This window comes from Mesoplodon mirus (genome assembly GCF_964341445.2).
Source record: "Mesoplodon mirus genome assembly, chromosome: 14".
In the NCBI taxonomy this organism is placed as follows: domain Eukaryota; kingdom Metazoa; phylum Chordata; class Mammalia; order Artiodactyla; family Ziphiidae; genus Mesoplodon; species Mesoplodon mirus.
This window is the reverse complement of record NC_138990.1, coordinates 10,503,483-10,559,542: the sequence shown is the minus strand read 5'-3', so window position 1 is coordinate 10,559,542 and position 56,060 is coordinate 10,503,483. Positions and strand designations below refer to the sequence as shown.

Genomic DNA, 56,060 nt, shown 5'->3' with positions numbered 1-56,060 from the left:
AGCCCGCGAGCCACAACTACTGAGCAAAACCCTTATTTTGCTTTTCTCTTCTCCATCAGAGATAACAATTTCCAGTCACCCGATGACCTAGTGGGTAGGATTCTGGGCTTCCACTGATGTGGCCCAGGTTCAATCCCTTCAAATCTCCAAGTATAAATAATTTGTATCTCAAAGAACTGAAACTATTTGCAGACATGATTACAAGCCAGGAGGTAAACTTTGAAAGATTAAGTGAATAGGAGGACTGTAGACAACAAAATGTCCCAATTTTCACAGATCATCAGAGCTTGATATATCTCAATTAAAAAACACAACAAAACTCTCAGAAGTTCTTGGAAACTGCCCCTGAAGGAGGTGAGCAGATGGGAGTCCAGAAATAACTGGGCAAACTACAGGCTTATCTGTAGAAAAAAAAAAAAAAGTTAGAATGGATAAATAGAAATGCACAGAAAAAAAAATTTTTTTTCGTCAACCGGGAGTGAACTGTTCCTTGAAAAGAACTTCATTTCACTTTTTGATGTAGTCACCAGCCTGAGAAATCATGAGAATATCTAGACAGTGTATCCTGACTTTAGGAAGGCACGTGAAAAGGTTTCTGATATTCTAAATAAATATAGAAATGTGGGCAGGACAATAAATTAGGTAAATTCCAAGCTGATTGGAAACTGTACTCAAATTAGTTGATTGCTGTTCTCCTGGTGGAAGTGTCTTCCTGACTCCCTAATTGACTCTTAGTTTTCCCCAATTTATATGAAGGTCCTGAAGCTGTACAAGGCATGTTTAGTAAATCTGCATAAAAAAACAAGCTGGGAACCATGGCTTATTAACATATTTGTGAAAAGATACACTATCTAGACTCAAAGTGATCTCAGTAAAAGGAAAAACAGACCAAAATTAACAAAATGAAACCAGGGATAAACCAACTGAGGTTAGAAAAAAATGGTTCCTGGAACAACAGGAAGGGTGACTGTGGCTTGAGAGCAGTTTCTGGGAAAATGACTCGGGGGGCTTTATCCACCATACCCTCTCCTGGACCAACACTGTGATTTAGCTTGTAAAACCAAAGTCCAACTTAGACTGTGTTAACCAAAGGCAGCTCACAAATCAAGGGCAGTGATTAACTGCTCCTTCAGTCTTCTGCCCTCTGTGGGAATTTTAGTACAGACAGGCTTTCTCTTAAACACCTTCTTGTATGGAGAACACTGATGTTTTCATAAAGGAGGTGACACAAAACCAGTTTCGAAGGAGTAAGAGAGGAGGTAGTGGAAACAGGAGGCCAAAAATGGAATACGTAGTACGTAGTACGTTTGGGGAGCTCTGTTTGGGGAATTACAAATAGCCCCGCTGTGGCAGGAATCAAAGGAACGTGGGGGTTAGGGGAGGTGAGTGTGACAGTGTCTAAACAAGTGGTCTTCAAGTTTTCTTTTGACCCCATACCCTCTAAATGAATTTTGAAAAATTATGTACCCTTTCACAAAATTTCAAGTAATATCTAAAATTTTAAATAGTTTAAAAAGGATATAATTTCCAGTATATTTCTAAAACTGACATTTAAAAACAAGCTGTCGCATCACTCTTTTAAATGTTTTCAATGGAATCTAAATACCATAGTGAGTTAATACCTGCCTACATCATCAATTGTTAAAAAACAAGGACAATAAATCCAAATTGATGAAAATAAGAATTGTTCATCAAAAGATACTTTAAACAAACTAAAAAGGCAAGCCAGAGTGGGAGAATATATTGGAAACACATTTAAATGAGAAAAGACACACATCCAACATACATAAAGAACTACTATAAATCAGTAAGATAATTCAACAGAAAAATGGGCAAAATATTTGAGTATTTCACAAAAGAAATTCAAATGGTTAATTACACAGGTAGAAAGGTATTCAGGCTCATTACTAATCACGGAAATGCTATTCAAACCACAACGAGACACCACTAAATACTCACCAGATTGAAAAAATGTATAGGTCTAACAATACCAACTGCTGATGAGGATATGGAGCATACAGTGCTGGGTGACTTTAAATAAGCGCATCACTTTGGCAGCATCAGGCAATGCAGAATATATACATATTCTCTGACGCAGCAATTCCACAGCTAGTTTTTTTGTTTGTTTGTTTTTGCGGTCCACGGGCCTCTCACCGTTGCGGCCTCTCCCGTTGCGGAGCACAGGCTCCGGACGCGCAGGCTCAGCGGCCATGGCTCACGGGCCCAGCCGCTCCGCGGCATGTGGGATCTTCCCGGACCGGGACACGAACACGTGTCCCCTGCATCGGCAGGCGGACTCTCAACCACTGCGCCACCAGGGAAGCCCCCACAGCTAGTTTTATATGTATAAACATACACACACACCATAGAGAAACTCTTGCACTCATGCACCATGACACAAGGCCAATCAGTTTTGTACCTAACCGCCCCAAAGTGGGAACACCCAAATGCCCATCAATAGTAAAATGCAGAATTGTAGGGTAGTCCCATAAGAGACCATTCTATAGCAATGAGAAAGCATGACAGCTACGTGTAAAATGAATGAATTTCACAAAGAAAAAGAAGACACAAGAGTACATACTATGTGATTCCATTCATGGAATGTAAAAAAACAGGCAAAACTAAACAATATATTGCTTAGAGATGCACATATAGATCTTAAAACTATTACAGAAAAAAAGACAAGGTAATAATAAAAGTGAGGACAGTGTTTATGTTTGGTGGAAAGGGGCAATTTTGGTTGAAGAGGCACACAGAGGTGAAGGCTCCTGGTACTGCTCTATGTCCTGGCCTGGGTGTTAGTTATACCCCATGTTTGCCAGAGAGTTATTTGTTAAGGTAGTCATGTATGCTATATACATTTTTCTTTATATGTTATATTTCACAATTGAAAAATACCCCACATAAACCAGCTCTTCTGTAACAGCTGGAAACTTTACACTTTTTTCTTTCTAGTCTTGGTCCACAGACTTTTATCCTATTTTGTGTGTACGTAATTTACCGATCATCGTATCTTATGTGAATGATCTTTAACTTTTGCAGAAGTCCCTACAGCGAAGGCAACCCTTCACTTCCGTCACCTCTCTGTCAAGAAGTCCTTAAGGCGGCCCTAGGGCCGCCACTGAGCGAAGCAAGCAGCTGCACTCCCTGCACGTGTGTGCATTTCATACAGCCACGCTTACCACATGCCGGGTACTACACGAGGCGCTTTACGTGCTCGAGCTCATTAAGTCCTCAGGTGGACAGTGTCATCCCTATTCTAGAGCCGTAGAATCTGAAGTTCAGAGATATTAAATAACTTTTCAAGGTCAAAGCTCGTGAGTGGCGGATCCTAGCCTCGGTGGGACTTTCCTGTCTTCCTCGCCCCCCACCCCCGCCCTTCTGGTTTGTTTTCTAGGGAAGGCGGAATGGCTAGGAGCCGGTAAGGAAGCCGAAACTGCGGGACACCCCGGTTCGCGAGGGTCCAAGAATCTCGGAGATCTCCGGTGCTGGCGGCCGAACACAGGCCGCCCCGGAGGAAATTCGGAACAAACCTCTGGCCTCATATAACGATCCCCCTCCTTTCTTCCTATTTTTTTTTTTTTTTTCCTGTTAACCTCCACGCTAAACGCCCACTCCATCCCGCGCCAGTCCCCCCTTCTGTGAAGGCATGAATCGCGCTCCTCGCTGCCCACTGACCTGAGGCTGCTCTCACAGTACACGCGAAAGCGGACGCCGCCATCTTGCCGCCTTGCCTTACGGCAGCCGAATTGGGTCTAAAAGCTTCAGAGCAAGCGGGCACTTAAGAAAAGTAACCTGGGCGGAGTCGGGGAAGGGAGTTAAAAACATGAATAAAGGAACGTTGACTACTAGAGCTAATCAATGAATTTGGTAAAGTAGCAGGATACAAAATTAATGTACAGAAATCTCTGGCATTCCTGTACACTAATGATGAAAAATCTGAAAATGAAATCAAGAAAACACTCCCATTTACCATTGCAACAAAAAGAATAAAATATCTAGGAATAAACCTACCTAAGGAGACAAAAGACCTGTATGCAGAAAATTATAAGACACTGATGAAAGAAATTAAAGATGATACAAATAGATGGAGAGATATACCATGCTCCTGGATTGGAAGAATCAATATTGTGAAAATGACTGTACTACCCAAAGCAATCTACAGATTCAATGCAATCCCTATCAAACTACCACTGGCATTTTTCACAGAACTAGAACAAAAAATTTCAAAATTTGTTTGGAAAAACAAAAGACCCCGAATAGCCAAAGCAATCTTGAGAACGAAAAACGGAGCTGGAGGAATCAGGCTCCCTGACTTCAGACTATACTACAAAGCTACAGTAATTAAGACAGTGTGGTACTGGCATAAAAACAGAAAGATAGATCAGTGGATCAGGATAGAAAGCCCAGAGATAAACCCATGCACATATGGCCAACTTATCTTTGATAAAGGAGGCAGGAATGTACAGTGGAGAAAGGACAGCCTCTTCAATAAGTGGTGCTGGGAAAACTGGACAAGGACATGTAAAAGTTTGAGATTAGATCATTCCCTAACACCATACACAAAAATAAGCTCAAAATGGATTAAAGACTTAAATGTAAGGCCAGAAACTATCAAACTCTTAGAGGAAAACATAGGTAGAACACTCTATGACATAAATCACAGCAAGATCCTTTTGGACCCACCTCCTACAGAAATGGAAATAAAAACAAAGATAAACAAATGGGACCTAATGAAACTTCAAAGTTTTTGCACAGCAAAGGAAACCATAAACAAGACCAAAAGACAACCCTCAGAATGGGAGAAAATATTTGCAAATGAAGCAACTGACAAAGGATTAATCTCCAAAATTTATAAACAGCTCATGCAGCTCAATAGCAAAAAAACAAACAACCCAATACAAAAATGGGCAGAAGACTTAAATAGGCATTTCTCCAAAGAAGATATACAGACTGCCAACAAACACATGAAAGAATGCTCAACATCATTAATCATCAGAGAAATGCAAATCAAAACTACAATGAGATATCATCTCACACCAGTCAGAATGGCCATCATCAAGAAATCTAGAAACAATAAATGCTGGAGAGGGTGTGGAGAAAAGGGAACACTCTTGCACTGCTGGTGGGAATGTGAATTGGTACAGCCACTATGGAGAACAGTATGGAGGTTCCTTAAAAAACTACAAATAGAACTACCATATGACCCAGCAATCCCACTACTAGGCATATACCCTGAGAAAACCATAATTCAAAAAGAGACATGTACCAAAATGTTCATTGCAGCTCTATTCACAATAGCCCGGAGCTGGAAACAACCTAAGTGTCCATCATCGGATGAATGGATAAAGAAGATGTGGCACATATATACAATGGAATATTACTCAGCCATAAAAAGAAACGAAACTGAGCTATTTGTAATGAGGTGGATAGACCTAGAGTCTGTCATACAGAGTGAAGTAAGTCAGAAAGAGAAAGACAAATACCGTATGCTAACACACATATACGGAATTAAAAAAAAAAAAAATGGCATGAAGAACCTAGGGGTAAAACGGGAATAAAGACACAGACCTACTTGAGAATGGACTTGAAGATATGGGGAGGGGGAAGGGTAAGCTGTGACAAAGCGAAAGAGAGGCATGGACATATATACACTACCAAACGTGGGGTAGATAGTGGGAAGCGGCCGCATGGCACAGGGAGATCAGCTCGGTGCTTTGTGACCGCCTGGAGGGGTGGGATGGGGAGGGTGGGAGGGAGGGAGATGCATGAGGGAAGGGATGTGGGAACAGATGTATGTGTATGACTGATTCACTTTGTTATAAAGCAGAAACTAAAAAAAAAAAAAAAAAAAAGGAACGTTGAAGTCTACCTTTATTGAGTATCTTCTTTATGCCAGGCTGTCCTTCACCACTGTAAAACAAGTGCCTATAGAATACTGCCTGGAATATAGTAGGCTCTCAATAAATTCTTACTGAGCATTTGACTGAAAGATGTATTTAAGTACCAGCATATTTGAAACAATTTCTTTTTGTGCATTTCATTAAATTAGTTTGAAAGAATAAAATGTATCCTTCCAAAGCTGGGATACGTTGGGCTAAATTAACAGGAAATAGCAACATTATTAGAATTTTTTTAAAAAATTGAATGCCAACTCTAATCAAATGAATGTAAGTATCCCGAGGACATCAGATACACACACGCACTTTTTTTTTCTCTCTCTCTAATCAATAACACTGTTATTTGGTAGAACAGCACCTCAACTCTTCCTGAACAATCTACATACCTTTTCTTATTCCTGAAAATTAGTGATCATACATTTTTAAACAATGTTCATTCAAACAGAAAATAAACAGCAAACCTCTCTCCCATCCTTGTAGTCTAAGATACTTGATGCATATACAATATATGGCACTATTTACTGGTTGAAATGGGTAAGGGTCAAACACTGAGTCTCAAGGAGTTCACATTTAATAAGGAGACAACTACAGACCATAATAAGCAGATAAATGACTGATGGGGCAGTTCAAAGTTAAGGAGGGAAGGCTCCTGGTTGGGGTGATCAGGGACAAGGAGATAGAGTATAACATGGATCTTAAAGAATGGGGAGGATTTTTTAACGAGGGCAAGGTCACTGTTGGCAGTAAGAGCATCAAGAGCTAAGGTAAGAAGAGAGGAAGCCAAGACAGAGAGACACAGGATTTACTTAGAGCAGTGGTTTTCAAACTTTTTGGTCTTGGAACCTCTTTACATGCTTAAAAATTGTGGATCCCAAAGAGCCTGTAATTATATGGATTATATCGATTAGAATGTATTATATTGGAAAGTAAAATTGAGAAAAAATTTAAATACGTATTGTGCTAGTTTCGTATCACTGCTATAACAAATTAACTCAAATTAGGTGGCTTAAAACAACACAAGTTTATTATCGTACAGTTCTGTAGGTCAGAAGTTCAAAATGGGTTTCACAAGGCTAAAATCAAGGTATCCAGGGCTGTGTTCCTTCTGGAGGCTCTAGAGAAGAGTTTGTTTCATTGTTTTCCAGCTTTTAGAGGCTTCTTGCCTCCTTCCATCTTCAAAGCCAAGAATCACATCACTCTGACTTCTGCTTCCATTTTCACACCTCCTTTTCTGATTCTGACCCTCCTGCTTCCCCCATCACTCCTAAGGACTCTTGTGAGTACGTTGGGTCCACACAGATAATTCAGAAGTCTCCCCATCTCAAGATTCTTAATCACACCTGCAAAGTTCTTTTTTGTCATGTAAGGTAACATATTCACAGGTTCCAGGGATTAGGAGAATGTGGACCTACTGGGCGATAAGTATTCTGCCATTGCACTTATTAATTCATTTTAAAACAACAATTATAAGGACTTCTCTGGCAGTCCAGTGGTTAAGAATCTGTGCTTCCACTGCAGGGGCACAGGTTTGATCCCTGATAGGGGAACTAAGATCCCGCATGCTGGCGTGGTGCAGCAAAAAAAACCCCGAAAGACCTATTACATATTGACACAGGTATTTTTATGAAAAATAACTATTTCAAAATTTAAAAAAAATTAGCGAGAAGAGTGGCATTGTTTAACCTTTTTGCAAATCTCTGTAAGGTCTGGCTTAATAGAAAGCTGGATTCTGAAATTTGCTTATGCATTCAATTTGTTTTGGTATCACTTGTCATGTAGTCTCTGGGAAAACTCTACAATTATGTATAATAAGTAAAAACAGCAAATAATATCTTAATATTACAAAGGTTGTCTTGATTTTTTAAAATATATTTATTTATTTGGCTGTGTCGGGTCTTAGTTGCAGCACGTGGGATGTTCTTTGTGGCAAGCAGGATCTTTTAGCTGCGGCCCGTGGGCTCTCTAGTTGTGGCGTGCAGGCTCTAGAGCGCACATGGGTTCAGTTGCCCCGTGGCATGTGGGATCTTAGTGCCCCAACCAGGGATCAAATTCACGTCCCTTGCATTGGAAGGAGGATTCTTAACCACTGGACCACCAGGGAAGTCCCATATGAAGGTTGTTTTGATTTTATGGACCCTCTGGAAGGGTCTCAGGCTCACCAGGGGTCCCATACCACACTCTGAGAACCACTGAGTTAGTTATATTTCAGTTTCTCCGAGTTTTAGGGTAGACAAGTGGGTGATGAGCTTGAACCGCTATTGTTTCTACCTTGATCTCCCATCTATGGTGGCCGCTTTGAGCCATAAAATATGCACACAGCCTGGAAAAGTACTCTGAGACATCTCTTAAGGGTCTTTGAATTGGCAGTGGGAGTCACTGCCACGTGGCATGTTTTTGAACAAGGGAGTGATTTAAACTTCTGAGTTATTTTAGGAGAGTCCATTTTAAAGCAAAAGCAAAAAAAAAAAAATCTTAAACCGCACGTGGAAGATGAGGATTAAGGACTTAATTAAACGAGAGGTCAGGAAACTACAGAAATTAATTTTGGAGTTTGAAATCTTGAAGCTGGAGAAGTTGCTAATGATGTTCAGGCTCAAGGTATATACATGGCTGGAAGAGACTGAAAATGTTCACTGGCCTTGAAAGGTTTATGGCCAAGGTTTTTGAAAAGTCATCACCCAGAATGACAGCAGTGGGCAGGGATGAGATGGGGGGCAGGGGGACTGCAGTTCAATAATTAACATTACTAAAAAAGATGGGAGACTGCTCTGGAGGCTGTTAAGTGATGGCGATATGCAATACAGAGTGTGATGTAATTACAAAAGTACCCTGAAAAGCACTGAACCTATATAAACATAAGTAGTTATTTCATTTTAGATAATTTTCAAACCTATTTCTCTACTTTACAAATGGGATTTAGTAGCATTGTGTACCTCTAGGGAGAACACTATACTACAATAGAGTACCTAGTTAAGACTTGAAAGTACTTTGCAAACGCAGGAGACACACAAGTTATTTAGTTTCTACGATATATTGACGGTAAGTTCATAATTAGTACTAATAGCATTGAATACGGTGTTCAGCATTTAACGTGTGTTACCTTGATTACAAACTCAGTGGAATACTTTGAACAGTGTTTCTGCACTGACCTCATCTTCCCATCCATTCCACAGATTGCGACCAAAATTATCTTTCTGAAATAAAAACTTGGTGAAGAAAGCGGTGTGGTTTAATATGGAAGGAGTAGAAGCTGTGGAACCCGGAGAATCAGGGTGTCTATTCCTGCTGTGCTATTTATTAGTTTCGTGAACGACACATTCTGCACAAAGATCTCCCCAGTGTTCTTTCACCCCGTCTCCCACAAGCAGGATGACTCCCGGAAGAAGGGCTGCCAAACGAACAGAACGCGCAAACCGAGACAACACCGTTGTTTACGTAACTTTGGGCAAATCCATTACTTTCTACGAAATATCCAGCTGACAGAAACAGCTGAGATGCTTTCGTGCTTGAATTCTCCGGAGTCACACCTACCCGGTTTCCGCGCGGACCAGAGCCCGAGTTCCAGTCGCACTGCTACCCCTCTCAATCACCCAGTAACCCGAGCTTGGGGTAACAGCCAAGAACCCCGAGCGCGACCCGGAAGGAGAAATCGCCCTTTCCTCCTAAGCAGGGCCCACCCTCTCCCAGCGGCCCGGACAGCGAGAGGGAGCTGCGCGTGCGCAGTGGCGTTGGCTGCCCTTCCGGTACGCCCGGCGCGGAGAGGCGGCACGGACGCAAGCACGCACGGACGCAAGGTTTCCCCTACTTGCGCCGCCGCCCTAGCTCTCACTTACACCTGCAGCGCGGTCAGCCCCGCAGAGATGCTGCGAGCCTGTCAGTTATCCGGCGTGACCTCCACCGCCCAGGTGAGGACGCGGGCGCCGGGAGAGAGCGCGTGGTGAAACTGATTCCCGGCAACCGGCGGAAAATAAGGGAGGCTTTGGCTCTGCCTAGGCCCGGGGACAGAGGCGTGTCTCAGGGCCGCCCTTATCGCGAGAGTCCCGGGTGAGCCCTTGAGGCAGTTAATTCGTTAGTTCGATGGACTGGGATGACTTGAGGGTTATTGCTGAATAGGGATGGGGCGTGGAGAAGAGAAGGTGGCGGGGAGGCGGGCGTAGGACGGGAGGCACGGCTTCGGGGACATGCCATCCAATCAGCCCCGTGCTGACCCAGTCTAGGACCAATTGAGGCTGCTGGCGCCCGGGTCGCCGGTGGGGCGCTTGATAGGTTTCGCGCAGCCAGTGGTTGAAGGTCGACGGGGGAAAACTGCAGTTCCCAGCAGGACATGCATAGCCTTGGCTTGTTGCATCTTAATAAGGAGGTGCCTGGACTGCTAGAGTCCGCGTTTTAGGGGGTCAAGGTTGTAATTAATAAGGAGGGGCTGCCTTTCTTTTCGTAGCGGAGAACACTTCTTGAGCTATTCTTACTCTGAACAAAAATGAAAGATTGTAATTTATGGAGCTAGCACACCTGGTACTCGAGGAAGGTTAGGCGTCCTGACCTTGTGCTCATTTCTGAGATTAGCCTGAGGATCTGTGTCTTTAGGTGCTGGGACAACTTTGGCAGACATTCAAGGAGCCCAGACACCCAGTTATTTTTATTTCTGCATAATTATCAAAGTAATTTTCTGAAATTAAAAATAAAAAAGGAAACCTATTCCCATTGCTCGCAATTTAAAGAAAATTGGTATTTTGGCAAAATGTGGTATTTGCAGAACAGGTACTGTGACTCAAGCAATTGAGCAAAATCCCTGGACACAGTGAGTTAGAAATAAAAGTCAAGCTTTTTTTTTTTTTCTTCAAGTTTGCTTATCTTCCCTTTAGTTTCCAGGGTAGGAGAAGCAGCCTCTTCTGTAGGAAAGTGTGGGGTGGTGTTAGTTTTCTATTGCTTTATAACAGGTGCCACAGAGTGAGTAGCTTAAAACAACACATTTATTATCTTACTGTTTCTGGACATGAATGGTGGGGGTTCTCTGCTCGCTGTCACACAAGGATACAAAGTGTTTTCCCTGCTGTGGTTCTCATTTGGAGCTTCTCTTCTAAGCTCCTTAAGTTTGTTGGCAGAATTCAGTCCCTTGCAGCTGGAGGGCTGAAGTCCCTGTTTTCTTGCTGGCTCTCACCTCACCCTTCCTGGGGGCTGTCTGAAGGTCCTTGCTGCAAGGTCCTCAGAGGCAGTTTGTAACACAGATGTTTACTTTCTTGCAGGCTACCAGGAGCTTGTCTCTCAGACTTCAAAATCTCTCTTGACTTCCCTGTTTCTGATCTCCAGACCCAGATTTAAACGGCTTATGTGCTTAGGCCAGGCCCACCTGGGTAACTCCCTTTTGATTAGCTCAAGTCAACTGCTGAGAAACCTGATTACATCTGCAAAATCCCTTTTGCCCTACGACTCTAATCATGGGCTTAACGGCAGGGGGCAGAGATCATGGAAGCCGACTTAGAATCTGGCCTATCATACTGCGTAAGTGGGGCTAGGAGGTTGGAGGAAGCGTAACTGCCTTTCAGGGCAGAACTGGTGAAGCCAGTGGAGCCCTCCTTTCAGGCCCAGGCTTGTTACATCATGGTGGTTATTGATCTGTCTCTGTCTGCCCTGAAGTCCAAAATTACTTTTTCCTTCCTTGCCTTTATCAAAATATTTCCCACTTAATGGGATCCCAATTAGGAAATTAGGAGAAAACTGGTTAAAACTTCATATTAAAATATGAACCCTTTTCTAGCCTGCAACCAAGATTTCTTACCTTCCTAAAACTGCTATCTTGAAAAATTCATTGGTTTATTCTTCTTATCTCCTCATTCGTTCTATAGTATTTGCTCCTGTTGCGTTGTGAAACTCTTTTTGCTCTTCTCATGTAGTATCTTGGGTACCATTTTACCCTTCATCTCTTTTATTTTCCCTTGTTGAGTCGGCTTCTTCTTGTACCTTTAGTAACTCTAGTACCCCAATGAACTTTTCCCCTCTCCCTCTCCCCCTTTCCCTTTCCTTTTAAGACATTTTTTCAGAGCAGTTTTAGATTCACAGCAAACTGGAGGGCATTCCCCATATACCCTGTGCCTGAGGGATGCATAGCCTCCCCCTGTATTAACATCTGCCACCGGAGTGTTACATTTGTTACAACTGATGAACCTACATTGACATAATCACCCAACATCCATTGTTGACACTAGCGTTCACTTTTGATGTTGTACGTTCTGTGGATTAAGACACATGTATGATGATATGTATCCATCACTATGGTATCAAATAGAGTATTTTCACTGTCCTAGAAATCCTCTGTGCTCCACCTGTTCATCACTTGGCTACCCCCACCTCCTGGCAACCACCAATCTCTTTACTGTCCGCATAGTTTTGCTTTTTTCAGAATGTCATATAGATGGAATCATACAGAATGTAGCCTTTTCAGATTGGTTTCTTTCACTTAGTATATTTAAGGTTCCTCCATGTCTTTTCATGGCCTGATGGATCATTTCTTTTTAGTGCTGAATAATATTCCATTGTCTGGCTATACCACAGTTTATTTATCCATTCACCTACTGAAGGACATCTTGGTTGCCTCCAAGGTTTGGCAGTTAAGAATAAAGATGCAGTAAACTTTTCAGTGCAGGTCTTTACGTGGATGTACATTTTCAGCTCCTTTGTGTAAATACTAGGGAGCACATATGCTGGATCATATGGTGAGAATATGTTTTGTTTTGTAAGAAACTGCCAGTCTATCTTCCAAAATGGCTGTACGATTTTGCATTCCCAACAGCAGTGAATGAGAGTTATTGTTGCTCCACATCCTCACCAGCATTTGGTTGTGGTCAGTGTTGGGGATTTTGGCCATTCTAAGAGGCATGTAGTGATACTGTCCCATCTCTTTATATGCTCTCTTACTGGGATTACATCAATTCTCAGGATTTTAATCGCTAAGCAGATGATTGTCTAGTCTCTGCTTTTGAACTTTGTACTCAAATTTCTAAATTCTTGTTTGATTTTGTCAAAATCCTTTCCACTCCATCACACCATCTTCTTTTTTTTTTTTTTCCACGGTACGCGGGCCTCTCACTGTTGTGGCCTCTCCCGTTGCGGAGCACAGGCTCCGGACGCACAGGCCCAGCGGCCATGGCTCACTGGCCCAGCCGCTCCGCGGCATGTGGGATCTTCCTGGACTGGGGCACGAACCCGCGTCCCCTGCATCGGCAGGTGGACTCTCAACCACTGCGCCACCAGGGAAGCCCCACACCACACACCATCTTCTTAAATGTCTTCTGGCTCTTACTATTGCCCTCCTAGAGTCAGTTCTTCACCTAGTTGTTAACAAAGGCCTTTAAAAGAGCATACAGACCATGACATGCCCTCCCGTGGCATCCCGTCTCATCAGAGTAAAATCTAAACTCTTTAATGTGCCCACTGGGCCCTCCATGATCTGGCTCTTTGCATATCTTATTTTTCTACTCGGCCTCATTCTCTTCTTCTCACTGCCTTTTCATTTGCTATTTACCCTGAAGTTCTCCCACACATCTTTGCTTAGCTCTCCCTCCCTTCAGATATTTTCTCAGCTATCACCTTCCCTTCAGAGAGGCCTTCCCTCTCTAAAACAGACCTCTGCCCACTCTCTCCTTTGCACCACTCTGAACTTACCCTTACCCTACTTGGTTTTACTTTGTAGCTCCTACCACCACCTGACATACTGTGTATTTATTGTGTATTTTCCACATTAAAATGGAAGCTCCTCAAAGGGACTGTATCCATATCAGTACTCACAATAGTCCCAGCTCCTAATAGATGCTCAGTAAATAAAGATGTCTCATTTGTGACATGTTTGAATGAAAGAATGTCATGTTTGAATGGAAGAATAAATGTGCTTTGTGAATTTTTCTTAATTTCTGTAAGTGGATGTGACCTCCCTTAAACTTAAACCTCCATAGGTTTTAGAACCTCTCCAGAGAAACAGAACCACCGATAGGATGTGCATGTAGCTAGAAAGATTTACTGTAAGGAATTGGCCCATGCAGTTGTGGAGGCTGGCAGGCTTGATATGCACAGACCCAGACGAGCTTGTGGTGCATTTTCAGTCTGAAGGCTGGCAAACTGGAGACCCAGGAGAGCCGATGGTGCAGTTGCAGTCTGAAGGCAGTCTGCCGGAGAATCCCCTCTTGGCTTGGGGAGACGGGTCTTTTTGTTCTATTCAGGTCTTCCATTGACTGGCTGAGGCCCACCCACATTATGGAAGGCAACCTGCTTTATTCATAGTTCACTGATTCAAATGTTAATTTCATCCAAAAACACCCTCCAAGTTGACATATAAAATTTACCATCACGGCTGGCATCTAGCTTATCCTCAGTGTCTGGACTTAATCATCCTTAAATTCCTTACATGTGGGTATTGAGCAGAAATGAATTGCTCTTTCTTTCTTTCCCAGAAATGAGCTTCAGAGCTCTGATTCTTCCTCACTTTACTTCCCAGACCTAACACCATCTGTCTTCTTTTAGTCCCAGGACTGCATGGCCAGGCCCAACCTTTTTTGAGGTGGGCATTGGGTTTGGAGGACCTGGGCTTTCAGCCTAGCCTGGCCCTCTCCCAGACTACAAATTTGGGAGTGGTCATCTGCATGTGCGTTGATCTTATCTGCTTATAATTTTGAAAAAAGAGAAAGAAGCATTATTTTTGAGGGTTGACTAAGCTAGCTTATTTAACTAAGACCAAGTTTGATAGCAGAGCTAGTTTAGGACTGAACTTGTATGTGGACATTTTTAGCTATCATCTTCTGGAATTCTTTCTTTTCATTAGGGTTATAAAACACTGTTACTCAATGATAGATGTAGGTAGTGAGGCACACGTGGTAGAAAGTAGTTTAGTATGTGATGCAGCCTGTTTGCTTCTATGCATATTAGAATCTTTTTTTTTAAAATAAATTTATTGTTTAAATTTTTGGCTGTGTTCGGTCTTCATTGCTGCGCACAGGCTTTTCTCTAGTTGTGGCGAGCGGGGGCTACTCTTCGTTGCGGTGCGTGGGCTTGTCATTGCAGTGGCTTCTCTTGTTACGGAGCACAGGCTCTAGGTGCTTGGGCTTCAGTATTTGTGGCACGTGGGCTCAGTATTTGTGGCTCCGGGGCTTAATTACTCCGCGGCATGTGGGATCTTCCCGGCCAGGGCTGGAACCCATATCTCCTGCATTGGCAGGCAGATTCTTAACCACTGCGCCACCAGGGAAGTCCAGAATCCTTTTTTATTATTCTTCATTTTCATTTCTCTGGACCAATTGCTTTCAAACCATTTTGAAATACATTTTACATCATAACTTAGAACAGAAGATTGAGAGTATATAGGTAATATATATTTTCACACATATATGCAGAGAAAACTAGAGAAATATCACCTTCCTGCTTTTGCCATACTGATGAATATTTGCTATTTCCTTGTCATAACTGAAGAGCACTTTTTCTCCTATAGAATATGTTTTTACTGGGAAATAACACTGCTTTCATGTCAAACTTAATTGGATTTGTGTATGTGATATATTTTTAACCTTAATGCATGATTCCTATAAAATATTTTTAGTCAACTATAGAAAGAGTTGCTGGATATTAATCTGTAATTCAAATGTAGAACTTGCCATTAACTTCTGGATACCTTTTGTTTGTTTGTGTGGGAGGAATCCTTATGACAAATCTCAAAACCGAAATGTCAGTTACAGCAAACAGCCACATCTAGAAGGGAAACCTGCACCCTCCAGATAGGGTTCATATGAGGGGACTTGTATTATAGTCTCTGTTGCCAGGATTGTGGTTTCTTTTTATATGTTCACTTTAATTTGGGAGAGCTACGGAATCAGTGGTCTTTGCAAGAACATTACGTGGGAATTGTGTGTTTTAACTCGCTTTTTTGGGTTTTGTTTGTTAAAATCATGTTTCTATAGGTTGGAAGCAGCAATGCTAACCTTATAACATTTATTACAAGGCTATAGGTCAAGGCAAGTTGTTTTGAAACAGTATTGTCTTTTCTACATTGTTGGTTATTATTAATAAAAAGGTATTCCAGAACTAAGAAGTGTCCAATATTTTGTGTGTTAAAGTTAGGACGTTTAGTTTATATAAATAAAGAGAGAGTTTAGTTTGGTGCTTAAGAAAGAGAGTTCTGAAGGTAGACCTTGGATTTGGCAGTGGTTTCTTATACGTGACACCAAAAGACACAAGATAAATTGGATTTCGCAAAATTAAAAAATGTTTTGGGGCTTCCCTGGTGGTGCAGTGGTTAAGAATCCACCTGCCAATGAAGAGCCAGAAAGTAGATAGTGGCTGACAGGAGCTGGGGAGAAGGGAAAATGGGGAGACTGCTTACTTGGTACAGGAATTTACTTTTGGAGTGATGAAACTGTTCTGGAACTAGATAGCGGTGATGGTTGTACAGCATTGTGGATGTACTAAATGCCACTGAAATGTACACTTTAAAATGGTGAATTTTATAAGCGAATTTTACCACACAGAGAAAAAAACAAAACAAAACACTTAACACCAGGCAGTTGCAGATGGCCTGATATATACAGAGCTAGACTTAAATATATATATATATATATATATATAAAATTAACGTAATATAAAATAATATCTAATAAACTTGAAGTAGCATCCATTAGCCAAAAATGGGACAATTTGAGTTTTCAAAAAGATAACATTTGCAACTGGTGTAAGTTCATCCAAAGTGTTTGAATCCGTGAGTTGATAGAGGTCCTGTTGTGGTTTGCTAAGGCACCTTGAGCTGGGGGTAAAGGATTTATTGACTGCCTCCCTCACTTCTGGGGGCTTCCTGGCCTCAGCTGGGCATTTTGTGTCCCTCGTGAGGCTGTAAGTCAGGCCGTGGCTGGGGCTAGAGTCATCTCAAAGGCTCCCTCCCTCCCGTGTCCGGCAGTTGATACTGGCTGCAGCTGAGACCTCAGCTGGGACTGTTGGCTGGAACACCTACGTGTGTGTCTGGGTTTCCTCCCAGTTTGGCGGCTGTGTTCCAAGAGCCAGTGTGATGAGAGGCGGAGCCAGGCAGAAGCCGTGTCCCCGTTATGTCTCGGTCTCAGAAGTCACAGAGCCTCACCTTCACTGCCCTCTGTTAGTACATTAGTGACTGAGGCGCGCCCTTGTTCCAGGGAAGGGCTCAGTTTGCTGGAGGAGCAGCAGGTTTCTGGAAGAGCATGTGTTACAGGAAATACTCCTGTAGTCAGTTTGGGGCAATACAGTCTGCCTTGTAGCCACAACAGCTTGCATTCCTCCCACATGTCAATGCATTCACAGCCTTCCTTGTAACCCTCCAAAACCTCATCCCATCACAGCGTCAGGCTTAGACTGACGGACCAGGATCTTGGCCATCAAATCAGATCCCTTTGCAGGTAAGACATCTTGAATGTGGTGTGTTGGGTACAGTTCCTTAAGTGCTTTTCCTTTCAGTCTAAAGACCTGTGAACTAAAGAGACCAGTTATCTGTTCCCCATATACCCAACGCACAATGTAGTGTGACACTCCCACCCAAAGAGGCACACAGTAGTCACTGTTCATAGCAAATGTCAAATCTGACTGGCACATGTTGCTGCTTGCTTAATTAGGACTTAGTCCTCCTGTTTGGGAATGTTTCTCCGTAGCTCTTCTTTTTTTTTGGCTGCACTGCGCGGCATGTGGGATCTTAGTTCCCCGAACCCGAGCCCCCTGCCGTGGAAGCGCTTAGTATTAACCACTGGACCGCCAGGGAAGTCCCTCTCCATAGCTCTTGGTTCTACCTTCGGGGCTTCAGGTTTCGCCCTTTGAATCATCCTTCCTTTTCTTTTTTTTAAAATTAATTAATTAATTTTTGGCTGTGCTGGGTCTTGGTTGCTGCGCACAGACTTTCTCTAGTTGCTGTGAGCGGGGGCTACTCTTCACTGTGGTGCGCGGGCTTCTCATTGTGGCGGCTTCTCTTGTTGCGGAGCACGGGCTCTAGGTGCGCGGGCTCAGTACTTGCAGCACGTGGGCTCAGTAGTTGTGGCTCGCGGGCTCTAGAGCACAGGCTCAGTAGTTGTGGCACACGGGCTTAGTTGCTCCGCAGCATGTGGGATCTTCCCGGACCAGGGCTCGAGCCCATGTCTCCTGCACTGGCAGGCGGATTCTTAACAACTGCGCTACCAGGGAAGCCCCATCCTTCCTTTTCCAGATATGCTGCCTGTTGGCAGCTGAATCGTTTTCTCAGACTGCTTTCTGTCTGTAGAAGTTCTAGAGGCCCAAAACCTCTATTTGTTTTATACTCTTCACCTTTAAATCCAGGCCGGCCTGTTTTTCATCTTAATGACTTTGTGGGTTCCTTGTGGGTCTTACTGGGGTGTTCTCCATTAGACAAGAGCCACACCCACAAATCTGATCAGAATAAGCTCTTCTCCAATTTTGGGCTCCCTGTGAGGCTGCTGTGGTCTCAAACCCCTAAGATTCTCAGTTGCCCTGTTGTTTAATAAAAAGAATATGGGATGCATACTCTTAAGATCCTTAGTGGGCCTTTTCTCAGTATAAAGAGTTCTGTGAGGAGCACCTCCTGAGATCTTTCTGAGGTCTTAAAGGATCGTTGCTAACTGGAGAGGCTGAGAACGAGATACAGTCTTATTTTTTAACCCACCAAATACTGGCTCCTTTATATTTCCTTCAAATTTTGCTTGAAAGCTAAACAGTTGTTTTTGGTTTGTTTGTGTTTCAGAAGCTCAGCTCTATCCTTATACTCTGCTAAAAGGAAGCAGTTGGCACTTGTGAACGTTCTGCTTAGTACTGTCTTTAGCTAAATCCATCAGTTCATTAGGTATAGCTATACCTAATTTTCTATTTTCCATGTCTTACCACGGGTGACAATTTTGATAAACTTCTGCCACTACATACAAAGATCCCTTTTTCCTCCAGGTTCCAAAAATATTTTTCTCACTTTTCTTAAGCCCTCACCAAAACAGCTTCTATGAAGGCCATTAGGCTTCTGCTAAGAGTCTCCTCAAGGCCCTTCCAACTTTCACTCCCCACCCCCCAGTCCCAAAGTCATTAACACGTGCTTTATGTTTTATAGTAGCACCCTATTTCCAGGTACAAGCATCTGTTTGGTTATAGCTGTAAAACAGATCACCCCAAACCTAGTCTTTCTTTATTCTTTTAAGGTAAATAATATTTATTATTATACAGATAAAAATTGTATTGTATATACTTATAAGGAAATAACATATAAGTAAATATCTTTCATTTCTGAGGAGGTTCCATTAGGAGGTTCTTGGGGTCTCATGAGCTTACAGGGTTCTGGGGAAGTGGCAAGGTTCTGTAAAAGCATGTGGGATGTGAAATATGGCAGTTTTTGGAAAATACAATCTGTCACAATTAATAAATGAAAACCAAAAGACCGCACAGTTGTTCATCATCAGAGGATAACTGGATAAAAGGATACAAAGAATCAGCCATTTACCCTCCTTTCCTCTGTGAACTGCACTACTGAGTAATCAAATTGTAGACGAGGGGAAGCATCTCTTTATAAAATACGTCCAATTATAAATGAAAAATAGAATTAGAGACCCCTTTTTGCAACTTCCAATAACTTAATGGATCTAGACATTGTACATAAGCACAGTTGATAACAGCACAAAACGAGAGGCAAGCAGACGTCGTGTACCTCCCAGTGAAAGAAAACACCACCCCTGAAGTCTTGCCAAAGAGCGTAAACCTGAGTCTGATCAAGTGTCTGGTTCCAGCTCCAGCTTGCAGGAAGTACAGAGGACAGGAACGTGTTAAATTGAACCTTGAACAAAATCCAGTCTGTGGAAAATTCTGCAGGTTGAACAAGCAGATTTCTTCAACAGAATAATTACTGGAGGGAACACCTATAGAGTAAAAGACCTATGGATTAATAGACTTAGAAGATATCCATATTTTTTTTAATAGGCAAGACTAAACTTTGTATCTAGGGATTCATACTTGGGTGATAAAACCATAAAAAACTTAAATATTTTGACTCTTAAAGCTCTGTTTGGAATATGAAAGGCAACATAGACTATGACGGTAGCCTAATGAATAGGATACTTAAATTTTTAAACCAGGAGCCACTATTTCAGATAAAAAACTGTTTATTTGCGTCAGGATACAATCAATTTTCTTTTTTTGTACAGAAGTATGAAACTTTTTTTAAATTAATTTTTCGGCTACGTTGGGTCTTCATTGCTGTGTGTGGGCTTTCTCTAGTTGCGGCGAGTGGAGGCTACTCTTTGTTATGGTGCGCAGGCTTCTCATTGCGGTGCCTTCTCGTTGCGGAGCACGGGCTCTAGGTGTGCGGGCTTCAGTAGTTGCAGCGCGTGGGGTCAGTAGTTGTGGCTCGCGGGCTCTAGAGCGCAGGCTCAGTAGTTGTGGCGCATGGACTTAGTTGCTCCGCGGCATGTGGGATCTTTCTGGGCCAGGGATCAAACCCATGTCCCCTGCATTGGCAGGTGGATTCTTAACCCCTGCGCCACCAGGGAAGTCCCAAGTGTTAAACCTTTTATTGCTACTAATTTTTGGTCATAAAAGATACATTTTTTCACGTTTTATCCCTTCTTAAATCAGGGTGCATATTACAGTTGGTGCATTTTGCAGTTGTTTAATTCAAAGCTCAGCTTTCAAAAACAAAAACAAAAGCAAGAATATCCAGAAAAATTCTGAAAAAGAATAGTACTAGAAGAGAAGACTGGCTCTACCAGGTTAAAACCTAATTCTAACATGCAGTAGTTAAAACATTGCGGTGTTAGTCTGTGAATAGGAGTGTGTGAATAGGTGGAACAGTGGAACAAATTAGGAAATCTAAATGCATCAAGGAATTGAGTATATTTTAAGGTGGCATTTCAAATTGTTGGGGAAAAAATGGATTATTCAGTCTACGATTTAGGGACAACTGAATAGACATTTAGGAAAAAATAAAGTTGAATCCATGCCATATACTTCACACTGGATTCAAAGATTTAAATATAAAAAAGATGAAACCATGAGAGTAAAACCATGGAAGACTTATTTTATCATCGGAGGGTGGCTTTCTAAGAATAGGAGAAAACCTGGAAATCATAAAAGATGGACACTTTTGGCTATAAAAGTATCACAAACTGGATAAAACCATTTGCAAGTAGCAGGGACATGGCTAATTTTTCTTCATATGTGAAGAACACTTAGAACATAAAGATAATAAATCTTATTTAAAAGTGGTCAAAGGATACACTCTGATAGTTCATAGAAAAGGAAGTAAAATAGATAATAAATATATTAAAAGATGCACAGTCATAACAAAAGAAACTGTGATTAAAACTGCACTGCAAGGCTGTTGGAGAGGCTATGGGAACCCCCATCCCCTGCACTGGCTGGCGGACTCTTAACCACTGTGCCACTAGGGACGCCCCTAATACAGCAAAATCTACAGTAAATTTTTCAGATTTTACTTTTAGGAATACTTTTAGAAATTGACCCCAAATGATGTATGTTTCTCATTGTTTATTATAATAAAAGTTTAAACAAAACCTCAGTCACCATCAAAAAGGCTGGTTAAGGGCCTCCCTGGTGGCGCAGTGGTTGAGAGTCCGCCTGCCGATGCAGGGGATACGGGTTCGTGCCCCGGTCTGGGAGGATCCCATATGCCGCGGAGCGGCTGGGCCCGTGAGCCATGGCCGCTGGGCCTGCGCGTCCGGAGCCTGTGCTCCGCAACGGGGGAGGCCACGGCAGTGAGAGGCCCGCATACCGCAAAAAAAAAAAAAAAAAAAGGCTGGTTAAATATATTAAGTGACAACTGTTGGAGGTCAGAGAGAATGAAATGTACCCACCAAACTGAGAGCGTCTTGAGACCAAAACACAAGGCAGGCAGCTCCACATAATCAACAGATGAGTTTATTATAGGGTAACTTACAGGGTGGGATCCGGCAGGCAATGATCCAGAAGTGTTCACAGCTGCACTCCGCATGTCTGAGGGGCTATTGGGACGATTTTATAGTTAACCTAGAGTACAGGGGTATGTGCTTGGGAACAGGACGTGCATTCCTAAGTCAAGATGATTGAGTGGGTAACTGGTCTCATGGGTAGGGGAATATGTCAGCAAAGGTCTTCAATGTTTGGGGACTAACAGAGCATAGAGGCCCCCTGGTCCTAATGATTATGAAACAATATCTGTTAACTACAAAGCCTTTGATGACAGAGAAGCGGTTTACCACACAGTACCATCCTGGGCAGGGTCTGTGGAAGGACAGGAGGAACTGTGTGGGCCTAAGATGGCATCAGTTATGCTAACAGCCGTACAACCAACCATACAGTGGAGTACTGAATCACTCACATCCAGTAGGAAGGTTTTCATGTGCTGATATAGAATGAGCTCAAGTGTATATTGTTGAGTGAACTTTACTACAGGACTGGGTGTATGTTATGGTATCATTTGTGTAAAGGGGGCGTGCCCGGAATTCTCCATCACAAAATATCTGAATATATAAGAAACAGCGCTGGTTGCCTATGGAGAGGGAATCTAAGTGGCTGGAAGACAGAGCATGAGGGAGACTTCACTCCGTATGTAACGAAACATTTTGAATTTTGATTTTGAATTTCAGATTTTAAATTTACTTAATGCTAGGAACTATAAACTTAAAATCACATCAAATATATCTGTCAAAGGGAGGGAAGAGGGGCAAGGTAAAAGTAGAAGATGGATAAAGGAGCAGGTTAAAAAATATATATTGCTGTGAATTAGGGTGTTCTCAAACTCTAGTGTTGAATTTGGCTCTATTAACACAGAATCAAGTCTCCATTATTATGTTTGCTGCTTGACATTCCAGTTAGCTAATTATCCACCATTAACGGTGCCTTAATTTTTGACTCGAATACATTTTTATACCCATTGAGGTAAAAAAAAAGCTTTCTTAAACAAAACACAACTTTAATGGTTTCCTAGTATTTCATCTCTAAGTGAACAAAATGGAGTTGTTGATATATGAAAGTAGATGCAATTCTGTTTGAAGTGTCATGCTACCTGCTTTATAGAACAGTAGGAAAACACCCTTTTCTTGTAATTTCAGTTGAGAATTCTACACTAAAGGTAATAATTGAAATACTTTTAAAATACCAATTATAGCTGCTTTACACATTGTAGAACATAGTTTTTCCTCCCCCAAATGTATTAATATGTTAATATGATGTTTACCTCTAGGCTTTGGCAAATAGAATGTAAATGCAACTATAATTCTAGAGTAATTTCATGTGCTCTCTGATCATGTGATATATTTTCTTACAATTTAAGATACTTTTAAAAGGAAGTTTGTGTTTTTCTGTTACTCCTTAGATGCAGTTTCATCAAGGAACCTAGAGAAAGCATTTTTTTTTCCCTTGCTGCTCTTTGATTTCCTACTTGGTATAAAGAAAGATTTTATTTCTGGATACAATAAGTTTGAAATTTGAAATTGATAGCTATGAATGACGTTAAGTTTATCAAAACCCTCCCCAAATAGTATTTAGATGCCCATTTATTTGTTTTATTTAAGGGATCTACATTTTGTTAAGAAACATTTGATGTTATGTGCTTTACTTTGATTAAAACAAATCACACAGCATTGTCTTGATCATTTGCTTTTGTGTAAAGGTAGACAACTTATATGGAGATAAGTATTTACATGAACATTTATGACATTAGTAAAATTAGTTTTTTTTCTTAACACTATTGACTTTTAGTCTAATCATACATTAGGAGAAACCAAAATGAACTTTTAGATTTAGATGAATGCCTATTGGAATTGACTAGTTACATGATCACTGTAGAGATGGGAAACTTGGTTTTCTGGGTAGATTAAGCTAAGGCTGGATCTCTGCCCTGAGTGGATTCATAGGTATCTTACAGCGCGGTGTTGTTTGCTAGACTCTGTAGGTGATTTTTCAGATGTCTGCGTTTACAGAGTGAAAATAGATATTTTATACTTTGTTTTGTTTTTTCTTGCCAATTAAGAAAACATGGTGCTTCCCTGGTGGCGCAGTGGTTAAAAACCTGCCTGCCTGCCAACGCAGGGGACACGGGTTCAAGCCCTGGTCTGGGAAGATCCCACATGCCGCGGAGCAGCTAAGCCCGTGCACCACAACTACTGATCCTGCGCTCTAGAGCCTGCGTGCCACAACTACTGAAGCCTGTGTGCCTAGAGCCCATGCTCCGCAACAAGAGAAGCCACCACAATGAAGAGTAGCCCCCGCTCGCCGCAGCTAGAGAAAGCCTGCACACAGCAACGAAGACCCAATGCGGCCAAAAATAAATAAATAAAATAAATAAATTTATAAAAAAGAAAACATGGCAAATTGTCTCTAAGAAATAATTAGCGTACATAACATTAAAAGTGCTAATTGGCACCCCAGTGTTATAGCAGCAGTATTTACAATAGCCAAGAGATGGAAGCAACCTAAGTGTCCATCAACAGATGAGCAGATGAAGAAGGTGTGTGTGTGTAAAATGGAATACTACTCAGCCATAAACAAGAATGAAATTTTGCCATTTGAGCAACACGGATGGACTCGGAGGGCATTATGCTAAGTGAAATAAATTAGACAAAGACAAGTACTGTATGAAATCAGTTATACGTGGAATCTAAAAAATACAACAAACTAGTGAATATAACAGAAACAGAGAACAAATCAGTGCTTATCAGTGGGGAGAGGGAAGTGGGGAGAGGCAAGACAGGGGTAGGGGATTAAGAGATACAAACTGCCATTTGTAAAATAAATAAGCTACAAGGATATATTGTACAACACAGGAAGTATAGCCAGTATTTTATAATAACTATAAATAGAATATAACCTTTAGGGCTTCCCTGGTGGCTCAGTGGTTGAGAGTCCGCCTGCCGATGCAGGGGACACGGGTTCGTGCCCCGGTCCGGGAGGATCCCACGTGCCGCGGAGCGGCTGGGCCTGTGAGCCATGGCCGCTGAGCCTGCGTGTCTGGAACCTGTGCTCCACAACGGGAGAGGCCACGGTAGTGAGAGGCCCACATACCGCAAAAAAAAAAAAAAAAAAAAAAAGAATCTTTAAAAATTGTGAATCACTATGTTGTACACCTGAAACTTATACCGTACATCAACTCTACCTCAATTTAAAAAAATGCTAATTGATCATGGTCTCATAGTCCCTTTTTTTGAAATCTTAAAAGTAGTTTTATATGAGCCTTGGGGCGTAGGAAGCATCACTGTTTTTAAGGGTTTGTAAATATATTTCATGGTAAGGTAAGTTGGTTTCTGAAAGTAAAATAAATTTTTGTTTAATGAAGACGTTTGTATTTGTAATAAAAGTACTACAAATGAGTTCCCAACCCTAAAGTCCTCCCAGATTCTTGTAACTCTATTGGTTGTGGTGTTTTCTCCTTCTTCTTTAGAGTTGTCTTTGTGGGAAGTTTGTACTCCGTCCATTGCGACCATGCCGTAGATACTCCACTCCAGGCAGTTCTCGGTATGTAGCATGTCTCCCTGTAAATAAATAGGCTTTTAACTGTATGCTGAAGGGTGTGTGTGTGTGTTCGTTCTTTGGATATGAGAACATCTGCTTAAAATCTTTTTTTTTTTAAGGGGTACAAACACTGGAGCTTTGCCATAGTATCTTTGGAGCATTATTTATTTGTAGGTGAAAATTTGTTATAGTGCTCCTTTTGGTTCTTTGGTGACTGGATGGCATCCAAGGTAGACCCCCCCCCACCTCTTTATAGCAAATAGATATACATCCAGAACTCAGCACGTTGGAACTTAAAAAGTATTTGTTCTACTTGACATTTGTTTTATTGTATTTACGGAAATGTTTAAGGGAGAGGACTGTTGAAAATTAGTGATACTTGTTTTTTGGGTTCAAAGGAAACCTCATGATTGTGAACATGCCAAGGTTTTTTTTTTTTTTTTTGATGAGGACCATTTTTAAAGTCTAGGAGGCATGTGGGATCTTAGCTCCCTGACCAGGGATCAAACCTGCACTCTCTGCATTGGAAGGCGGACTCTTAACCACTGGGCCGCCAGGGAAGTCCCTGAACATGCTAAGTTTTAGGTGTTAAAGGGCAAATTGCTTCATTCTTCCTATCCTAGATATTACTGTGTTAAAAAATTATCCATAAAGAAATATTATTTTTTGTTGTGAACATATTAAAAAACAGATCAGGGAAAGGTGATGTGCAGCCGTGGTGATAAACTGGGCTGCTGTGATCTGAATCAGTGGTAGAGAAATGGAGGCTTGAGGTCTTTGAGACCCTTACATTAGGAGAGCCAAAAAATAAAAATGTGTTTCCTATTCCTTTCACTTAGGTTGTCCCCTAGCAAACTTGCTGGAGCTGGCATCTTGTTTGTTGGTGGCGGGATTGGTGGCACTATCCTGTATGCCAAATGGGATTCCCATTTCCGGAAAAATGTAGAGAAAACCATACCTTACTCAGACAAACTCTTTGAGATGGTTCTTGGTTCCCCACCGTATACTGTTCCATTGCCAAAGAAGCCGGTAAGAGTTTTAAGCACAATTTCAGTTTATCCTAGAGAATACTTTGAAAAGCACGTTGTTTTCATCTTGAAAATACTTTGCTGGGTATATGTTTTCATTTTTTAAAAAATTGAAGTAATATTATGTAGAGCTGGATTTTTATCCCTTTGGGGTCCCATAAGTGCTCTCATTTAGTCCACATCGTACAGAAAATAATTATGTGGCACACAAGGCTAAAGTGATAACATCTTAAAAATATACAAGCCCTCTGACCCAGCAGTCCCTCTTCTGGCAGCTATCCTGCAGACATCACACTCTAGTGCTTTCCAGTTGTCTGTGGACAAGAATGCTTAACAAAAATCAGGAAACAACTTGAATGTCCATAAGTAGGGGAGTGATTGACCAAATTATGGGATTTGCCACTCCATTAGGCTATACAATTAAATTAGGATGTTATTCAACTAAAAAGAATTTCTTGACCGGAAGCGAATGTCCGTAATATGTTGTTAAATGAAAAAAAGGTTACATGATAATTTGTATATTATAAAATTAACTATTTTAGTTTGTTTAAAGAAATGAAAAATTGTATATGTATATGCCTGAGCTCATGGGTGGAAGGATAGATTTCAGGGCATTAGCAGTGGCTCCCTGAGAGTGCTGGAAGGAGCTGAAGGGGCGAACTAAAACAATGATGTATCTTGATGTGTGTTATTTTGCTTGTTGTATAGTGAGCATGCATTTCATGAGTTAAAAAATAACAAAATTTTAATAGTAAGAAAATGGATATATTTCTGATTTCTGGTAGTGACGAAATTCAGAACCATTTCTATTATGTTTGAGTAGTCATCTTAGGAATATCTGAGTCCCATTGCCAAGTTCTGGCAAAAAGGGGGACAACATAGGTGGTAAATGAAAATATTTCTGTTATTCAGTAATTTTCTGTGGCACATCACCTGGCAGTCCTGTTAATGAGTGGTGCCTTAAACTTAAGGCAGGTGGTTATTGAGAAAGAGAAAAACAGGCATTACTCACAATTAGATCATATATCTTAGTGTGCACGTACGGGAATCTTGGAGATTAAAGAGAAAAAAGATGAATTTTCATTTTTACTCAGAGCCTTCTAAAAAAACATTTGTTTTTAACTGAATTTATTTAGAAGACACCTTAACTGGATTTAGAATGCGAATGGAAATGGCCTTCTCAGTGTTGTATATATAAAAGGAATGGTGTTTAAAGGGAAGGTCATATATCATGTACTTTATTAGTTGCCCTAAGAGAAGTCTTTGTTACTATTAAAATATAGACTAGTCATTTGGAATGACATTTTTGGACTGCGTTTTTCTAGTATGATGGCTTCTCTTACTATGGTTAATAAAATACATTGTTTTGGCACATATATACAATGGAATATTACTCAGCCATAATAAGAAACGAAATTGAGTTATTTGTAGTGAGGTGGATGGACCTAGAGCCTGTCATACAGAGTGAAGTAAGTCAGAAAGAGAGAAACAAATACCATATGCTAACACATATATATATGGAATCTTAAAAAAAAAATGGTTCTGATGAACCTAGGAGCAGGACAGGAATAAAGATGCAGACGTAGAGAATGGACTTGAGAACCCGGGGAGGGGGAAGGGTAAGCTGGGACGAAGTGAAAGAGTGGCATGGACATATATACATTACCAAATGTAAAATAGATAGCTAGTGGGAAGCAGCTGCCTAGCACAGGGAGATCAGCTCGGTGCTTTGTGACCACCTAGAAGGGTGGGATAGGGAAGGTGGGAGGGAGACGCAAGAGGGAGGGGATATAGGGATATATGTATATATGTAGTTGATTCACTTTGTCATATAGTGAAAACTAACACACCATTGTAAAGCAATTATACTCCAATAAAGAAGTTAAAAAAATTAAAAAATAAAATACATTGTTGTAAATTGTTGATACATTTATGTTAAAAGCCTGAAAAACTTGACTTTTAAAATAATACAAGATACTTTGTGCTGCCTGTTTTTAAGAACGCTATCATATCTGAAATCTTAAATGTTTTTCATTTCCAAGATTCAGTCTGGTCCACTAAAAACCTCTAGTGTACCTGAGGCAATGAAAGAATCTAAACAGCCTGCTTCACAACTCCAAAAACAAAAGGGAGACACTTCAGCTTCAACAACAGGTACCTATATTTAGAATCATTCTTTTAAAATTATAGGTAAATGAATTGTTTTAATGTATTTGTACCCATGGTCAAGAGGGGGCCCGTCCCCATGAAAGACTCTTCCCTCACCTTGGGAAGGGAGTGTTCTCACCTGTCATCTTGGCTCTCATTTTAAGCGTTGAGTGGGATATGAAATTGGGCTTTATTATGAACAGCTACTAAGTAATGCTAACTAAAATTGTCTTGCCTGCAGCACACTTATTTTTCTGTTACTTTTTCCTTTTCTCTGACTCCTAGCTTTCCCTCTCTTTAGATTTTAAGATTTGTTCTCTTTCCACACCTCTTTTTTCTGCCTGTTCACCAACTCTTTCTTCTCTCTTCTTTGTTAGTGATGAAGTGTCTTGATCTAGTTTTGATCTGCAGATTTTTTTCCCCTTGATGATTGTAATCCCACACTAATTTATAGCACTGCCTAGTCCTAACCTGGTCCGCGTGCAGTTGAATTTATTATGTTTCTCCTTTCACTTCTGGCCTTGATTAAATCACCTGACTTTCACTCAGTAAATACTGAGTATCTACTGTGTGCCAAGTGCTGGGTGTCTTTTAGGCACTGGGGTTATAGCAGTGAACAAAACAGTAAAAACAAACACACAGATGCTGTGAAGATTCCTTAGTGGGATGAGGGGAGGGAAGTCGCATATAAATATACAAGTAAATTATGTATAGGATGTCATACAGTGATAAGTGTGGGAGGGAATATTGCAATTTTAAATGGAGTGGGTAAGTAAAGTTTCCTCTGGAAGGTGTCATTTGGGCAGAGACTGGAAAGAGATGAGGGAGTCAGTCATGTAAAGGGCTGGTGGGGAAGAGCATCCAGGCAGAAGGATTAGCTAGAGCAAAGCCTTGGCGTATTCTAGCCAGGAGCGAATGAAACCGGGGTAGAGTAAGAGCAGAATAATAGCAACAGTAGAGAGGGAGCAGAAAGCCCATAGTGGCCGTCTTTGGAGGCCATCATAGGAGTTTTGTTTTCTAGTCTGAGTAAGATGGGAAGTTGTTGGGAGGATTATGAGTCGGGGTTGATAGCTGACTTTTAATAAGATTACTGGCTACTGTGGAGAATAGATAAAGGAACCACGGACAGAGCAAGGAGACCAGCTAATGGGCTTTGTGACAATCCAACTTTAACTCTTAAATGGGACCTTCAGTTTATTAAAAAATTTTTTCTCCATTTTGTTACTCCCCACCCCACCATCTATTCCACCTTCAGAATTACTCATTTCTCTTCCATCAACACGTTTATTTATAATTTATAAGCTCTTGATTTTTCAACTTTCTTTTCTTTAAAAATATATCTATGAGGTAATTTTTTTTTTTTTTTTTTTTTTTTTTTTTTTTTTGCGGTACCCGGGCCTCTCACTGTTGTGGCCTCTCCCATTGTGGAGCACAGGCTTCGGACGCGCAGGCTCAGCGGCCATGGCTCACGGGCCCAGCCGCTCTGCGGCATGTGGGATCCTCCTGGACTGGGGCACGAACCCGTGTCCCCTGCATTGGCAGGCGGACTCTCAACCACTGCGCCACCAGGGAAGCCCTGAAGTAATTTTTTTAACTGAGCCCTGTCCTTTACTCACTCACCATCTAAACTGTGAACTTTGCTTCTCTGTGTTTAAAATTGCCATCCTGTTCTTGCCCACACCTCTTTCATCTCTACCACTCTTCAAAGCAATTAAAAAATAGTTTTTGGTTACTTTCTTTTATCTACCTTCTTCATTACAGGCTCTTTTCTCATTTGTTATTATTTTTCCATGTTATGTAAATCTTATGTCCCCTTCTCATGTTAAGATTTAGTACCATTTAGTACTGTTATTAGAAGGCCTGCCTGACAGTAACGGTTAAAACGCAGGTGGATGCCGACCAGACTCTTTTCTCTTGTGCTTTCCCAGCCATCGCTCGTTGTGTGTGGGTTTGTGCAGCGGACAGCTCCCCTGGCTGTGTGTTTGAGTAGTGGCAGCACATGTATTTGTGTCTTTAAGGAGTCAGGTGTGAAGTGGGAGGTCGTAGTAGTGGATTCCTGTGTGTTTCTCTGTTAACCCAGGAAACTGTAACATATATTTGTAGCACCTACAGAGGCAGCTCAAATTATTTCTGCAGCAGGTGACGCACTGTCCGTCCCAGCGCCTATGGTTCAGCATGAGGAATCTACAGAAACTGGTCACCCTGAAACTGGTGAAGGAAAACCCAAGCCTGCAACTTCAGGTAGTTACATTATCTGTATTTGTGGTTATGTAAATGATATGCTCATCAAAACTGTGCAATGTCTGGCATTCCCTAAATTTCAAAGTCTAAATAAATCTTTGAAAACAAGGGGTTTAAGAGCTGACCCTTTATTTCTTCATGTTGGAATCACTGAGTGATGATGTGGTTTTAGAATCTTTATGACAAAAATGCCCTCAAGTTGACACATCTGGCAGGCACAAATGATGGTGTTTTTAGGTCCCCATTAGCTGTTGACATTCTGTGCTGAAATTTGATTTCCTCTCATTTAGTTTTACTGCAGGAGGAAGCATCCTCAGCTTCCGTAAGGGAGCGGCCACCTGAAGAAGTTGCAGCTCGGCTTGCACAACAGGAGAAGCAAGAACAAGCTAAGATTGAGTGTATGTAAACCTGACGCTCCTTAAGCACTTGGGTCGTCTCTCTCGGTTGCTCTCTCCTTCAGCTGTCACACAGGTTTCTCATCTGTCAGCTCTTTGTGGTTTCTTTAGTGGTGTTGCTCTGTTCACCATCGTTATTTCATCATTTGTGTTCTCTCCATCTAAACTTTTACCCAGGTGACAAGGGCTATTCTAATACACATAGATTCAAGTGATTCACGTACTGTGTCCTTTTGTTCTTATCATGGTTAGTGCTGAAGATTCTTTATACTCTGCGGAACAGAAAGCATTTACGTTTTGGCCACTTGCCTAAGAATCTTCTAACTGTTAACACTCATACATTTATTTGTGCAGGTTGGAATGGCTCCCACTCTGGTTTATTACCTGGCCTCTGGAGTCAGTCTAGCTGCCCCCTTATCTGACACCATTGGGGGATGGAATGTTCCACACATTGCTGGTTTCCACCTAACCGAAGCATATTCCTTTTTCAGTTTCAATTTTACGTTAGGTTTTTTGATGGCTTAAAGAAAGGTGTTAGTGGGACTTCCTGGCGGTCCAGTGGCTAGGACTCTGAGCCAAGGGCCCAGGTGTGATCCCTGGTCAGGGAACTAAGAGCCCGCCTGCCACAGGGCCAAAAAAACCACAGATATTAGTTATCTAAAAATGTATTTTCCTGTCTTAAACGAGGTACCTGGAACATAATTTATTGTACTGTGCTGCAATATATAGATGTCCCTGGAGGTAGTGTGCATGTAGCTTTTTGCTGGACCAAGAGATGTTAGTTTTAAATTCTTAGGACAGCTGTTTATAGTTTTTCGGGTTTTTTTTGTTTTTTGTCTCCATCACGTTTTTCTGTTTTTTTGGGGTTTTTTTTGTCTTGAGTGGTTCTTGTTTTCCTTCAACTTGCTGGCTCTGTCCTTCTCCTAGGAGGCACATTTGTTAGAATTGTGTACAGAGTAGAAGGGCCAGAGTGAGCACAGATGTAGGGCATTCGTTTGATTACTTGGATTTGGTTTTTGGTCTTAGCTGTGTGGGTTTATTTTGGGGCTCTTTATTCTGTTCCATTGATCCATATGTCTCGTTTTCTTTCAGTACCACATTGGTTTGATTACTGAGCTTTGTAGTGTTGCCTGAAGTCTGGGAGGGTTATCTTTCCAACTTCGTTCTTTTTCCTCAGGATTGTTTTGGCAATTCTGGGTCTTTTCTCGTTCCATATAAATTTTAGGATTATTTGTTCTAGTTCTGTGAATAATGTCATGGGTATTTCGATAGGGATTGCATTAAATCTGTAGATTGCTTTGAGTACTGTGGACATTTTAACAATATTAATTCTTCCAGTCTAAGAACATGGGTTATCTTTCCATTTCTTAGAATCATCTTCAGTTTCCTTTATCAGTGTATCGGTCTTTCAACTCCTTGGTTAGGTTTATTTGTAGGTATTTTATTTTTTGGTGTGACTTTAAATGGGAATTGTTTCTTTACTTTCTCTCTGATGTTTCATTGTTAGTGTAAAGAAATGCAACAGATTTCTTTATATTAATCTTGTATCCTGTCACCTTGCTGAATTCATTTATCAGTTCTACTAGTTTTTGTGTGGAATCTTTAGGGTTTTCTATATAGAGTGTCATGTCATCTGCATATAATGACAATTTTACCTCTTCCCTTCCAATTTGGATACTTTTTATTTCTTTTTCTTGTTTGATTCCTATGGCTAGGACTATCCAGTACTATGTTGAATAGAAGTGGTGAGAGTGGGCATCCTTGTCTTGTTCCACAATTTAGTGGGAAGGCTTTCAGCTTTTCACTGTTGAGTATTATATTGGCTGTGGGTTTGCCATAAATGGCTTTTATTATTATGTTCTCCCACATTGGTGAGAGTTTTTTATCATGAAGCAGTGTCGAATTTTATCAAACACTTTTTCCGCATCTATCGAGATGATCATGTGGTTTTTGTCTTTTCTTTTGTTGCTGTGGTGTATCACAGTGATGGATTTGCATATGTTGAACCAACCTTGTGACCCTGGAATGAATCCAACTTGATCATGGTATATGATCCTTTTTATATGTTGTTGTATTTGGTTTGGTAATATTTTGTTGGCGATTTTGACATCTCCATCAAAGATATTGGCCTGTAATTTTCCCTTTTTTTTGTAGTGTCTTTGTCTGGTTTTGGTATCAGGGTGATATTGGCTTATAGAATGACCTTGGGAGTGTTCCCTCCTCTTCAGTCTTTTGGAAGAATTTGAGAAGGATAGGTAAAAGTTCTTTGTATATTGTAGAATTCCCCATTGAAGCCATCTGATCCTGGATTTTTGTTTGCAGGGAGTTTTTTTAAATTATAGATTCTATTTCACTTCTAGTGATTGGTCTGTACAAATTATATTTTTTCTTGATTCAGTTTTGGCAGGCTGTATGTTTCTAGAAACTTGTCCATTTCTTCAAGGTTTCCACTTTGTTGGCATATAACTGTTCATAGTATTTTCTTCTTAATGATTTCTTTTGTATTTCTGTGGTATTAGTTATTATTTCTCCTCTTTCATTTCTTATTTTGTTTAGTTGAGTCCTCTCTTCTTCTTGGTGAGCCTGGATAGAGGTTTGTCTATTTTGTTTACCCTTTCAAAAACCAGCTCTTGCTTTGATTTTTTTTCCATTTTTTTAATCTCTGTGTTATTTATTTCATCTCTAATCTTTACTATTTCCTTCCTCCTGCTGAATTCAGGTTTTGTTTGTTCTTCTTTTTCTAATTCTTTTAGGTGGTAGGTTAGGTTATTTATTTGAGTTTTATTTATTTGTTTTTGAGGAAGGCCTTTATTGCTATGAACGTCCTTCTTAGGACTGCTTTTGTTGCCTCCCATAGATTTTTGTATGGTTGTGTTTTCATTGTTGTTTGTCTCGAGGTATTTTTTGATTTCTCTTTGATTTCCTCGTTGACCTATTATTGGTTTTTTAGTAGCATGTTGTTTAGTCCCTATGTAATAGGCTTTTTCTCATTTTTCTTTCTGTGGTTGATTTCTAGTTTCATGCCTTTATGGTTGGAAAAGATGCTTGAAATAATTACTATCTTTAATTACTTATCCTTAATTTGTTGGGCTTGTTTTGTGTCCTAGTTTGTGGTCTGTCCTAGAGAATGTTCCATGCGTGCTTGAAAAGAATGTGTATTCTGGTTGTTTGGATGTAGTGTCGCTGTAGATAGCAATTAAGTCTAACTGTTTTATTGTGTCATTTAGGATCTCTTTTGCCTTGTTAATGTTTTGTCTGAAAGATCTGTCTGTTGATGTCAGTGGGATGTTAGTCTCTTAATATTAATGTATTCCCATCAGTTTCTCCCTTTATGTCTTTTAGTATTTATGTGTTTAGATGCTCCTATATTGAGTGCACATAAGTTAATGAGTGTAATATCCTCTTCTTGTATTGATCCTTTTATCATTATATAGTGTCCATCTTTGTCTTTCTTCTTTGTCTTTCTCCATGGCCTTTATTTTAAAATGTATTTTTTCTGGTACGAGTATTGCTGCCCCTGCTTTCTTATTGTTTCCATTTGCATGAAATATCTTTTTCCAGCCCCTCACTTTCAGTCTGTATGTGTCTTTCACCCGAACATGGGTCTTTTGTAGGCAGCATATTGTAGGTTCTTGTTTTATTATCTAATCTGCCACTCTGTGTCTTTTGATTGGAGCATTTAGTCTATTGACATTTAAGGTAATTATTGATAGGTATGTATTTTTTGCCATTTAAAGTCTTGTTATCCAGTTAATGTCTTCTTTGTTCCTTTCTTCTTCTTTTTGTTTTTCCTTTTGTGGTTTGATGGTTTTCATTTGTATTATGCTTGAATTCCTTCTTTTTGGTTTTTGTGAATCTGTAGCGTGTTTTGATTTGTGGTTACCCTTGTTTTCAAGTGTGTTAACCCGTTGCTATATCTGCTTGCTTTAGACTGGTAGTCATATAAGCTCAAACACATTGTAAAAGAGCTACATTTTCTTATTCCCCTCCCCCACATTTTGTGATTTTGATGTCCTATTTTATATCTTCATGTTTATCCTTTTGCTGTTCACTGTAGTTATAATCGCTTTCACAAAATTTTTTTGATTGTTTCTTAAACTATATGCTGGCTTATTTAAGTGATCTTCAATCCTTTTATATATATGCCTTTCCTATTGCGATTTTCCCTTTCATATAGAAAACCCAAAACATGTTTTATTTTGAAAAAATTCAGATATACATAAAAGTAAAAATAGTGTAATGAACCCACATAGATTCACCATCTGGATTCAGTAATTATTAATATTTTATCATACTTTTAAGTGAAATTTTGATTCGCTAAATCTGTATTTTGTTTGTTTTGAGGGGGAAATACAATGCAAGACTCAACAGGTGAAGAGGGAAAGATTAAAGTCATTTGGCAGGAGGGATCTAGTTTTTAACTTTTTTTTTTTTTTTTAACTTCAGCACTAGCCAAGAGCTTAGAAGATACTCTGAGCCAAACTGCTTGCATTACTCAGCAGGCTATTGTGGCTCAGAATGCTGCGGTCCAGGCTGTCACTGCCCACGCCAACATACTGAAAACAGCCATGGACGATTCTGAGGTGGGCCAAAGAATATTAGACATGATTTCTTCCTTCTAAGTTGGGCTTTCTCTCACTAAGTGAAAATGAACTAGAATGATTGTCTTTTTAGAAAAACAAACAAAAATGAAAAAAAAAATTTCAGGTGTTCTTGTTAATGAATTTTATATATGGTGCTTTATCTCACAACGGTGATGTGGTATAAGAATTAGTTCAGATTTGCTTTCATATCTTAACAGTGCTTGACTGTATTTGTTGTTTGCCTTTTTTCTTTTGCTTTAAAATCGCCAGCCATTTTTTAAAATAAACTTTTTTTTGTGAGATACTTTTAGATTGACACACAGTTAAAAGAATAATACAGAGATCCCAGGTACCCCAAAACACCAGCTACTTTAAATGCTTATGTTGATTATTTAACTTACATTGGACACTTCAAAGAATAAAGTAATTACACTAATTAAAATGTAATATTGGGACTCGGGGCTTCCCTGGTGGTGCAGTGGTTAAGAACCTGCCTGCCAGTGCAGGAGACCCAGGTTCGAGCCCTGGTCCGGCAAGATCCCACATGCCGTGGAGCAACTAAGCCCGTGTGCAACAACTACTAAGCCTGCGCTCTAGAGCCCGTGAGCCACAACTACTGAGCCCACGTGCCACAACTACTGAAACCCGTCCGCCTAGAGCCCATGCTCCCAATGAAAGTATCCACCACAGCGAGAAGCCCGCGCACTGCAACAAAGAGTAGCCCCCACTTGCCGCAACTAGAGAAAGACTGCGCACAGCAGCGAAGGCCCAATACAGCCAAAAACAAATAGATAAATAAATAAATTTATTAAAAAAATGTAATACCGGGACTCAATAAATTCCCTTTATAATTATTCAGTTATTCGGTATATAAAAATGTATCTTGACACCAAGTCATTTAAAGAATAAAATGAAATAGAGAACCTATAAATCTCAGGAATCAGGATCATGCATGATCCGTAAAGTTACTTTGCCACCATGACTGTGGTTTTTAAAAAATTTAAATACGCTTCAGATTGCTTTCGTTGTATGTATGTACATCATGAAGGAGTTAAATTAGACCTCTGTTGCAAACAGTCAAGAAACTACACCCTTTGAAAAATTAAAAGAAAATTCTGTTTTGTTCAAAGTCCACAAGAAAAATTTAAATCTTAGTCAGAGTTCAGTCAGGAAAGTAGAAACCACACAGGAAATATTTACTATGCTGTTTATACACATGTATAGAGAAGACTGGAAGTTGCATGATATCAGGAAGTTGAGTCCAAACCCAAGTAGGTTCTTTCAGAAGGACAGTGATTAGAAGCTTTCGATGTCCATGGTACTGCTTTGGTGGAAGGCTGCATAAGAGGGTATTTCCTCTTCCCACTGAACACATAACATGTAGTGCAGGTGGATTAGACAGTATGAGATCGTTTACAATAAAGATGTTACAACTAAAGGATACTTCATAGTAGCACAGTTAACCAGATTGGGGAGTATTAGCTGGTGTTAACAAAATAATCAGAAAAACGTATTGAACACAAGTTTTGAAGTGTTAAAAATTGATCCCAACTCTGTTGTTTGTAGTAAAAGAAGCTGTAGGTGCACATGGGCTTGTTCTGTAATATATACTGAGTTAATTTCTCAAAGCATTGTTTGTAAACAGTTGGACCAGGCTTGATCATAGGGGAATCCGATGTCTGTTTTACAGGACAGCTTATCCTTGGACCTCTATAAACAGGAATACCTTTAACAGAGGGAGACACATTTTGGCCCCCAGATATGTCATTGACATTTACATGATTCATGAGTCTGTTTGGGTTAGTTATGAAGAGTTATCTTAATACAATACCAGGGTCTTGTAACAGCATATGATAAAGTCTTGGAAAATTTTTTGTACAGGATACTGATATGGCCCAAACCAGCAACATTTTTTGATGTATTTTATTTTGCAAGATGGCTAAAGTGGCAGTTCACTGAATCTTCAACTTGATTATCCACACCATGAAATTAATCGGTTTTGTCACTTTGCAACAATCTATGTAGAACATAAAAACTAGAAAAGTGAGATACAAAGATAGAAAAGAAGTACCAACTATTTCTTCTAAAAGCAGGGGTTCTTAACCTAGAGTTGGGTCTGTGGATGGAATTCAGGGGCTCGCTGAACTTGGATGGAAAACATCTTTATTTTCCCTAGCCTCAAAAGCTTCTCCTTCAATTACGAATGGTGACAACAGAAGCAGTAGTGTGGGGCTTCCCTGGTGGCGCCGTGGTTGAGAGTCCGCCTGCTGATGCAGGGGACACGGGTTCGTGCCCTGGTCCGGGAAGATCCCACATGCCGCGGAGTGGCTGGGCCCGTGAGCCATGGCCGCTGAGCCTGCGCGTCCGGGGCCTGTGCTCTGCAGCGGGAGAGGCCACAGCAGTGAGAGGCCCGCGTACCGCAAAAAAAAAAAAAAAAAAAAAAAAAAATTCATTCTTTGGTAATTTAGTATGTTCCTATTCCTCTCTAAGGTCCTAGCGTAGTATATAATTACCCCTCAGTATCTGCCACGGATACCAAAATTCACAGATGCTCAAGTCCCGTAGTTGGCCCTCCTGCATCTGTGGATCCAGCCAACTGCAGATTGTGTAGTACTGTGTTGAAAAAAATCCTTGTATAAGCGGACCAACGCAGTTCAAACCTGTGTTGTTAAAAGGTCAACTGTACTTTGAAGAGAAGCCATAAGGTGGTTTTTGCTTCATATCTACACATAATATACTACTTTAAACTATATGTACTTGGCAAAAGAAAAGGGAGGGAAAAAAAGTCATTTAAAATAGTTAATAACTAATTTAAAAATAGTTTTAAAGAGTTGAAACAGTTCAAATAACATTCCGCTCATTGTTTATATGATGCAAAGTGAGAGGGGGATGCAAGCTGGACTCACGTATGCCACGCCTTCAGTGATCGGCTTTCTTACACCTCTCTTGGGTGAGCGTCTTGCTTCACTGAGTGTGATTATAGTGTTAGAGGTGGTTTTTGTTTTTGGTATATGATGTATCCCCTAAGTATTAGCCAACTCTGCTCAGTTGAAGAAGTGGCAGTCAGTTCCAGTGCTGGAGCAAAACACGCTAGACCTGCCTAAGGAATTGTCAAGGGAGACATATATACATATATAAGATAAAATTCACATTCTGTAGAAGTCAGCTCAAGGTGGAGTGGGGTTCTTGACAGTAGTTGATTTTCTCCTTAAAAATTATGAAGGGTCATTCATTAGGGTGATGTTTTGGAGGAGTAAGGACCCTACAAATGTGAAAGCTTTCTGCTTATTCTTACTGTGATTTCAGTGGACCTGCAAATAAGAAAATTTTAAGCTCCAGTGCTTCATTGAAGAATGATTTAATCAACAAACAGTTCATGACAAGTTACTGTTCTTACTAATCTTTTCTGCTTCATATCTCCTTTTGAGACTCATAAAAAATATCATGTCTCCTTAGAGAATGCTTGTGCGCTGGAGCACAGTCTTTTACAGTTTCGGTGCGGGTGGTTGATGGGAGATGGTTCATGGGTTTCTTTGAGCCTGTCCGTGAACATTAGATTAAGAGTTCCTCTTCCGGAGAAATAACGTATATAACTTTTTACCTTTGACTTTCATGTCACTACATTCTGCATTTAGTCATGTTATTGTGACAATGATAGCAGTTATTCGTGTTTACATAATTAAAACTTCTTGTTTAGATTGCAGGTGACAAGAAGTCGGCTCAGTGGCGCACAGTGGAGGGTGCACTGAAGGAACGCAGAAAGGCAGTAGATGAGGCTGCCGATGCCCTTCTCAAAGCCAAGTAATTACTCATGGACTTTAACAAGTAATTAGGGCCTCCTGGTGGCTTTCTTTGTACTGTCTGCATAGAAAGAGGAGGCAGAGAAACCCTTCCATCCCCTCTCCGCCTGTACTGTATTGGTGATAGGAGCACGGAAGCTTAAAAGGGAGAGAGGGAATAAAATATTGATATACAATCCAGCCAAAATAAACTTGGCAGAAGCCTATATAAAAGATTTTGTATAAACATCAAGTTTTTCAGGCTTCCCTGGTGGCGCAGTGGTTGAGAGTCCGCCTGCCGATGCAGGGGACATGGGTTCGTGCCCCGGTCCGGGAAGATCCCACATGCCGCGGAGCGGCTGGGCCCGTGAGCCATGGCCGTTGAGCCTGCGCGTCCGGAGCCTGTGCTCCGCAACGGGAGAGGCCACGACAGTGAGAGGCCCGCGTACCGCAAAAAAAAAAAAAAAAAAAAAAAAGCTTTTCTTTGGGTTTTTATTTAGGTGATATGTATTCTACAGATTTACTGAGGCTCTGCCATCGTTTCAAGATTTTTCTGGGATGGCTTGAGCAGTTTTATTAGAAATTAAAGTATGTCACAGTCTCTTTGCCTTAACTACCAAAGTAGTTAGCGTATAATGAGTCTAGTTTTATGCCACCTTGACCTTTCCTGGAAGTTGGCTAAAACTAGAATCAAGCAAGCAAACCAAGTACAAGATCAGCCTCTGACAATGGGAACCTACATTTGAATAAAGAGCTCTAATCAACGTTATGGAATTGTTATTGGGTGGGCCAAAAAGTGCCTTCGGTTTTTTAGGTAAAAATGAAAAACATATTTTTCATTTTCTCCAAGAACTTTATTGAACAATGTTTCACCCTTTTGTTCCACTGCCTTCTGCCCTTTTTCAGGCAACTTCATAATTCCATCTTCCCAAAACTTTTTATCTTTTTGAGCAAAGAACTGTTCGAGGTGCCTTTTACAGTCTTCCCGCGAATTGAAATGTTTTCCATTAAAAGAATTATGTAAAGACCAAAATAAATGAAAATCCGAAGGTGCAATCCATGTGTGGTGAATACGGTGGATGAATCAGAACTTCCCAGCCAAGCTGTAACAGTTTTTGCCTGGGCATCAAACGTGCAGTCTTGCGTTATCCTGATGGAAGATAACGTGTTTTCTGTTGACTAATTCTGGACGCTTTTCGTCGTTGATCTGATTGGCAACAGTACTTGTTGGAATTAATCGTTTGGTTTTCCGGAAGGAGCTCATAATAGAGGACTCCCTTCCCGTCCCACCATAAACACATCACCTTCTTTGGATGAAGACCGGTCTTTGGTGTGGTTGGTGGTGGTGAATTTCTCTTGCCCCATGATCTCTTCCATTCCACGTTATTGTACAGTATCCACTTTTCATTGCCCATCACAAATTTGTTTTAAAAATGGAATGTTTTCATTACATTTCAGTAGAGAATCGCAGGCGGAAATATGGTCAAGAAGGTTTTTTTCCGCTTAACTTACGTGGAACCCAAACATCAAAGCGATTCACATAACCAGGCTGGGGCAAATGATTTTCAGTGCTTGATTTGAATATTTTGAGTATGTCGGCTATCTCCCATGTGGTGTAACAGATTTTTCTCAGTTATTGTTTCAATTTGATCGCTATCGACTTCAACTGGTCTACCTGACCATGGAGCATCGTCCAGCAAGAAATCTCCAGCACGAAACTTCGCAAACCACTTTTGACATGTTCGATCAGTCACAGCACCTTCTCCATACGCTGCACAAATCTTTTTGTGCGTTTCAGTTGCTTTTTTACCTTTCTTGAAATAAAGTGTAATATGCGGAAAATGTTGCTGTTTTTCTTCCACCTTCAATATTAAAATGGCCACACAAAAAATTCACCGATTTTGATAATTCTTTTTTTAAATGCGTGCTGATACGACAGCTGTCACATACAATCTAACAAAATTGTTTAAGTGCTACTAAAGCCATCTTATGGAAAAAACCGAACAAACCTTTTGGCCCACCCAGTCAATATTTGTCATTCAAAATTTTGCTGTCTTCTTAACAAAATATTTAGAGAAAGAGAAGCCTTCTAATAAAGCCAGCATATCTTTTAGGAGATTGAAGGCATTATGCTCACATCAGTAGCCCATGAGTCCGGGCTCTGAGTTCTGTGTTTTGTGGTTGGGTAGACCATAGTCCATCCAGCCTGAATCGTGAGGGCTCCTGAAGACCCAGCTATTTGCTTAGCTCTTAGGCCTCCTCCCTTGCCTTTGCTTTCCTCAAGCTCTCATTGGCAGGGGAGTCAACTAATCCTTGCAAAAGCTGCCATTTATTGAGTGCTCCTGATGTAGCAGGCACTGTGCAAGGTACTTAGCATGAATTACCTCTACTCCCTGTATAAGGGTGAGCAGCAAAGGAGAGTCCGGTCTGGGAGCTGAATCCAAGTCTCTCTGGTTCTGAAGCCTGTGTGTTCTCCTGTACACCATGCTGCTCGTCCAGTTCACTCTATAAATCTAGCTTCTCACCAAGGTGTTTTCAGTTATTGGTGAGGAAAGGTTCTCTGCCTGTTGACTGAAAAAGCACTGAGTAGTTTTTTCCAAATTAAATTTTTCATAGACTTAACAATTGTTTGTCATATTCTTTAATAAAGTTGATAAGGACTAATACTAAACCTTTGTTTTGTTTTATTGGTTTCCAGAGAAGAGTTAGAGAAGATGAAAAGTGTCATTGAAAATGCAAAGAAAGAAGAGGTTGCTGGGGCCAAATCTTACATAACTGCTGCAGAGGGGAAACTTCACAACATGATAGTTGATCTGGATAATGTGGTCCAAAAGGTGTGTTTTTTAGATCTTGTACAAGTATTTTTTATTTTTAAATGTAATTGTTTTGTCAAAGGATTTTTAAGAATTCCGGAAAGTAGTAAGCTTCCTATCATCATTCTCTCTTTTCCCTTGAAAAGAATATTAGTTGTAACTAATCTTAAAAACTTGCTTTGGACACAAAGTGGATTCTTCAGTATTGTTGATACTTTTTATAATAGGTAAATAGTTGCTCGTGGTCATTACCACTTACGGAAATCTCACAAGTCTGCATTTGTGATGTGTATGAGTAATTTCCTGTGACCCAGAGAAAGAGGGACAGGGGCACAGTGAGATGGGACAGGGCCTGCCCATGGCATTTGAATAGAATTAGAAGGAAACAAAGACAAGACTTACATTCCTTTTTCTGAGCTTGAGATTTCTTTCTAGATATTGCTTACATAGTCACAACCAAATGTAAATAAATCATTGAATATGACTTCGAATATTTTGGAATGTTTATGGTACTTTTTGGTCATTTTAACCACATACCCCTTGTGTCTGTTCAGGTTAAAGCAGCTCAGTCTGAGGCTAAGGTCGTGTCTCAGTATCATGAGCTGGTAGTCCAAGCCCAGGATGACTTTAAACGAGAACTGGACAGTATTACTCCGGAGGTCTTGCCAGGGTGGAAAGGGAAAAGTAAGTACAGCTGACGTGTTGGTACTTTCCCTTTTTTTTTTTTTTTCTTAACAACTGATCAACTGATCTAAACTTGCTTCAGCTCCATTCTCTAGTCTAAACCCCTCTGGCATGCATATCTCATCTGATACGCAGTATCGTGTTTTCAGCATTTTATTTCAGTCACACCTGTGACAGGTGACACACCTGGTTTAGCCATGGTGGACGCAAGTTCCAGCCAGTGTAATTTGGAATCTAAGTGAGTGAAGTGACATAACCTTGACTCTGTTAGCATATTATATATATGTAAAATTATTCAAAACCTTTGTGACTTTAAAAATATTCATAATGAATTACTTAAGGCACACCTTATGACTGCTCTGTGACAACGCTGGTTGAGAACTCACCCAGGGGTGCTGGGTGGAAAGGAAATCTGCTGTGTGGCCTTCAACTTGCCAATACTCAGACTGCATGGAACTTGGATGACTCAACAGTTACACGTTGTAACTGCAGGGACTAGTCACCTTTCCTTGAAGCTCTGTGAGAGTAATAAGAACCACGGAGATTACCAAGCTCAACAAAACCAAAACAGTACTTCTCAAATGCCAGTGTCTGTTAGAAACTGGACATCAGGTAGCACCTGAAGAACTGGCATTACAGACCTCTCTGGGGTGAAGGTGTCAAGGCTGCATCACAGAACCGTGGCTGGTCTAAGGAGCTCAGGTAATAAAGACAGTGCAGGAATTTTAACAGCATCATAGCCACCCAAGGAGATGTCATGGCAAGAAGTAGAGTCAAGGCTGTTGTTAACTCAGATGTGTAGTTAGTTTTTTTTTTTTTTTTTTTTTTTTTCTTTTTGCGATATGCGGGCCTCTCACTGTTGTGGCCTCTCCCGTTGCGGAGCACAGGCTCCGGACGCGCAGGCCCAGCGGCCATGGCTCACGGGCCCAGCCGCTCCGCGGCACATGGGATCCTCCCAGACCGGGGCACGAACCCGCATCCCCTGCATCGGCAGGCGGACTCTCAACCACTGCGCCACCAGGGAGGCCCTGTAGTTAGTTTTTTTAATGTAGTTGACTCACTTAAGAGGGAGATAGATACCAGATGCTTGTCAAAGCAAAAAATAAAAGTAAGACTTGTAAGAGAGGATTAAATGGAGAATCACACAGAGTTTAGTGTGGGAACCGTGAGTCAGTCTTATTTGAACGTTGGTTAAACTTGTTTGAACTGACTAGCAGCAGAGGGGACAGTGTGGACAGTGTGTCCTTGAGCAGGCCTGCTTCAGCCACATCTGTACCGTTTCCCTCACCAGCATCTTTCAAGGGCTGGGCTTCACTGAGGTTACAGAGACAGACGTGATTATCCCAGAGACATCCTCCTCCACAAGCCACTCTACCACGTTACCTTTTCTTAATCCCTCTGAAATACTCACTGGTTTTTGTTTGTTGTGTGTGTATCTCTGTCCATTGGATGTCAGCTCCTTGGCTTAAACCTGACGTTGGTAGATAGTAGGGAGGCTAGGTTGGCTGTAGTAAATTAAATAAGGTTGAAAGGGCAGGTCAGGCTTTGCCTGTGGAGAGTTAGTTATGAGTGCCGTCCCTAGAAATTTGCATTCTCTCGTCTAAAATACTTGTTTTTGGTCTTCCCAGTAGGCTAAATCCTACTAATTTTTCCATGCCAGCCTGTGAAGTTTTTAGCTTAAAAAATTGGGGGGCCTGGGTCGGGGGGAATTCGTTGGTGGTCCTGTGGTTAGGACTCCGTGTTTTCACTGCCGAGGGTGCAGGTTCCATCCCTGGTCAGGGAACTAAGATCCTGCAAGCTGCGTGGTGCGGCCAAGATAAAAAAAAATAAAATAAAAAATTAAAAAAAATTTTGTTTGGCTGATGAGAAAAATGCCCATTGTAAAGCATGAAAACATTAAAGCAGGTGTTCTCAGCTCAGGGCATTTTTGACCCCAGAGAATATTTGGCAGTGTCTGGGGACAGACTTGTCACATTGGGGGGTTCTACTGTCATGTAGGGCAGAGGCCAGAGACGCTGCTCAGCATCCTACAGTGCACAGAACAGCCCCTCCAACTAATGATTATCTGGCCCAGAATGTCGGTAGTACCAAGGTTGAAAAACCCAGCATTAAAGAAACGTATCATATAGAAAGGGAAAATCCTCTGCAGTGTAATCTTTGGATTATTTTTTAGAGGGAGGAAGGCGACCTCCATTTAATTTCTTATTTTTAAAATAGATTGAAAGGTACAAGTGGCACCTGCTGAAGGTTTTCCCTTCCAGCCATGCCTATAGCTGCAGAGCTTTCCTGCCAGTGCTACTGATGGCTTGTGTCCCTCTGGAGGTAGTGACTTATTCCATGATTACCTCAGCCCTCAATATATGTTCTCGCTTCTGAAATCTGAACTCTTTTGAGACCTATACTAAGCTCATTAGTACTGATTTGTGTTACCAGTTATTTTTCTCTTATTAGTCTTATTTCCCTAAGTTATAAGTATCCTGGTGATACTCATCTGTCTAGTACTTTTTCTGTGTTCTCCAGAGCTGAGCACAGTGGCAAACGTAACAATATTTAGCTAACATTGTTGAGCATTATTTTATGTCTAGCACTGTGTTCTGAGTGCTTCACATGTAGTAACTTTTTTAAAGTTCATAACAGTCCTTTGAGGTAAGTTTTATTATTATGCCCGTTCTATAGATGAGAAAACTGAGACACAGAGGGCTTAAGTAGTTTGTCCATGTTTGGGGCTAGGGCCAGGATCTCATTCTTACCTACTAGCCTCACTGTTCTCTGGCTGATCGATTTGTATTGGCAGCACAGGACCCCCTTTTGAGCTTTTGAGAAGAGGAATGATGTGATTATCATAAGTAGGAAAATTCATTTTTATGAGCTTGAGGGTGAGTTTGACGTAGGGTGGGATGCTTCAGGGTAAGGAAGCTCTTCAAAGCTGCTGGAGTAATCTGAGGGCGAAGTGATATGGATCACCCAGTGTGTATGCCAAGGGCACTGAAAATGAGGACTAGGAAAGAGACTTAGAAGCGATCATTCACCAATCGTTTTGTTTTGTTTTTGGCTGCACCTGTGCGTCTTGTGGGATCTTAGCTCCCCAACCAGGGATCGAATCCAGGCCCCCGTCAGTGAAAGCGCCGAGTCCTAACCACTGGACTGCCAGGGAATTCCCAGCAACTGGTTTGTTGAACCATAACTTGTATCTAGTGAAGTTGACAACGTATATACTCCCGATGCAACAGTTCAGCTCCTAGGTATGAGCTCAGGAAGACTCAGTAGAATGTTTATAGCAGCACTGTGTTCGTAAGAGCAGAAGAATCAGACACTTAAATACCACACATACGTCAGTGCAGATGAAGGACCCAGACCATTTCTCTTGAACATAAATGTTAAGGAAAGGCAAAAAGTTGCAGACGAATATGTAAAATAGGATACCACTTACATGAAGCTTAAGAACATGTAAAATGAAACTCTGTATTGTTTAAGGATGCGTGCATATGTGAAGTATAACAAAATGAATGAAAAACACTATTCAGGTAGCGGATACCACTGTGGGAGGAGGGAGGAGGAGCCGCTAGGAGGTGTGCACATGGGTGTTGCCAGGATGAGAGAATGAGGTGCAGTTTGTAGGTTGTCAGTATTTCCTTTATTGCTAATAGACTAGTATATGTAGCCATGCTTGCGTGCCATGTTGAGACTGACCTATTATCTCTTAGCCTTGTCCATCTTTTGCCAGTTTTTCCTGCAGCATTGGGACAGATCCCTGTGTCTTTGGTTGAATACCAGATTAAGTAGTTGAACTTTTAGAGCCATTTTGGATGAAATATACTTGTCTTTGAACTTGTTGAATCCAAGGGTCATACCCAGGATGTTAAGAAGCTTATTCTGAGAGGCAGGAGACCGGCTGCGGGTCCCCTCCTGTCAGGGCTTCACGCAGTGGTACTTGTGGTCATGGTGGGGAGCATCATCCAAACTCTTTAGAATGTTTTTTTTTTCCTTACCGCCACGTCAGGGAGTCATAATTCTTAGTTTAATTTGCACACGTTAAGCACAAATTTAATGTGAGTTCACTGTTTTCAAATTTCCAAAGAAGAAAAATTAATTTCTTAAGTATTTGCAGTGTTAAGAGAGGCGTGGTATTGAGAACACAGTCAGGACTGTGACTTCGTGAAATAGTCTACAAACTGATGCAAATGGGATAAACAAGAATTGTAGTTTCCATGTAAAAACTAACTAAGTTGATTGCTTTACAAAAGTAGTTGGAGATGAGTCCCCAGAAACCAAGACTACTTTAATATCATTGACTCTCTTGTTTTCTGAAATGTTAGAATTTACCTTGATTTATATGTTTTCTGATCCTTTAAAAAAAATTTAGGAAATAAACTCATCATTTTGCTTTCCAGTACTAAAATATGCTTTTTCTACTACTAGCTTCTGGTTCCTTCTTTTGGATATTCCTATTTAATGATTAATAACTGAAACATATACTTACTTTTTTTCAAACTTATTCTTTTTCTTTGTAGGTATTTCTGACCTAGGTGAGTAATTATGTGTATTTTATGTTTAAAGACTTCTGTTTTGAGTCTTAAAAGACTCAAGTCTTACTTTTTTGCCTATGATTCTTATACTAAACCATCTAAATTAATCTAAAGTAGAATTATGTTGCATGTGATAAATCTGATTTGTATATTTTTGTCATCCATGTGCTCTCAGGAACAAAAATGTTTTCACTATGTGATTGGAAACCTGTATAGATATATAGATATATATGTATATACATTTTAAAGTTTTTATTTTGTAAAATTTGAAACATTAAAAATAAGAAAACTATAATGAACTCCTGTTTACCCATCACCCAGCTTTAGCAGTTACCGACACATGGCTGCTTTTGTCTCATTTATTCCCCCAACTTACGTTGAAGCAGATCCCAAACATTATATTCTTCAGCTTGTAAAAACTTTCAGTATGTTTTTTTAAAAATGTGATCACCATACCATTGTCCCAGTCAACAGTAATTCCTTAATGTCATCAAATATATCTCTTAAGTGTTCAAATATCCCTAATCACTTTATAGAATGAGGTTTTTTTAGTTGTTTTGTTCAAATCAGTATCCAGAGGAGCTACACATGGTGAATTTGGTCAATAAATCTCTCATCCTCACTTCGTTTTTTTGCTTTTCAATCTGCGTGTTGTGGAATTGAGTTGTTTATCATAGTATTTCCCATATTCTTTATTTTGCTGTTAGAGCCATAATTCTTAACCTGTGGTAATATATCAGAACACTTCTGGAGTGTGAGATTGGGGAAAGAAAAAAAAAACATCAGAATCAGAATCTTTGGGTATGATTATTTTTAAAAGGTCTACAAGTGCTTCTGATGGACACCTCTGGCTGCAGATCAGTGTCCTGGATAATATTATCTGTGTAAGAAAAAGTAGAGAACTCTTATGAGGGAAAAGTCTGAGAGAATTTGGATTTGATTCAAGTTTTCGCAGGAAATGTAGAAGTGAGTACATTTGTAAGCTTTGTATTTATTTGTAAGCTTTGTCCTTAGAGGCAAAATTATGGTGAGTTATAAAGCCAATTTATAATCAGTTCAGATTGGAAGTACTGCTAATTTGGGTTCCTGGAAAAAAACAGATTCTATACCTGGAGGCCTCCCTGAATTATTTTGCTTGGGATTGAAAACGCTTAGTTGCTGGCCGTGAGCTGTGAAGTTCTGATTACACGGCAGCCTCTACATCTCTTTTTAAATGTCAGCTCCTCTTGGCTTTTCTTCCTAGCTGTTTAAATTACAATCAGTTGAGGCACGTTACCTTGTAGATGTATGATTTTGGTGAAATCATTAACATTTTCATGTGGTTTTGTTCAGCTGACAGGCTGTCCACCGACGACCTAAACTCCCTGATTGCTCACGCGCATCGCCGCATCGACCAGCTGAACAGAGCGCTGGCCGAACAGAAAGCCACGGAGAAGCAGCACATTGCCTTAGCCTTGGAGAAACAGAAGCTGGAGGAGAAGCGGGCGTTTGACTCTGCAGTGGCAAAAGCATTAGAACATCATAGAAGTGAGATACAGGCTGAACAGGACAGAAAGGTAAAGAAAGGAGCAAAACTGCCTAATGTTTAAAGTGAATCTAACTTGTTTGCTTCTAGAGGTAATCCCAGCAGTCACTGACTTTAACGTACTAGCTGTAAGTCGGGCCAACCCCCCTCTTGAATGGAACTTTGGCCCTTGTTCTAGTCAGAACTTCTGGGGAAGGACTGGTCTAGCAGAGAGCCTTTATGTTGAGCTGATGCAGGAGTGTCAGAAAGTAACGAGCTGCTGGCATCCAGGATTATCCAGCTTGCCTTTTCCCAGTGGAGCCTCTGTCCGTTTAAGCAGTGCTGAAAGAGTCTGTTGGATTCCCAGTATATTTGTCTCCTCAAGTGTTTTTTTTTGTTTCTTTGTTTGTTTATTTGGGGTTTCTTTGGCTGCAACACATGGCCTGCGGGATCTGGTTCCCTGACCAGGAATTGAACCCACGCCCCCTGCAGTGGAAGTGCTGAGCCCCAACCACTGGACCCCTCTCTGCAAGCGTTTCTAAGTAGTTAGTGGTGAAGCATGGATGAAATAACTGTAGTCTTCTGTCTGAGCGCATCATGTATTAAATAGATGTCTACAGGCTGATTTGGGAACCTGACTACTCATCCTACCTTCGCGTTTTCTCAGCTGCACGGTTGACCATTCCCTCCTCCTTTTTTAAAAAAATTAATGAATTTATTTATTTTTGGTTGCGTTGGGTCTTCGTTGCAGTGCGCAGGCTTCTCATTGTGGCGGCTTCTCTTGTTGCGGAGCATGGGCTCTAGGCGCATGGGCTCAGTAGTTGTGGCGCACGGGCTTAGTTCTCCGCGGCATGTGGGATCTTCCCGGACCAGGGATTGAATCCATGTCCCCTGCGCTGGCAGGCCTATTCCTAACCACTGTGCCACCAGGGAAGTCCACTTCCTCCTCCTTGAAGCTCTTTCTTCCCTAGGCTGCCAGACCCCCCACTTGCTGGCCTTTCCCCCGCCTTGCTGCCTTTGCTTAGCCTTCAGATATCGGCGTGCGCTGGCATTGTTCTGAAACCTTTTATCCATCTAAGCTGCCTCTAGGTGCTCTTCGCTAGTCCTGTGGCCTTGAAGTTTAAATACCGTCTATTACTGACACTTATATTGCTGGCTCTGACCTCTGCCTTGGCTTCAAGGGCTGTCCAGCAGCGGACTTGGTGTCTTCACCTGGATTTTCAGTAGTCATTTCAAACTCAACATGTTCAAAACAAATTTCTTGATTCTCTCCAAACTGTCTCCCAGCCCCTCAGCTGTTTCTGTCTAAATAAACCTCCATCCACTCAGTTGATGAAGCTAGAAATCAACGCTCAGTTGTTCCTCCATCAGTTTTTGCATCCAGACCATTGACAGAGTCTACCAGCTCTGCATTCAGAATAAATCCCTCAACGCTCCACTTTTCTCTCTTTCAGTCACCACCACCTTAGTTCAGAGTATCATCTTAACAGGGTCCCTGTTTGCATACCCATCTTTCTATGTCTATTTACACAGGCAAGTGGTCCTTATAAAATGTATTCTCATCAGACACTATGCTGCTGAAAGTTCTCCACTGACTGCCGACTGTATTTAATATAAAATCCAAATTCTTAACTTATACCAAAGAAGCCCCTTGATCTCATTCCTGTTTGCTGTGAGCCAGGCTTCCCTTACTTCCCTTATTTCCCTAATGTACCAGGTACCTTGGGTTTTTTTGGTGTTGTTTTGGTGCCTTGACTACATCTTTTGCCCTGGTGTAGCCCTGTCCTGTTCCCTTCAATCTAAAGTAGAGTCTCTGTATTACTTTCTCTCATATTGTCCTATTTATTTTCTTAAAAACAAGTACCACAGTCTGAGATGTCCATTTTGCCTGTCACTGATTCCTCTCTTGAAATGTATACTGCAAAAGAGCAAGAAGTTTGTCTGCCTTGAGCACCACTGCATCCAAGCTTATAGTAGGCACTGCCTGGCACAGGGCTGGCACTTCATAAATATTTATGCACTGACTGAATGGGTTCATTTATTAACTATATTGTTTCTGAGAAAAAGGAAGTTATGATTTCCAGGTAATTAGTATTAAATAATTTGTAATATGACCCATGGCTAATTGTTAGGCCAGACATTATAGGCTTTTCATAGTTTTGGCTTGATTTGGCCTGTGTTGAATCTAAATTCATACTAAAATAAGCAGTTTCAGAGGAGCTTTCTTTGTTGAGAGAAGCTGTGTTCAGTAACTGTCAGATATTTGTTCCTTTTCTTAACAGTTCTGCAGGGTAGGCATTATTATTCACAGACAAGAAAATGGAGACTTAGAAGATGAATAATTTCCCTAAGGTCACACAGATAGTTGCGGTGAAGCTGTGTTTGATCCCAAGTCTTTGTAGTTATTTCTGTGGTCTCGGATTTCTTGATTCTCAGGGGAGCACGTGATGCAGGAAATGACAGTGTTTGCTTTGTACAGGAGGCAGCCTGGTGATATGGAAGAAACTCAAGTCTGGGGGTTAGAGAGACCCCTATTTGAAATCTGATTTCGCCACAGCCTTGCGACATTGTCTGAGTCACCTTCCAACATTCAGCTCTCTGATTCGTATGAGAATTCAAAATAAGAATGTGTTCCCATGCACGGCTCATCGTAAGGGGTTCTGGACGTGGAAGCTGCCATCATCGTGGTTACTGGTCTTTCTCTTTTGCTAGAAGCGTATGTGGAGAATTGAGAATTCCTCATCACTGTGCTTGGCCTCACAGGTGGAGGAAGTCAGAGATGCCATGGAGAATGAAATGAGAACCCAGCTTCGCCGCCAGGCTGCTGCCCACACCGACCACTTACGAGATGTCCTTAGGGTCCAAGAACAGGAACTGAAACACGAGTTTGAGCAGGTGAGGACCTGTCGTAAAGCATCGTCTCCCCTTCAGCCTCCTTTTCCCCTTTACGTTCTAAACAGTCTCTGCTTTCCTTCTGATGTGCTCCATGTCATTCAGTCTGAGTGGAAGAATGGGGACAGATTTCTAATGGTGCCTATCCTTGCTGGAGGGGGACTTTTGTATATTTCACATCTGCTCCTTTTTACATAAAGGTGTGCCTGTGTGTTACTGATCAGATGTGTTTTGTATTTATGTCCTAGTCATTTGGAGCCTTCAAAGCTTTAAGGAGGGTTGGTTCAGGGGGTTTCCGGAACGCAGGTAATAATACTTGACACATGTATCGCCTGCTTTATCTCCACAAACTCTTGTGGATTATGTGGTAGTTCTGAGATTTTTATATTTGAGGAAACATCCCGGAGAGGTTAAGTTTGGAAACCACAGCAAGCCATCAGGATACCTTTAATCATAATTAGTTTCTACTCGGCAAGCCATTTATAATATATTAATGTATTATTTTGTCTCACAAGAAGGGAATGAGGTTTTCCAAGTAAGGAAGTCCTCCAGAAAACTGAAATGTATACCAGTATGAAAAGTTATATGACTTTGAATTCTCTTTGATGAGTATTTTGAGAAAAATGAACTCTTAAAGTGGAAGATATTGAATACAATTTAATGTCTGGGTGGCCATACAGTTACTTCTTTTTCTAAAGTTGTCATTTTCTCATTTTAATAGACTTCTTTCTTCCCCTCCTGGTCTTCTTCCTCTAATATTAGGTTCCACCAGTAAATTTGTAGAAGATGAAACATCACCTATGCTTTAGGAAGCTTTTGAAACCTTACACCTAATGTAGGAGTTTCATGACACCGGTTTTGAGATGTTAAAGGCCCTCTTTACTTTTGGAGGCAACAGCTACTGGAAGACTCAGTGGCCCGATAAGTGACATGCACTGCCGTAGCATCACTCCTCTCTGTGCACTATTTACCATTGCAGGACCTGTCTGAGAAACTCGCGGAACAAGAAATACAGTTTCGTCGGCTCAGTCAAGAGCAAGTTGACAGCTATACTCTGGATATAAACACTGCCTATGCCAGACTGAGAGGAATCGAGCAGGCTGTTCAGAGTAAGCACGTGGACCTCTTACAGCTAATTTCCTTCAGCCCTACTTCTTAGGGTAAATTCTTGCTATAAGGATAATGGTATACATGCATTGACATTAGGGAATCAAGATGCCGAAGACCCTCTAATAACTTTTATTCATTTCTTAGACAATTAGCCCCAGATTTGATAAGTTTGTAGTATAGAGAGTTGTGAGAAGAAATTTAAAAGGATCTAAAAATTAAACCTAAGTAACTTGAAGTTTTACTCCTTATGTGACCGGCATGAGATCACAAGGCAGTTCACCCAACACACTCTGGTTGTGTCTCACGTGCCCTGAGTGGAGAAAAAGGTCAGTGTGCTGCATTGTTCGCCCTCCAGGCTCTGCCGTTGGAGGGTTACCTGGAGGTGGTGGTTTGCTGGTTCCACCCACCAAATGGATGGTAGTTATGCTGAGGCCTCCATGTGCCACACTGGAAGGGAAATGTCCTGACAGTGAGGATTTTATTAATAAAATGGGTTTCTGTGGGATGTGATGGAATCTTTTTTGTCAGATAAGCATAGCAATAAGCTAAGTACTCATGAAATTTCAAGACCCAGTAGTCCGTTTCTTTGTAGAAAGTACAGTTTCTGATGGCCTTAATGTAAGTCTTGGCTTAATTTAAATATCACATTTCTTTCTCAAACATTTCTAAAGATAAATGTATCTGAATTAGATACCCTGCATCTCCTAGATGTCACAGGAAGAAAGAAGGGAGACTCATCTGTGCACATCCACCCTCCCAGCTTTCTCCACGGCTACAGTAAAAACAAGTCCTCAGCAGATTATGTCGTGCCTTGTTGCCTCTTGTGAAGAGGCCAGCTAGGAAAGAACGCACCATAAATAAGTGGTGGGATGGGCTTGGCAGAGGCTCTCTCCAGCCCCGTCTTCCACTTCTGTGGAAGGTGTACCAGTTCTCTCTGTGTACGAGGACATAGTCAGGTGGAGAAAAAAGTCTGTCTTTGCCTTTTTTTTTCAATAGGTCACGCAGTTGCTGAAGAGGAGGCCAGAAAAGCCCACCAGCTCTGGCTCTCGGTGGAGGCATTAAAGTACCGCATGAAGACGGCATCTGCAGACCTGCCCACTGTTCCCCTGGGTAGCGCAGTGGAGGCCATCAAAGTCAGCTGTTCCGATAGTGAATTTGCCCAGGCTCTAAGCGCAGCCCTCCCTCCAGAGTCCCTGACCCGTGGGGTGTACAGTGAAGAGACCCTTAGAGTCCGTTTCTATGCCATCCAAAAACTGGCCCACAGGGTAGCCATGATCGATGAGACCAGGAATAGCTTATACCAGTACTTCCTCTCCTACTTACAGTCCCTGCTGCTGTTCCCACCTCAGCAGCTGAAGCCACCAGCAGAGCTCTGCCCCGAGGATACAGACACATTTAAGTTACTGTCATATGCCTCCTATTGCATTGAGCATGGTGACCTGGAGCTGGCGGCAAAGTTTGTCAATCAGCTGAAAGGGGAGTCCCGACGAGTGGCACAGGACTGGCTGAAGGAAGCCCGAATGACCCTAGAAACTAAGCAGATAGTGGAGATCCTGACAGCATACGCCAGCGCCGTAGGAATAGGAACCACTCAAGTGCAGCAAGAGTAAGGTCTCGGAAGAGTCCTGTCACATTTCATGTCAACGGAGATCGGCAGTAGTACGTGAAGGGTGTGCAGCAAGGTCTCAGAATTGCCTAGCAGCGAGCAGGCGGCAGGTGCTGTTCTAAATGTGAACACCTGTTGCATTTATATTTCTCCTTTCTGCTCTCATGTCAGTCAACTCCAGGGGCGCTTTACTTGCAACTTGTGTAACATTTTCTGTTTTTCAGGTCGTACTGATCAGGCTTGTGAGCCAAGCAAAATCATGTTGGTGGTCACTGTTGCTATTGGTTTTGCCCTTGGAGCAAACTGAATAAAACAGAAATTGAAAACTGAGTAGCTTATCCCTTTTCAAAAAGTATCAGTTCTAGTTTGTTGTGTATATGGAAAATTTCCTTGAGAAGCAGAAGTAGCAACTCCTGGGCGCTCAGTTTCCAGGCTCTGAACCGGGTTTCAGAAGCCCTAGGCCTGTTCTTGGCTTCGAAGGTCCTAGTGAACTGATTCCTGCTGGTCAAACTCAAGAGTGATGTAAGTATAAGCCAAAATGCCAATACATTTATAATTGGAGATACATCATTCCAGTGATTCAGAGGCACTAGAAATAGTCTGTATCCCAAACTACGATTGCTACCACAGGGAAAAATAATATTTTATACTGGGATCCAATACACCCGCACACACCCTTATATGCATGTATACATGAAACAGTTTCTGGAACCATTGCTTCTCCTTTCTACTTGTGATGTACTGTGTTCTGGTCTGTGGCATTAGAAAAATGTTGGTGTCTTCTCTACCCACAAATTAATTCCACAGCCCTCAGAAAAGTTCATGGCTCCCAGTTCTGGAACACCGGTAGTTGGCCTTGCTCCTTTCTGGTATGTGGACTGTGAATCTCTCCATTGAAGTGGGGGTGGTGAGCCTGGAATCTTAAAGGGGTTCAATAATTTTGTGGTATATTTGAACTGGATTGCTGTAAAACCCAGAGAACTTGCTTACATGGTTCACTTCTCTGAAGATTAGAACAGTTGCCATATTGGGTAAACATTAACCAGTGTTTCACCTTTCATTTTTTACTTCATGAAGTTACCGTCAACATATTTTTTCAAAATCATGTTTTTTTGTTGAGGTTTTTTTTCTTTTTTACAAATTTATTTATTTTATTTTTGGCTGCATTGGGTCTTTGTTGCAGTGCGCAGGCTTCTCATTGCAGTGGCTTCTCGTTGCGGAGCATGGGCTCTAGGCGCGTGGGCTCAGTAATTGTGGATCGCAGGCTCAGTAGTTGTGGCTCACGGGCCCTAGAGCGCAGGCTCAGTAGTTGTGGCGCACAGGCTTAGTTGCTCTGTGGCGCGTGGGATCTCCCGGACCAGGGCTCAAACCCATGTCCCCTGCATTGGCA

The 56,060-nt window shown here is 41.2% G+C and overlaps 2 protein-coding genes across 5 annotated transcripts in view; one reads left to right on the top strand and one right to left on the bottom strand.

The window, feature by feature from the left end:
- MRPL35 (mitochondrial ribosomal protein L35) overlaps nt 1-3,760 on the bottom strand; it is a 9,710-nt gene extending 5,950 nt beyond the window's left edge. Inside the window, exon 1 of the mRNA XM_082642786.1 lies at nt 3,679-3,760. Coding sequence (XP_082498912.1) covers nt 3,679-3,721 — 43 coding nt within the window. The 5' untranslated portion in view covers nt 3,722-3,760. The remainder of the gene's footprint in view (nt 1-3,678) is intronic.
- A 5,875-nt stretch (nt 3,761-9,635) lies between these two features.
- Nucleotides 9,636-55,000, top strand: IMMT (inner membrane mitochondrial protein). Of its 4 annotated transcripts, none has more exons than XM_082642777.1 (14): nt 9,638-9,805; nt 25,291-25,364; nt 26,201-26,390; nt 28,432-28,543; nt 30,677-30,778; nt 31,069-31,176; nt 35,620-35,756; nt 39,454-39,557; nt 42,234-42,369; nt 42,903-43,032; nt 48,891-49,114; nt 51,826-51,957; nt 52,934-53,063; nt 54,061-55,000. In XM_082642777.1, the coding sequence occupies exons 1-14, from the start codon at nt 9,761-9,763 to the stop codon at nt 54,672-54,674; spliced, it is 2,238 nt and encodes a 745-aa protein (XP_082498903.1). In that variant the 5' UTR covers nt 9,638-9,760; the 3' UTR covers nt 54,675-55,000. The 4 variants fall into 4 exon arrangements, with proteins under 4 accessions (XP_082498904.1, XP_082498903.1, XP_082498902.1 ...); XM_082642776.1 differs by having other exon boundaries at nt 30,674-30,778; XM_082642775.1 differs by having other exon boundaries at nt 30,641-30,778.
- The last annotated feature ends 1,060 nt before the right edge of the window (nt 55,001-56,060 follow it).

Excerpts from the sequence above, each read along its gene's own strand:
- IMMT (XM_082642775.1), top strand. The coding sequence starts at position 9,761 with ATGCTGCGAGCCTGTCAGTTATCCGGCGTGACCTCCACCGCCCAG. Across the intron at positions 31,177-35,619 it reads AGAACAAGCTAAGATTGAGT|CACTAGCCAAGAGCTTAGAA; the intron begins GTATGTAAACCT and ends TTTTAACTTCAG. Across the intron at positions 49,115-51,825 it reads AGGCTGAACAGGACAGAAAG|GTGGAGGAAGTCAGAGATGC; the intron begins GTAAAGAAAGGA and ends TTGGCCTCACAG.